At 44.9% G+C, this 72,089-nt stretch overlaps 1 protein-coding gene and 2 long non-coding RNA genes across 5 annotated transcripts; all 3 read left to right on the top strand.

The window, feature by feature from the left end:
• Nucleotides 1-30,150: 30,150 nt before the first annotated feature.
• On the top strand, nucleotides 30,151-32,209 carry LOC135806772 (uncharacterized). Its single transcript, XR_010551261.1, has 2 exons — nucleotides 30,151-30,809; nucleotides 31,610-32,209. It is a non-coding gene; the product is annotated as an uncharacterized LOC135806772 (long non-coding RNA).
• A 13,723-nt stretch (nucleotides 32,210-45,932) lies between these two features.
• Nucleotides 45,933-50,635, top strand: LOC135806774 (uncharacterized). Its single transcript, XR_010551262.1, has 3 exons — nucleotides 45,933-46,117; nucleotides 49,633-50,017; nucleotides 50,425-50,635. It is a non-coding gene; the product is annotated as an uncharacterized LOC135806774 (long non-coding RNA).
• A 1,614-nt stretch (nucleotides 50,636-52,249) lies between these two features.
• LOC135806773 (antifreeze protein Maxi-like) lies at nucleotides 52,250-58,606 on the top strand. 3 transcript variants are annotated; one of them, XM_065320998.1, is made up of 4 exons: nucleotides 52,250-52,355; nucleotides 55,932-56,052; nucleotides 56,205-56,618; nucleotides 57,053-58,606. In XM_065320998.1, the coding sequence occupies exons 1-4, from the start codon at nucleotides 52,320-52,322 to the stop codon at nucleotides 57,283-57,285; spliced, it is 804 nt and encodes a 267-aa protein (XP_065177070.1). In that variant the 5' UTR covers nucleotides 52,250-52,319; the 3' UTR covers nucleotides 57,286-58,606. The 3 variants fall into 3 exon arrangements, with proteins under 3 accessions (XP_065177070.1, XP_065177071.1, XP_065177069.1); XM_065320999.1 differs by having other exon boundaries at nucleotides 56,202-56,618; nucleotides 57,056-58,606; XM_065320997.1 differs by having other exon boundaries at nucleotides 56,202-56,618.
• The last annotated feature ends 13,483 nt before the right edge of the window (nucleotides 58,607-72,089 follow it).

The following is a 72,089-nucleotide window of genomic DNA, read 5'->3' as shown; positions in this document are numbered from 1 at the left end:
CGTCCATCGACGTTAACCGTCACAATAACTGCTGCATGTATGTTGTGCTGTGCGAACCGTACAAGATTTTACAGCTCACCCACGCCTTCCCAACAGGCTCCTATATCCCGTACCGTTAGCGTTACATTGAATATGAACTAGGCTAGCACAGTTATCCTTCGTTCTTTTGATGGCGGCGGGTAGCATGGAACTTGACGTGTTCTTGGGATCCTCGTGCAACACTTGCTGTTCCCGGATGCCATATTATTGGGTGCATCCAGGTTGCTTCTATGCTCACTGTTGTTTAGTAAGACAATTTGTTATAACTATTTCACCAAAGAATAAGGCAAGAGTATTTTTGACGCCTGGCTTCTCTTCACATAATAATACAGTCATGTACTTCCACTCAGGGAGTTGTACAATACCTGCTTCCACTAACCCTACAAGTGCACATGCATGACTCATGAGCTGCTGAAGACAGTGACGGTACTAATCATGTACATGTACATGCCGTGCACCATTCATTCATGCTGACAAAAAAAGTACACTACACTACAAACGGTGTAGCTACGTAGGGTGCCCGCAGTGTAGCCTGGGTGCACAGGGTGCACTTGCCCCGTCTCACTCGCGGCTCGGATCTTTGTGCAAGTCATCTATTATTTCGTGCTTTCCTTCCTTAGTTTTCTTTCTCAAGGCTGCCGATACAGTCCAGTAACGTTACATGTCCCGTTGTCCTATCTGTGAGCCAGGTGAGTAAGCCGTCATGTAAACACAATGGTGACGCATTTTGTTCAGGAAAGAGGCCAAGAGGCCTAACTTGCCTGGGAAAACCACGTATAAGTACTGTGGCGGATGCAGTAAACTATTAAAAGGTTACGTTTCCCAGTGCACAGGTTTAACTTCTTCTTCTCTAGATTTACTTCATGTGTTCTTGTCCTAAAGCAGCTACTGAGCTAGGTGAATACAGCTGTTTTCGTTGCTGAAAGCCAAATTCGCATCCATCTACAAGGCTGCATATACTCGGCCGAAGCTCACGGAGACGGATCGAAGGCTCTCACTACCACAGACGGTAAGGTGAAACTTACTTCGACATCTGCTTCTACTAATTTTGCTGCATTTTCCCGTTGTTAGTACTTATTTCTTCGCATGAAAGAAAAGTTACGTTGAGCTGTTAGTGAATTATCCGCAGGTAAAACGTTTCATCAATCAGCACTAACATTGGGCAGATATTCATTTGAAATGCATGCAGTTGTGGGAAATGAAAAATCGAGTGTTCAGTTTTTTTCTGTTTGCACTACCACACCCATTTTGGTCTGTCATTGACTCAAGGCTAAAAATGTTTTCAGTTGGATGTAGGTGATTAGGGCTCCGGCTTTTGTCTGGGTGCAAAGAAACACCAGAGGCTGCCATTGCATTCCCAGCCTTTGTTTATACTGGAAGCAAGGAAGTCGTGACGTTTAGGTGCTGTCTTCTACTTTACTGAAGCAACGGAGTAGTGATCGTTCTAAGACTAACCAAAAGAGGAAGACATAGAAAGAACTCGGATGGAGAGCCAAGGATAAATTTATAGTAAAGAAGACAGGACCAAGAAACTCGACGGTCAGTGTCGTGCAATGTTATCGCATGAGATTGATTGTTTAGTAATTAGTGGTATAAGTGTAAGTGTACATTATAGCGTAACTTGTAGTTTCTTGGTCTTTTTTCCTTTACTACGTAAAAAGAAATTTGCTGCGATAAGTGATTTGGGGGCTCTAAAAAAATTGTGAAAGGGTTTACTACGCTCTTCTCGAAGGATTTATAGTGGCGATTACTGGATGCATTGGTGCTCTTAATGCACTAAATGTAGTACTGTGTATTGGACATTTGCGCTGTTCATGTCGCAGAGAACACGGCTGGTCATTACAGTGTGTGCGTCCACTAGAGTGGATGTGCGTGCTACAAGCAGTAGATTGTCATAATTATAAGGGCGCTGGTCGAGGGATGCATCCCATCAGAGTATGTCAATTCCATTCTCAACCCACAGACTTCACCCACATTCCTCGACCAAATATGCTAAGAAAAGAGCATATTGTGCTCGTCGCATATCAGAGAAAACGTCCATAATATGCCAAAGGCTTAGCAAGATATGCAAAATGATGTGCCAAAATATGCTCGACATAAGCAGAAAGTGTAGATCATTTCAGTAAAATTACAACCTTGGAATATTCGTTGGCTTTACGGCTATCATGCTTATGGTGCAAATCAAAACATATGCGGAATAGTATGGCTGGGGTGTGTCCCCAGCAACCGTAGCCATAGTGTTCATCCATGTGGAAATGTAGCAAACGCCTCAACCATTCCAAATTCATCCATAAATGGCATTTCTGAACGCATTTTGTCCATAATATTTTGTCCTCATTATCTTCAGAATATTTGAATTATATGCTGGTTTCATTCCAATTTTCCCTTTGTCGCTCAATATGCCATAATATGAACTGTCTCACAAAATATGCGGAAATATGCGCAAGCATAATTATTTGGTTGAGGCCTAATAGAGACAGCAAGAAATGGTATATAATGACCAGTGTATGTCACAATCGTAAGCCACACACCTTGGCATACAATATCAAGAAGAACAGAGAAAGACCCCATGAAACCAGGGTGTGTGGGCGGGCAACTTCAACTTCAGGAAAAACAAAGACCACGATGGCAGGTTCAACGGAGTTGCGCAGAACAAGAGCAAACGCATGAAAATATTTGCGAGTGAAAAATACGTTTTTTGCACTCTTTCGCTACGCTTAGCCGTGAAAAAACAAAACTTTTCACTCACAAAGCAACTGTTCAGTACATGGGTTAGTGGTCTACCAGAGCAATCACACTCACGATGTAAAGGATAGTGAGAGCAGCACACATAGACTTGGACAAGGAAAAACGAGCAGTGTGGCGCCTGGCGCCAGTGTGCCAAAGTCCGGGGCACTGTGACCACCATCTGTGGTCAAGTGTATAGTTACTATGAACATTATGGAGACCCGGCCAGACTTGACCTGGGATGATCACCAGCTGGCCAGGTTCGGTCCGGCAGCAACCGGGCGAGCACACGTCAGCCAGGATCACATGATCAGCAGTGCAATCAGAGCAGACAAAAACTCTGGGAAATGCCCGAAAGGTCCCCTGCTAGGTGGCGAGTGCTACATGTACATCATGGAGTAGTACTGCCAGTATATTCGATGTGAGGTGCTGTACTTCCGTGATTGGGCTGGACATCCATTTAGTTTCTGCAAGAGAAGGAATGCTGTATCGAATGCACACGTTCGCACCCTAAGGCCTCGGTCACACTACGGTAAAAATGCTGCGTCAGCGTCAGAATCATGAGCTTTTCCATGGCAACTGACGCAAACGCGGGAGGTTTGAGCGTCAGACGCTGCTGCGTCTGACGTGGGGAAATCGGCTGCGTTGCCGCTGATGGGAGTGACGCTTGGCGGAAAAACAGTGTCTTTCGAGTAAAATTAGTTTCAAGACAGTTGCTTGAGTTGAGCGGTCATTCGACAATCGTCTCTTCAAGACTTGTTTTGTTCCTTTTTTTTTTCGAGATGAATCCGTGGACCTACGAGGCCGAGGCTGCTCTGCTCTGAACCTGGCGGAAGAGCGAGGCGTTTTCTGAGAAGAAAATGATGTCGAGAACATGAAGGACCAGTTGTTTGAGTGGGTCATCGGCCAACTGGAGCCTGTTGACTTGTGAGTGTTGTGTTGTCGTCAAGAGCCCCAAAAAGGACAACCAATATGACGAAGTCAGGAGAAACACAGCTGCGATGCGGACTTTTCTTGCCTGATCCATGACACTACAACTGAAAATGGCTTCAAATTCGGAAAGAAACAACAACGATCGTGCACGCGTGGACCTAAATTCCGAATTTTTTTGTATAATAAGCAAAAGGCCGGTTTCCGTGGGAATCCGTGTCGTCATTGAGTTTCCCTGGTGATTTTGTGAAGTAGACAAATGCGTCAGGCCGCGGCATGCAGTCATGAGCTGCGAAAAAACAAAACACTGTGTAAGGCCTCGGTCACACTACGGCAAAAATGCTGCGTCAGCGTCAGAATCATGTGCTTTTCCATGGCAACTGACGCAACCGCGGGAAGTTTGGGCGTCAGACGCTGCTGCGTCTGACGTGGGGAAATCGGCTGCGTTGCCGCTGATGGGAGTGACGCTAGGCGGAAAAACAGTGTCTTTCAAGGGAGTAGTGGTGTTGTACTACTCCCTGCTTTCAAGTAAAATTAGTTTCAAGACAGTTGCTTGAGTTGAGCAGTCATTCGACATTCGTCTCTTCAAGGTTTGTTTTGTTCCCTCTTTTTTTCGAGATGAGTCCGTGGACCTACGATGCAGAGGCTGCTCTGCTCGGAACCTGGCGGAAGAGCGAGGCGTTTTCTGAGAAGAAAATGATGTCGAGAAAGGACCAGTTGTTCGAGTGGGTCATCGGCCAACTGGAGCCTGTTGACTTGTGAGTGTTGTGTTGTCGTCAAGAGCCCCAAAAAGGACAACCAGTATGACGAAGTCAGGAGAAACACAGCTGCGATGCGGACTTTTCTTGCCTGATACACGACACTACAACTGAAAATGGCTTCAAATTCAGAAAGAAACAACAACGATCGTGCACGCGTGGACCTTTCGAAGTTTCGTCTTCTTGTTATCAAAAATCAATGAAAAATTTGAAAACTTTGTCCGACAATATTTTTGTATAATAAGCAAAAGGCCAGTTTCCGTGGGAATCCGTGTCGTCATTGAGTTTCCCTGGTGATTTTGTGCCGTAGACAAATGCGTCAGGCCGCGGCAGTCATGAGCTGCAAAAAACAAAACATGGTGTGACCCCCCGTCTGCGTCAAGTGGTGCGTCTTGACGCTGCGTCCAGCTTCAAACTTGCCTTAGTGTGACGGAGGCCTAACCACGCGTCTGCGTCAAGTGCTGCAGCTTGACGCTGCGTCCAGCTTAAGGGGGCACATCACCCAAAAATTTCATATGGCATTCAATTGACCGTAACTTTGGTGTTTCTCAGTGGATTTGAGTGAAATTTTGACCACACACTCCTGCCACTATGCTGGCCCTCAGGACATGATTTACAAGTTCTTGCGCCTCACTGACAGGCTTTCCAGGCCGGAAAAACTCAAATTTCCGGCATAGTGCCACGGTGTGCGAGCCACCCAGGAGCCAAACAAATGCATTTACATTTTTTTCACATTTTCGTGCCCATTCTGTCCGTGCGCGGGACCCAAACCTAAAACAAGTCCAGAAGCAGCCATGGGTGGTGGGGTAGGGCCCCTCTACGTGGCCCTGGAATCTGTCACAACGGAACGAGTGGGCGTTCTCTCGCGGACTCCCACAGGCCCAAGTCAATTTTTGAATTTTTTTAGGTTTAGCACGTGCTACGAGGTCGTACCTTTGATACAACATCCAGTGCTGGGACCTCCACAGCAAACCATTTCCACAGCGCTGCACACCAAATCCAGGATGCCCTTAGAAACCGGCAAAGACTGCCACTCACGTTTCACTACTGCCTAGTACTGAATCCTACCTGACTTCTTGACACGACTCAAACTTGCCAAAGTCACTAAATCAACGTCAACTACAATAATCAAGCCACATATCTGCAACGTCACGAGGGTGCTGGCAAAAGTCCTGCTGCACGGCGGCGGGCTTCGCCCGCCGCCGTGCAGCCCAATACGTGGTTTTTTAACGTGATTTTTTGGACTTTTTTGGACTTGGGGCAAAATTCTGCACACTTTCGCGTGTTTCCATAATACGACAAGTTGCGCACGGTCTGCTCGCATTCAAATACAGTGCTGCCAACAAATGACAGCATGCAACAAAAAAATCTTTCCTTGCAAGGGCACATTTTCGGCCATAACTCTTGAACGGCTGGTCAGATAGGGACACAGTTTTCAGAGAATTTGCAGCTATTCATGCTCTTTCAACTGACGTAGCACTCAATATGAATTTACAAATTCGATTTTTCAGCGAATTTTGGGTGATGTGCCCCCTTAAAACTCGCCGTAGTGTGACCTTATTCAGTTCGCCGTGGTTGGCTACCACCCGACTTCTCATAATTATATTTAGGCAGTCTTCTGACGAGCCAGGAGATGTTGAATTAATAATAATAATAATAATACGAACTTAGAGCAACCAACTTAATAATAATAATAATAATAATAATAATAATAATAATAATAATAATAATAATAATAATAATAATAATAATAATAATAATAATAATAATAATAATAATAATAATAATAATAATAATAATGCAATTAGGAGTATAATCGATGCAGACATGGCCAAACAACAACGAGTTCATGGAATTTTTAAGGATTTTATGTTATTCAAAATCGATTTTCGTGTTCCGCTCATCAGTGAATAGTATCGGAACTGAGGGTACTGTGTACAGAAATAGAACATTTTATAACAGCATAATTAATTAAAAGTGTGAACAACAAAGGAAGTGCTACAGCATTACATAATAGGTGTCAAACATAGTGCTCACGTATATAACTGAGTGCAGCCACAAAGCAAGAGGTGATACAGTGCAACATGACACAACATTTACATCTGATAACCAGCTACGAGAACAACTTTAGCGCGACTACATGCTTCTTTTGTTTACAAAGAACAGGATTATGCACACGAATACATACAGCTTCCAGAACCTTCAACTGCTTAACATAACTTGCACGGCACAAAACAGAAAAGTGAGAATCATCGTACACACTACGACAATCTGGACGTGATAACAAGTGACAAAATACAGCTGACTTTTTGCTCACGTCGCTCTCTTCCGTCTCATCCCGCTCCCTTCCTTCGATCTCCTCCGCCTTATCCTCGTCCTCCGTCTCATCTTCATCATCATCATCGTCCTCATCACCACCATCATCATCATCAGTCACTTCCTCCTCATCCGTTTGATGCTCAGTCTCACTGCACTCCTTATCAGCCTCCAACATGGCTCCATCATCTCCACCAGCACCTATTATGTAATGCTGTAGCACTTCCTTTGTTGTTCACACTTTTAATTAATTATGCTGTTATAAAATGTTCTATTTCTGTACACAGTACCCTCAGTTCCGATACTATTCACTGATGAGCGGAACACGAAAATCGATTTTGAATAACATAAAATCCTTAAAAATTCCATGAACTCGTTGTTGTTTGGCCATGTCTGCATCGATTATACTCCTAATTGCACTAATAAAATTGCTTTCTCCACGCCGACTCTTTAAATAATAATAATAATAATAATAATAATAATAATAATAATAATAATTTTACAAGAAGTCGGAGGCGGATAATACTTTAATAACGAAGGTACGTGTTGGGTCGTAAGTATCCACGCAAACACACATCCAGTCAAAATAAGGCACTTGTCAAAGTATCCGAACGTTTTCGGTCCCTTCTCATCAAGGATTATACAGGGAATGGCTCAAGTTGGAAAGACTAAAACTTATATAGTGTAAAGATATGAGATAACAACACTCGTGACAAGGTTGAAAAAAGTGTCAAGTTCAGCACGACACAAAACTCGAAGGAAATAATAATAGCGACAAGAACATAGTGAGCAAATTAAGTTACATTGTTAACACCTCGACGAGGAGTAACACCAAACAATTGTAGCGACAACACATTTGTGTTGCTGTGTTAGAAGCTTTGTATATCCGTAAGTTAGATCCTGAACTTTGCGTACAGAAAGAAAATGTGTTGTCGCTACAATTGTTTGGTGTTACTCCTCGTCGAGGTGTTAACAATGTAACTTAATTTGCTCACTATGTTCTTGTCGCTATTATTATTTCCTTCGAGTTTTGTGTCGTGCTGAACTTGACACTTTTTTCAACCTTGTCACGAGTGTTGTTATCTCATATCTTTACACTATATAAGTTTTAGTCTTTCCAACTTGAGCCATTCCCTGTATAATCCTTGATGAGAAGGGACCGAAAACGTTCGGATACTTTGACAAGTGCCTTATTTTGACTGGATGTGTGTTTGCGTGGATACTTACGACCCAACACGTACCTTCGTTATTAAAATAATAATAATAATAATAATAATAATAATACACACACTGCACACACATGCACCCTCACCGTACACACACACACACACTCACTGTACACACACGTACTGGACGCACATTCACTGTACACACACGTACTGGACGCACATTCACTGTACACACACACACACACACACACACACACACACTCACTGTACACACGCTCACCGTACACACGCCTAAGTTGGCCTATTTATATATTTATATTTATTACAACATCTCAAGACTCAGTGGAAACACCGGCCAATGTGAAGAGAGTGGGTGATTGCCAACCACGGCGATAAATAAAAGTAAGGTGAGGGAAAAAGAAAGAGTAGCAAAATGAACAGCAACAACAACTCCGTAAAGAAAGATGTCTGTTATCACTCTCTTATTATTGACCCCCACAGAAACTTGTGATCTCGAAGCGGTCAAATATCAGCATAATATTGACCGCTTATATTGACCACTTTATTGACCACTTAGCCCGAGGACTTAGAACTTTTTCCTCAACTTAGAAAAAAATCAGAACTGAAAGAAGAAAAATCTGAAGCCAAATGCTGGGACTTGAACCCACACTGTCAGATTCTCAGTCAAAGAACTTGGGGAACATGCTACAATTGACAACTGAAAACTTCTGATTACAGAGAAGTAATGTCCAATGTAAAGGCATATGTACATACTATGTACTATAACAATAGTATTCCTTTCTTCCTATAAACCAAGCTAAACACAGTTTAGGTATGCTATGTCATGATAAATCTATTATTGCCCTCATAATCTGTCAATACATGAAATATAGAACGAGTAAAAGACCGAGGTCCCCCGAGGTCTTTTACTCGTTCTATATTTCATATATTGACCTCTTTAATCGTGCAATAATAGATACAGAAAAACAGTCAAAAACACAAAGACGCAAAGGACATGTGGATAATGAGCTATTTATGTCGTAGTAAATAAGGGGCGGCACGGATCTTGAACAGGCGGAGTGAGGTCAGATCCTTAACTTCTCTGGGTAGAGTGAGCCAAACAGAATAAGCAATAAAGAGAGGGGAGCGCAAAAGAGTGGATGAGTTACACTTAGGGAGTAAGAGCGAGTTTCTAGTTCTTAGAGAAGAGAACCAATTAAGACACATGAGATGAGGTGGGCACAACTCAAGCTTAATGGAATGGACAAGAGAAGCCAGGTATGCACTGCGTCCATGTTATAACGAGGTTGTGTGAGCGATTTTATAAAGGGCGGATGATGAGAGCATGTGGGGTTGACGGAGGAGAACTTTTAAAAGGATTTTCTTGTGGCGTATTTCAAGCTTTGCAGCAGCGGAAGAGGATAATCCAACCAAGACGTATCGGCATAATGAAATATTGGGCGAAGGTAGGCTAAATAAAAATGAAAGAAAGTGGGAGGTAGGAGCAGTGGGGAGAGAGAATTCCTAAGGATTTACTTGATTTTTTACAGATATATTCGATGTGGGGTACCCAAGAGAGTGCAGAGTCAATCACAATGCCAAGGTATTTGTGAGAAGACACTATGTCAATTGGATTTGGAAAGTTGGCATGGATGAGGGTTGTGAACTTGGGCTGGGGCGGGAAGAGCATGATCTTTGTTTTTGATAGATTTGGGGACAATCTCCAGGACGACATCCAGGAAAGAACTTCCTGAATGCCAGCACGCAAGTTGTTTTTCAGGCCAGTGAGGGAAGCTGATGAGGTGAGAAGAGTCGTGTCGTCAGCAAACAGAGACGTTCCAGGGAAGACTGCAGTTAAATCGTTTACGTGAATTATAAATAGTAGGGGACCAAGAATTGATCCTTGAGGAACGCCTGACAATACTGGCTCTGCAGCCGAGGATGTGCCAAGCACAGTTACGTACTGATAACGCCCAGAGAGATAAGACTTCAGCCAGGAGAGTGGTTGTTAACGTACCCTGAATGCATGCTCGAGCTTGGCCAAAAGTCCTCGATGCCAGACGGTATCAAACGCCTTGGCCAAGTCAAAGAAGCAAATACCAGCAAGCGCTCTGTTATCCCTATGCTGGCACACCTGCTGCATGATGCGGGTCAGTTGAAGGGAGGTGGAGTCGCCTTTACGAAACCCAGATTGTGCGGGACTCAGAAACTGCGAAACATGTCTGTATAAGTGATCATAAAAGATGCGTTCACATACTTTGAACACGCAGGTAAGAAGAGAGATAGGGCGGTAGTTTGCAGGTTCGTGGCGGGAACCTTTCTTGTATACAGGATGACTTTCGCTGTTTTCCATGCGGAAGGGAATATGCCCGTGGTAAATGCCAAGTTGTGTAAAACGTGTCCCAGTATCATCCAGCAGTTCGACAAGGCATCTTCCAGCAGCAGTGTTCGGATCCTGCCTATACCATTCATTGTACCGGGCATTAAAGTCACCGAGGATGATAATAGAAGCCGTAGTGTCCGTAATGGAAGAGATGGACTCACGCAAGCCAGAGAGGAAGGTAGAATGATCCTGCCTTGGTGGCCGATAACAGCAGAAAATATAGACATCTTTGTGGCCATTTTTAAGTTGAATGCATAGGATTTCAAGGTTGGTGTTGGCAGGCTCGAGGAAGCAGGACCATGATATTTCTCAGAGTAAGGCTCAAACGCGAGTGCTCAGTACCTGCAGCCTTAGGGCTTGTGGAGGTCTTGTTTCCTTGTGTGCTTTTCGCAGCGAGAAACAGGACCAGCTGCTAGGTCAGCTTGTGAGTTTCAGCTCCGTGCAGGAGCAGGACCATGATATTTCTCAGAGTAAGGCTCAAACGCGAGTGCTCAGAACCTGCAGCCTTAGGGCTTGTGGAGGTTTTGTTTCCTTGTGTGCTTTTCGCAGCGAGAAAGAGGACCAGCTGCTAGGTCGGTTGGCGTTTCTGGTCTCCCTACAGACATCCAAGGCAGTAGCGAGCAAATAATTTGGGAGACGGGAGACCAAATTTTAGATGTTGTCCAAGTCAAGGACTTCAAGAACTGGTAAATGCGCATGCGCGGCGCAGTGCAGTACGACTCCTGTTCTTGACTGGCTGACTGCTGATTGCTGTTCTTGAAAGGCTAAGCGGTCAAGATCGACTGATCTTGACTGCTTATTCTGGCCGCTAATTGGCAGTCACCTGGCAACAAGCACGTGCCATGTATGAACGCAAGATCGTCCAGAGCCCAGCTACCAATATGTATCAGTCTCATAGCGCAGGTAAGTGACATGCTTCTCTCAAGTTCAAGTGCATCCACTTGAGTGGCACTTGGAACGATATCTATTTTTTCTTTTCCAGTCGCCAGATAAAAATGTTACTGACGACTGTGAGAGAAAATCTGTTCATACATGGCACGTACTTGTTGCCAGGTGACGGCCAATGGGCGACCAGAATAAGCAGTCAAGATCAGGCGATCCTGACCGCTTAGCCGGTCAAGAACTTCAGTCAGCCGGTCAAGATCTGGAGTAAAATAGCATTGCTGCGCGCATGCGCATGTACCATTTCCTAAAGTGCTCGACACGGTCAACATTGAACATTTGTTGTCCGCCAAACGAAAGAGTTGGCCAGTACTGCTTTTGAAGTCACAGTGTTCAACGAGAAGACCACCTATCCTTGCGGGTGGCGCACAATGGCAGTCGACCTTGCAGGTATAGCGTTTTTATGTGTTGGAGAAGATTGGTTGAGCGTAGCGTAATGCAGTTCCTGTGGAAGAGAGGAGAGGGCGTGTGGGGGAAGTGGTGTACATGTGCACGACTCAGGAGTGTGGCCATCACCTCATGATCAGTTTTGGTCCTGACTTCCATGTACCTGCGTAACATGCGCGATGCGACCACGGTAACACAGAACATAAAATACAATGAGAATGATGTCAACTGGCATCGACATAACCTGCATGTAATTTGCAGTATGCAGTCCAGTACATGGCTGTGGGTTCAAAAGAAGCATGGACTCATGTGTGCGGTAGTCTTGGAAGGCGTGTGGCCGAACAGCGATGTAAATGTCGATAAGACCGACGCCGTGTGTGTACCGACCGTAGGAAGAGTACAGGAGACACAAGGAAAGACTCCGTCATGCACAAGTTTTGGGAAGTGATAAGATCCAGTTCATGGTGAAATAAATATAACCAGCCACTTTGAACTAACGTTAATTACTTGATCTTTCCTGGACCGAGCGCTGTTGTTCGTCGGTTGTGCCGTAGGTGAATTGCCGAGTGAAGTAACAAAAAGTAACAGTTAGTTGTTCGGGAGGTGGGCCATGTATGAACCACGATCCTACACAGTTGCGTCGGGCAAGCCGCTCTGATCTGGCCCTTGGTCATGTGAGTGATCTTGCCCTCGGGCGTCTCGACCTCGGGCAAGATCACTCACAGACCTCGCGCAAGATCAGAGCGTCTTGCCCTCGCAACTGTGTATGATTGTGTATGTCTTGTACCTGCAGTCCCTGTGGAGTCAGGGTGTAGTGTCTGCAAGTAGAGACTTGATCTCTGTGACAGGCAATAGGTTTTGGTGCCTCGGTATGCCTTCTATCTTCCTTTGTTTCACTTCGCTGCTTGGCCCATCACCTCAGGAGATGACAGCGTACCTGCAGTCCTGCACTAGCCAGCTGTCGCTAACCCTGTCTCTCTTTCTAGTCCATTGGCCAAGTCTCAAAATCGAAAGTGGTGATGCACTGAGCTTCCAAGTAAACGCGACCATACCCAGCACGTAGAGAGTATATCAGAGAACACTATTCCGTTTGTTGGACGTGCCGAATTCAGTACAGGGCGTCGATACGAAGCGTTCTTCGTCGCCGAATTTTTTTACTGTGCGCTCCATTTGAGAGTGCGCAGAGTTCTGATCCAGAGTTTTTGGAGCAGATTTTCAATTTTTTGAGGCTGTCATCTGACAGCTGTAAACGCTAAAATGGTACTTGGTATGTGACAGGCAATAGGTTTTGGTGCCTCCGTGTATGCCTTCTATCTTCCTTCGTTTCACTTCGCTGCATTGCCCACCACCTCATGAAGCTCAGGAGATGACAGCGTACCTGCACTAGTCAGCTCTCGCTAACCCTGTCTCTCTTTCTCCGTCTTAGCGCTCGTCATTCGTGTCCTTCTGATGGGGCGAGCTTGATACTGTAGTGTCTGGTAATGGTGGACGAAATTACGAAAATCGGAAGAAGGTATTCGACCCAGTTTGACTATCCTGGACTGGATTGGCAACGTCCAACAATCGGATTCGTATTCTATGGGGTCTCATGAACCAGGCAGGCACAGTGGGTTGGTCAAAGACCATGATTGAGATACGAGAGGTACCTGGTTCAAGTCCTGCCTGGGAGCGGTTTTTCCAGCCGTGCTGCTACCCACAGTCAACTGGGAACTTGTGGCCAGGCACAAGGGGTACATGGATGCAGCTAATGGGGTCGTTCTCGGCACTTGTGCCAGTGGTTGTGAGACTTATCCACTCACCCCCACCGTTAGGCGCTGCATCTGCCGCTAGGATTTACCGGGTGGTAGCGGCCGTCGTGAGTTCCCTTCGGGAACTGACACGATAATTTACTTTTTTTTCTTTTTTTTCATGAGCTAGTGTGCCAAAGGGCGTTTACTTGGAGCTTTAGTGCATGACCTTCTCCGAAAGAGGCTTTTTCTGAGATTTGGCCGATGGATTGTTCTTCGTCTTTGCGCTCGTCATTCGTGTCCTTCTGCTGGGGCGAGCTTGATACTGTTGTGTCGTAGTTTCTAGGCAATAGTGGCTGTTGTTCGCGTGACGATCAGAACTTATGGAGAAAGACGACGACTCGCCAAGTTCCCATGCAGCCACAGACGGCGTAGCAATTCTTACCGCCAACCCTGATGCTACACAAAACGTTTTAGAGTAGGATGCATGTTTTTCAGCTCCCGTTTTTGTATCGTTTTTAGGTTACTTTTGGGGTCTCTGACCCGGATTTTTTGTTGCAAGCATGTCTGCAAACAGGGATTCCACGACCATGGCCGCAGTAGAGAGCGATGAGCACGAACAGCCGTGCGATGTCCCAGATAATCGTTTCCCCACGTCGAACTGCTGCCGCGATTTCCACAACGCTCTGGCGGTGATAATGGATATGCTTGATGCCGAAAGAAGTGCTGCTGCAGACCGTGAGAAAAGGCTGATAAGCCATATCGACCAGCTATCTAGGACCGTTCAGGAGCTATCCAGATCAAGCGCACCGAACATTCCAAGTTCAGGAAGTTCCGCCATTACGGTTGGAGATTCTCAGGCTCAGAGCAAGTCGCAAAGAAAGAGGCGCCATGCTACTAACTGCCCAACCGTTGAGTCCGAAACCAACCCGAATACCGTAGTAGATCTACAACTGACTTCATCTGGTCCGGCCCAGCAGGATGCTGCGGCCACGTGTCACATTCCAGTCGGGAGCGGACCTACCGTACCAGGACATGACCTCAGTGACCTGGATCATCACCAACGCGTGGGTGTCACGTCGAACGCTCAAACTACTAGTAATTCGAACTCCAAGACTAAGACCAACATTCAAACTTCAGCTAATGCAGCCAGTGCAGTCAGTGAGGCCAATTTGCCAGACGTCGATGACGACAGTGAAGATGCTGCCTGGCGTTTGGTGACAGCCAGGAAACCTGTCAAGAAAAGTGTTGTGTTTGTTGGCAATCTGCTGCGCGATGCCTCACCGGAGCAGCTAGCACGCTTCGTGGAGTGTCGCTCGTCGGAGTTGAAGACTCCCTCTATTAAAATTCTCGACTGTAAAGTTTTTCAGAAGCAGAAGTCGTCGTCTGCGAGACTGGTAGTCCACGCATCGTGCAGCAAGACGCTGTTGGATCGTCGCTTCTGGCCCAGACCACTCTATTCCAGACAGTGGAATTTCGACAAGTACTCTGCCTCTGATGTCAGTGATGATACCACAGAAACCACAGCATGTGACGACACGCAAGCAAACTCTGCATCCCTTTCGGAAGTGGAGACAAATGTGCACGCGCCCTCAGTCAGCGATGGCTCTGAAATCAACCATACCTGCTGATGACCATGCTGCACACTGCCTTCTTGAATGTATGTAGTATCAGGCGCAAGACAGCCGAAGTGCAAAAGTTCTTGTCAAACAGAGGCATTCATGTCTTTGGTATGGCTGAGACTTGGCTCACTCCAGATATCTTGGACAGTGAACTTACTATCCCACATTTCAAGCTACATCGGAAGGATAGATTGCAGCAACGTGGTGGTGGTGTTGGGATATACTGCCATGAATCTGTTCTTGCGCGAAGACGCACTGACTTGGAGACTGACTTAGAGCTGCTGTGGATAGAAGTTAGCGTTTCCGGTGGCATAGTGCTGGTTGGATGCTGTTATCGTCCACCAGACAAACCTGTAGCATTCTGGACCTCCCTGGAGTCCAACCTAGACGCATCAGTTCATGCACCCGGAAAGAAGGTTCTGGCAACTGTCATGCTGGGTGATTTCAACGTTGATATGAAAATGAACCAGTCACCCATGGCCATACGAGTAACTGACTTGTTTAACAAATTTGGTATGACAAATTATGTGTCTTCACCAACACGTGCCACCACCCTTACTGAGTCAATCATTGATCTCTTCCTATCAACTTGCCCGCTGACGGGACCTTGTGAGATAGCCTACCTAGACATTAGTGACCACTTTGCAGTACTTGGGAATCTCTCTGTGGCAGGGTTTGCACCAGGCCGTACTTCCAGCTACAGACCTACACGCCGCATCCATAAGATAAACTGGGACACCTTCAACAGCAATCTCAGTGTAGAGCAGGCCTCTCTGCTCGCCATAGATGATGTCAACACCCTTGCATCATCTTTCATCGCCTCCATAGTGTCAACATTGGATAAGCATGCACCCGTGCGGTTGAGGCGAAATCGGGATAGACGTCCCTGCCCGTGGGTAACAGATGAACTTGTGGCCTGCGTACGGGAGCGAGACAGACTCCATCGACTGCTCATGAAGAACCGCTGCAATGATGATCTCCGCAGTCAACACCGCACTGCTCGTGCCAAGGCCAGGAAGCTGGACAGGAGCCTGAAGAACACGTATTTCATCCAGCAGTGCCAGACTTCTGACCAACGTAAACTTTGGTCAGTCATCAATACTGTGGTTGGCCGGAAGAAACAATCGCACACTGCTCAAGTACCCATATCGGATCTTAGCAAGCTGTTTGGTGACGTTGTCCATGATCCCCAGCGTCCTCCTCAGCTCTGTTCTCCCTCTGGTCCAATGGCGGAAGGGGCACTTACCGACTTCAGTGTAGTGACAGTCGAGGATGTGGCAAGCAGTTTGAAATCTGTGAACCCTTTCAAGGCAACAGGCAGTGACCAAGTTCCAAGCATCATCCTGCAAAAGTGTTATCGAACCATTGCCCCCACACTTACACGCATCATTAATATATCCCTGTCCTCCGGTGAGTTCCCCCTGTCCTTCAAGTTGTCCCACGTCAGTCCGCTCTTCAAGAGTGGAGACCCAACTTTGCCAAAGAACTACCGCCCTGTGTCACTGCTCCCAGTTATCTCCCGCATCACAGAAGCATTTGTAAAAAATCAGATCACGCAGTACTTGGACTCCAAGCAACTTCTTCCGCCTACTCAGTTCGCCTACCGAAAGCTTCACTCCACAGAAGATGCCTTAACGTATGCTGTTGATCGATGGCAAATGGCACGGGCAGAGCGCAAGTATACCGGCATCGTGTTTGTCGACATGTCAAAGGCCTTTGACCGCGTCAGGCATGAGCGACTCGTTACTGAACTGTTTAAGCTAGGCATCTCGGGAACTGCACTCAACTGGTTCTGCAGTTACCTGTCTGGCCGGACACAGCAGATCAAATTGCAGGATCAGTTGTCAGGGACTGTTCCTTGCTCTCGCGGTGTTCCGCAGGGCAGTGTCTTAGGCCCACTCCTGTTCGTAATTTACACTGCTGACGTCAAGTCAACGATGCCTCCGGATGTGGCAGATCAGGAATTCGCTGATGACATCGCTCTCGATTGCTCCAACGCGTGTCCCAAGCAAGTCTGCGAGTCTCTGTCGTCTGCAGTGACCAACCTCGCCAAGTGGCTAGATGACATCGGCCTACTTCTGAATGCCCAGAAAACACAAGTTCTGTTTGTAAAGCCAAGAGGCGGTGCTGATGTTCAAGAACATGTACGTTGTCGAGGACAACCCCTGGAAGCAACAACATCTGCGAAATACCTGGGTGTTGTAATCGACAATGACCTCTCCTGGCAGCCACATATCAGCCATGTAACACGCAAGATCGGGCCAGTAATTGGACAGCTATGGCGACACGGCAGGTCCCTGAGCCTAAGAGCACGCCAAGTCTGGTATGTCAGCATGATACAGGCTCATCTGTCCTATGGATCCAACTGTTTCTTCTCCAGTCTTTCCAAGCAGCTCCTGGATAAACTCCACCGCCTGTCAAAATCCGGTGTCAGAGCGACCCTGCAGCAAAGGACTCTGGTCCCGACTGCCCCCCTTCTCGAGCTACTGGGTGTGCCAAGCTTGCCACAGCTTCTCTTCCAGAAGCTTGCCATCTTCGTTTTCAAATGTTTAAATGACAAGACAAGTCCCCTGTTAAAGAATCTGTTCGTGCCAATCAACGACCCTGCCACACCTCAGCTGAGGATGACACGGGGTCAAGTGTCAAGCCTGCTGAGAGTTCCTTTCCTCCCTGGTCCTGCTGGACGTCGTTCAATTCAGTTTGTTAGCAGCATTCTGTGGAATGCTCTCCCAGTTGCAGTCCGTACGGAAGGTGATTGGCAGACATTTAAAGCTCTAGCCACGGCTCTCGACTTGCCCAGCCTTTACCCATATTAACATTCTCTGTACCTAACTTCATGTCGAAATCCATTTTAACAATCCGCATATCTCTCCTCCCCCCCCTCTCTCTCTCTGTGTCTCTGACACACACACACACACACTCTTTCTCTCTCTCTCTCTCTCTCTCTCTCTCTCTCTCTCTCTCTCTCTCTCTCTCTCTCTCTCTCTCTCTCTCTCTCTCTCTCTCTCTCTCTCCCTCTATCTATCTATCTCTCTCTCTCTGTTGTTATTGTTGTTGTTGTTGTTGTTGTTGTTGTTGTTGTTGTTGTTGTTGTTGTTGTTGTTGTTGTTGTTGTTGTTGTTGTTGTTGTTGTTGTTGTTGTTGTTGTTGTTGTTGCTGCTGCTGCTGCTGTCGTTGTTGTTGCGGTTGCTGTTGGTCATTTTGTGACAGCTTGTACAATTCCCTGTCCAGGTAGTAAAGCCGTCTCTCTCTCTCTCTCTCTCTCTCTCTCTCTCTCTCTCTCTCTCTCTCTCTCTCTCTCTCTCTCTCTCTCTCTCTCTCTCTCTCTTGTTGTTGTTGTTGTTGCTGCTGCTGCTGTGGTGTTGCCGCTGCTGTTGTTGTTGGTCTGTTGTTGTTGTTGTCGCTGTTGCTGTTGTTGTTGCCGTTGCTGTTGTTGTTGGTCATTTTGTAAGAGCTTGGACAGTTCACTTGTCCAGGCAATAAAGCAGTCTCTCTCTCTATCTATCTCTCTCTCTCCATCTATCTATCTCTATCTCGAATCTATCTCTTCTCTCTCATCATGCATGCGTCACACTCTCATGGAAATTTTTTATTTTTTATTTTATAAGATTGCATGCTTCACACTCTCATGTAATATTTCTTTCCTTTCTTCGTCTTTTTGTGAGAGCTTGGACAATCCACTTGTCCAGGCAAGAAGGCAGCAATGCCTGTTCATTCTGGCGAAGTAAAATAAAATATACCAACCAACCAACCAACCTTCGAGCAACGGAACCAGCCTGTGTTGGAAATCGTATCTGTGTAATTGTGCCACGATACGGATGAAACACACAGGCTCACATGTGACGAGATGAAGATAATCTCAACAGGCTAACGGAAATCCAACAGGCTCACGGGAACGCTGCAGTTGTGGTCGGAGACGCGGAGTTATTTAGTCACTGGTAAATGTTGATTTTAAAAATCATGAAAAAGCGAAAATAATGCAATGGTGGGGCTGAGTGGTGTTCTGTGGAGGAGACGTCGCTGTCTCAGTATTCAAAGCCGGACCCTGTATTTCAAGTCTGTGGTCATGCTTGATCATAAGTTCCTGTATGGCTCCAGTGCCTTCTCAGCATTGTTGGCGGGTAAGCACCTGGATCGTGTCCAAGTACTGCGGCTCTGGTGGCTTGAGGGATGTACGGGTGCTCGCCGTGCACCCCTGCCAGGAAACTGCTAGTGAAGCTTGGTACCTACTGTGTTCGGAGATTTTCATCCAGAAGCTGATCTTACTAGGCTGGAGCTGCTGCTACTCCTGTGCTAGCCCTCAACCACTGGCGCTCCTACTCGGCTCCAGTGTGGGCCATTAACCACCCTGCCCGATTTCGCACTGTTGCTATTCCACACCTTCAGCATTTAACTCTGAGGTCAGACCTTGATCCCTCCCACCATATGCTATCTGTCTGTCTGCCTCTCTCTCACACACAGATGTACGCGCATACACACAAACGCACATGCAGACACACGCACATGCACACACAGTGACACAAACATACACATAGCCAACTTCTCTGTGTTTGGTGATCATCATCTGTTTTCTGATGTGCAAGCTCACCTCTGATGGCGATTACTTCCTTGCTTAGACCCGGTCTGCTATTAGACCAGTCTGCTCACCCTTCACTCGCTTTTAAATCCTACTTGGAACAGTAAGGTTGTGTCACTATTCCTACTGATGTCATTGTTGTGAAAGCAATATCATCGCCATTGGTGGTAATTTTCCACCATGCATGAATCATTAACAATCATCATCTTTGTGTCACGGCCCAACCATCCTCGTAACTCCCCTCATTGTGACTAGTGCTGTGCCGTTGAAACGTACTTTGCTTCAGTGTATATTCGCTCCAAAGCTCTTGTTTTGTTGCATAGTGATCTGACGCAGTGTGCTATAGCCTGTCGGGTAATATGAAAATATTAATACAGTCGGCATCGCCTATCGAGTGACCAGGTACATGTATAAGGATACTAGAACAGGTAGACTCCCTCTAATTCGAATACGGTATAAAACGAACATTCCGTGTAATTCGAACTTTTTCGTCGTACCGATCTTCTGCTAGACCCCCGTAAGCCCAAATAGCTGGCAGGGCAGGGTTGGGCCTTTTTCTTTTACTTCACAGGTGTAGCATTTTATCAGTCATAACGTATGATTTATGCAGTGGCAGTACCAGGCGTGGGCCATCCCCTGGATTATCAAAATGGGTGCCTTTTCATTTTTCTGTTGTTTTTACACTATCATGTATTTTCATGTATTTTTTCGATTTTTTGTCGATCCAGTGTTTTGATGATCCGTTGTACATGACCGGTACGACCACCTATGTTTCGTTGATGCAAATGAAAAAGTGCCAAAAATATTCAGCATGCGATTTCAAGCATTTTGACATACATATGAGTGCATGGGGCTGCATTTGGATAATTAGAAGTTCCGGATAATTCGAAGTTAGGGCCTCGCAATTTGAGGTTCGAATTAAAGGGAGTCTACCTGTACATGTATAGCGGCTTAACGTTATCGGAACACAAATAGCACTATGTGTGCAATATTCCTTTCTTAGCTCACCCTGTGCGGTGCAGATAGGTCATGCGTCGTTGCCAACTTGCTGCAGCTAGTGCATGTGCATGTGCAGCAGGAAGGCACCACATGTCGACTACTACTTATACTGTACAGCATTGTGTGCTTACATGCATCTACGGCCTTGTGGATGCAATTGAGTCTCACATACATGTACATGAAATATTGCTAGTAGTGCGGCATCAGGTGTTAACATACAATGGCTAAATATTATTCTCGCAATAATGACCGTATTGACCACAAGTGTTTTTATGTCCTGAGCCAACTCAAGTCCTGTATTATTTATGACCATGACAACAAGTATTCCGGGCTGAAATTCTTCTATGACAGGCATGAACACTTGCCTTACAATAGTTTGTGATTGTACGAAGTACATATTCGCTGTTGCATCGATTTTGCACCATTTACATTGTAGTGCCACTAGTGGTATCACCTGCATGCGTATTGAGGCAAACAAGGTTACCTCTGTATAATTATGCTTATCGTGGCTATCAAGAGCTTCCTTGCAAATTCCCAGCTGACGAATGGTGTCCAGCTTGTGTTCAGCTCAGCTGGCACTCACAACTCATGATAATTGCGTTCTAGACGCCAGATGAGATGTTTCAGCTACAATGTAGACAAAACGTCCGTGTTCAAGAAAGCCGTCACTTCATCTTCTGTCCATCCTCAATAGCACGTTCAAGCAAATACGTCTGAAACACAGTAGCGACAATCCGACAGCGGCGACACGCCGTCTTCTCCTAATGAGCTTCTACCGTTCAAATTCAGATTCCCAAAAAAATGTAATAAATAATAGATTTCCACCAAGCCCGCTAGAATCTTGCGAACCGTCAACATGCAGGCATTTCAAGTGTTTGAGCGTGCGTAGATTCTGCTCAGCGGCTCAAGAACATTCGCCAAGCGAAAAAAGACGATGAGAAAGATGTAATGGTGGACGAAATTACGAATATCGGAAGAAGGTATTCGACCCAGTTCGACTATCCTGGACTGGATTGGCAACGTCCAACAATCGGATTCGTATTCTATGGGGTCTCATGAGCTAGTGTGCCAAAGGGCGTTTACTTGGAGCTTCAGTGCATCACCTTCTCCGAAAGACGCCTTTTCTGAGATTTGGCCCATGGACTACAAACACGATACAGTCATGTACCTCGCTCTGCAAATCCATAAAATTCTGATGGTCCCGTGACATTGATCATGCACCCTGTGTAGGGCCTAGGGCGGTACGGGCTGAGCGTTTGTTTGCTCCCATGAATACGACGGCATGTACACCCCTTTCGATCATGTCAACTATATGTACTTGGTAAATTATCGAAAACATCCACAATCTCAAGTACTAATACTTATCTTTTCTCCGGTGCATGTGCGGTCCGAAACCTGGCTGGCTGTCCCAGTGAACTCCGATTGGTGATGTCGAGAGACAGCTACGACCTTGCTGCCCTCCGCCACGATATGAGACAACTACTCTACTTCAGTATTACTGCGGTGTCACCACTGCCAGCACTTTCAGCGTGTCTCTGTCAGGAGCTTCGCCACCATTTGGGACGCGATGTTGTGATCAACAGCGCTCATCCCCGACCCCGTGGCCTCTCGATCTCATCACTGCGCCCACGGAAAAATTCTCAAGGACTCGTTGAACCTTTGAAGAGTATGGTTGCCGTACAGGTAGGTGTCGACTCGACATGTCGGAGCTGAGTGACCAATTGTTTTTTCAACTACATTTTACTTCCACAATCTTTGCTGGTCGTCCGAAACGCAATGATTTGTGTAGCTGTCAACGGCGACTCTGCTCCGCCTTGTACGCAACTTGCTGGTGTGTGGCGGATTGCGCTCAGCTGGTTTTAGCTGTTTCCGCCTTTCGCAAATCGATCAGCAGCTCTCAAAAACTTCAGGTACATCAGTTTGCAGGCCCAATCAGGCGATGTGGACCTTTCGTAGGCTGGGACCCTTCATGATAGACGGTGCACAGCATTGTCGTTTCTTTCTCTACTACTAAGGACTAGTACACTGTAGATCTACTATGAAAAATTAAATAAGATGAGCTGTGGTGTGGTGTGGCTGCGAGTGGAATCTAAAAGCTAGAGCACTTGAAAACTTCAACTACCACAAGGAACAACAAAGACCACGAAGTCAAAGAGTGACAGTTCGAGCGCGCCCTTAGTTTGACAGCATGAGACAAGGTGGAGGACACTGTGCCCACTTATGCTATTCCCGCAAACTTATGCTTATGCAATGGTTGACCCGTTTTTTTTTAACCCTCTTCCAACATGTTGCCCCACATTGTTACTATCTCACTCGCGTGTCACGTAGTTCCTCAATCCCCAGGCCAGACATTGCTCAATGTAAATAGTAGCTGTGTAGAATTTTCTGTGCTCATTCCTACCAAGTAGTTCTTTTGGAAAGGTCAAGAAATTTCTTGGAGGTAGTTCTTTGTGAAGAGACCAATGTCTTCCGCAGTTGTACATCTGCGCGTTTATCCTAGGATTAACTCGAATTGATGCCAGCTGACACCGGAGGTAAGACGTAACTCCCTCTTGTTTCTTCTTGAGCTACAGTATTACTCATTCAGCATCCTGTCAGCAAACCACGATAGCTCTACTTATACAAGCGAATTTCGCTTCACCTCGGACAAGAACATCTAAAATTTCATAGGGGAATGTTATCTGTGTCAGGGGCTGGGCCTCTTGGGGTAATCAACAGAGCTTGCGTTTTCTTTTGGTTTTTCTCCGGTGCATGTGCGGTCTGAAACCTGGCTGGCTGTCCCAGGGAACTCCGACTGGTGTTGTCGAGAGACAGCTACGACCTTGCTGCCCTCCGCCACGATATGAGACAACTACTCTACTTCAGTATTACTGCGGTGTCACCACTGCCAGCACTTTCAGCGTGTCTCTGCCAGAAGCTTCTCCACCATTTGGGACGCGATGTTGTGATCGACAGCGCTCATCCCCGACTCCGTAGCCTCTCGATCTCATCACTGCGCCCACGGAAAATTCTCAAGGACTCGTTGAACCTTTGAAGAGTATGGTTGCCGTACAGGTAGGTGTCGACTCGACATGTCGGAGCTGAGTGACCAATTGTTTTTTCAACTACATTTTACTTCCACAATCTTTGCTGGTCGTCCGAAACGCAATGATTTGTGTAGCCGTCAACGGCGACTCTGCTCCGCCTTGTACGCAACTTGCTGGTGTGTGGCGGATTACGCTCAGCTGGTTTTAGCTGTTTCCGCCTTTCACAAATCGATCAGCAGCTCCCAAAAACTTCAGGTACATCAGTTTGCAGGCCCAATCAGGCGACCTGGACCTTTCGTAGGCTGGACCGATTCATGATAGACGGTGCACAGCATTGTCGTTTCTTTCTCTACTACTAAGGACTAGTACACTGTAGATCTACTATGAAAACTTAAATAAGATGAGCTGTGGTGTGGTGTGGCTGCGAATGGAGTCTAGCTGGAGCTGGAGCACTTGAAAACTTCAACTACCACAAGGAAAAACAAAGACCACGAAGTCAAAGAGTGAAAGTTCGCAAACTTATGCTTATGTAATGGTTGACCGTTTTTTGAACCCGCTTTCACCATGTTGCCACACATTGTTACTATCTCAATCGCATGGCACGTAGTTGCTCAATCCCGAGGCCAGACATTGCTCAATATAAATAGTAGTTGTGTAGAATTTTCTGTGCTCATTCCTACCAAGTAGTTCTTTTGGAAAGGTCAAGAAATTTCTTGGAGGTAGTTCTTTGTGAAGAGACCAATGTCTTCCGTTGGACATCTGCGCGTTTATCCTAGGATTAACTCCAATTGATGCCAGCTGACACCGGAGGTAAGACGTAACTCCCGCTTGTTTCTTCTTGAGCTACAGTGTTACTCATTCAGCAGCCTGTCAGCGATCCACGATAGCTCTACCTGTACAAGCGAAGTTCGCTTCAACTCGGACAAGAACATCTAAAATTGCATAGGACGTGCTGCATTTGCATTCCCTCCGCCAAAGCGGAGCGTTGAGGAACACAGTAGTCTGCATGCATGTGTGACCGCCGCATCGTGTGTTCCGCCAAAGCTGCTGCGGTAGTTACGCTTTTCGCCTCCGCAAAAGCGGTGCAAGCTTTTCTCCAGTGAGGGTCCCTGATTCGAGTCCTGGTGGTGACAGTCAATTGTTTCTTCAGACTTTTCCCGTTTGTGTCTTTCCCTCAAACCTGTGAAAATAATAAAATTTAATATATAAAATAATATTTGAAACTCGGGTATTGAGCCAATAATAAAAGTAGAAAGGAAAAGGACATATGGAAACGAGTTAAGAGTAACTCTCCACCACTGTAACTAGATACTATATCCAGTCAGAAAGTGTAACAACTAGGCACAAAACTGACAGAGTACTGAGACATTCGACGTCCTGACACCTACTGGTCTCGTCATCGTCCAGTGACAATCGACATTCTTTGTTCCGTTGGGACTGTAGCTTGTGCTCGTTTTCGTTGCGCTTGCCTTCCCCTCTTTGGTCTTTCCATAACCTTGAACCTTCCAAGTTGGAAGGCTGTCGGTTAGCGCTACGGAGATGTGTTGAAGCTAGGTGTCAGGACGTCGAATGTCTCAGTACTCTGTCAGTTTTGTGCCTGGTTGACTGTATATAGTATCTAGTTACAGTGGTGGAGAGTTACTCTTAACTCGTTTCCATCTGTCCTTTTCCTTTCTACTTTTATTCTTGGCTCAATACCCGAGTTTCAAATTGCACACCTGATGAGCCGTCACGAACCATACGGCGAAACGTACGTCGTGTGAAACAACTTGTTTTGTAGTCAACTAGTCCATCACAATGTCATGCATGAGGAGTACTGTAGGAGTTTAGATTTCGGCTTGTACAATTCGTTCTCGCAAAGCTTCCCCCTTCTTAACTTATCTTTGATATTTTTGACCCACCCAAGTTGGGTGGTGTGCTGCTTTGCTGCTTCGAATTGTAGTTAGACCGCTTTGTCAAATCGCCTACTGGTCTCGTCATCGTCCAGTGACAATCGACATTCTTTGTTCCGTTGGGACTGTAGCTTGTGCTCGTTTTCGTTGCGCTTGCCTTCCCCTCTTTGGTCTTTCCATAACCTTGAACCTTCCAAGTTGGAAGGCTGTCGGTTAGCGCTACGGAGATGTGTTGAAGCTAGGTGTCAGGACGTCGAATGTCTCAGTACTCTGTCAGTTTTGTGCCTAGTTGTTGCACTTTCTGACTGTATATAGTATCTAGTTACAGTGGTGGAGAGTTACTCTTAACTCGTTTCCATATGTCCTTTTCCTTTCTACTAATAAAATAATATACAAAAGAAAAAGAGGACGGAGAAAGTGTTTCAACTCCGAGTTTCACGCACTAAGCGATCATCAGAAAGAAAAAAAAACAGCTTTCTGATGATCGCTTAGTGCGTGAAACTCGGAGTTGAAACACTTTCTCTGCCCTCTTATTGTTTGAACCAGCTCTGCCTCTCGGTATTGAGCACTCTCTTGGACAGCCTGGAACCTCTCTGTTTTATAAATATCATACTGATTTTCCGACCCGTGGTGATACATTATCAATGTTCACTGTGGTTTATGTAAGAATGGTGTATCCTGTCCTCTTCTTTGCTCCTTTCAGTTGCACACTGCTCATCGTCGCGTCAGATCATAAATACCCAGATTTACTCTACGGAGCTGGGAGGTGCTATGTATAGTTCAGGACGGGCACCCGATCAACCTGGTTAGTTGCTCTTGTGTTAATGATACTTTTAAAAGGGTAGATGGATCTCGTCTGATTGTGGATGACTAAACTGCATTCTCTCCATTCTTGGATGACCAATCAAATCATGATGTGGGGTTTCCACAACTCCACCGGCATTTAGGTGTGCATTGAGGAGCCAGACGTTGTAGGAATTGTACAAGAAAACAATATACCGGAATCTTTTGCCATGCACTGTACTATGTGCATGTATATGCTACCATAGCTGGCACACACGTGCACAGGAACAAATAATAATTATGCTGAATCCTGGCTATGCCTGACGCACTACGTCACTTTGCATTGTTTGATGGCACGCACCTTCAGCATGACTTTGGAACAAATCCCATTAATGCATTGCGCTCTCATTGCCACTGGCGACACTGTCTCCCTCACTGTACCTGTTCTCTGGTTTATATACCAAATGACTCTTGTGACTGAGCTACAGAGCTCTTTTTAGGGGCGTAGGCAGGGGGGGGGTGCTTTGGGTGCCAAAGCACCCCCTCAAATATTTCGATCTTGTTTCACATCTGGTTCGAGAGATCGAGAGAGAGACCATAGTATAGTATACGCAGACCGCTGATCACATGTGCCACTCTGCACATCACACACTGTAGCCATCCCTGTGCACTGTGTTCAGACCAGGGACTAGTAGGTACTACTCCCTGTTGAACACCTGCCAGTACAATGTATCTGAAACCAATCCACACGCAGTTGACTTTTTGTCTCATGATTGGCCATTTTGCAATGAAATTTCTAGTCAAGGGAACTCCGCTTCGCGCCTGCTGTTGTGCAGTGTCACATCAGGCCTCAGCAGGCTCAGCGCATGATTTGCATCGCACTCCACATGTTTTGTTAGAAGCAAGGAATCGTACAAAACACGCCATTGGTAGAAGCAAGGAAGTAGCAACGCGGTCTATGGACGGAAAGCACACGTCATACATAGCAGTTTACTCTCGCTATGTTTTGTATAATGTAGTTCTGGCTGTTAATTGGTCTTGATTTTTGTTTTTGTACAGATGTTCCGAATGGCGGGAACTCAACACCGGGCATGGTGAACGGACTAAACCCAACAGCAGCTGCTGCCCCCCTGATCCAAGTGGACCAAGGCACGGAAATGTTGCCTACGCCTGGGAATGGTGTTGGTGCTGGATGTGCTGGTGCAACACCGGTTCCCACTGCTGCGTTGTCTAGAAGTCATGCATGTGCTGACAATATGCAACAGCCAGGTGCTCACACCACGGCCAACAATGAGTATATCAAGCAAGTGTAAGTTTTCCATTGTTAACTATGGGTCTGCTTGTCTGTGAATCTCTTTCTACTTCTCCTGTGAACTAAACTTTGTCTTCTTTTTTAGTAATGAGCATATGCAGATGTTTCTCTGCTTAATTTGCAAACGAAGCACATTTAACACCGGGCTGATCCTGTTTATTGCAAAACTCATCTTCTTACTTTGAGCACTGCTGGTTCGCCTATTTCGTTTGAGAGTCATAGAACTCTGGGTTGTTTTCTAATCTCACACTTCTATCCTCAACACCTTTTGTGTTTGAGTTTGGAGAGGCATGCACCCTGTATCGTTTTCTCTGAGAAATCTCACTCGCTAACAGCTTTGTACAATGGTTATACGAGTGTTGACGCTGCTGCTGCTCCTGTAATGTTTTCTCTGGGTGTCATGCTTTGGGTACTTTATAGGTCTATTCATTGCTGCAAGTGTCCACCTGTGGCGAATCAGGTTTGGCATGAGAGTTATCCCATTGCTGGTCGCCAGAATACCATTGGTATAGTATGAGTTATGTTGTCATTGTCAGGTTTGAGTCTGCTTGGCAAAGCATCCGTATATAGTATAATACAAGTTGCATTGCCTTGTTGTACTGGTCTGATGTCAGGCAGCACAAGCCGTTGTGGGGTGCGTCAACACTGTATGCCAGGGGCATGTGTCAATTGCAACATAGGCTCTAAAGGCGAACAGTTGTACTTAGCTGAACAGATTTGTGTGGACATCTGTTTTCATCTCTGCCCAATGACATTTACTGTGCAAGTAACTACCGACTCTTGTATTTTCTGAAATGTTTTCTCTTCAGAGTTCAAAAGTCCGCCAAGTCTGATCCTGGTCTACCTGATTGGCTTTGCCAGGAGATTGGCCGGTTTTGCGTGCAAGCGGCAATTTATTACTTTGAGGTGAGATACGTACAGTTTCTTTGTCAAATCGTGGATGTATTTTTTTACACTTCATGCTTGTTTACATCTATCCACTGCTGTTGTGTGATTTAGTGTGATCGTGCACATTTCACACCACACCAGGAAATTGTATAGACCTTGGAGAGAATGCCGCATGCGCACGTTAAAGCAATGTGCACCTCGGGACTCTTAGGGAAGCCCCGGGTGGAAGTCTCCAGGATCTCAGAATGTGCAGGTATGAGAAAGAAACAACCCCCGTTAGCTGTTTATATTTATTATTATTGTTATTATTATTATTATTGTCCTGGTGGTGACAGTCAATTTTTTCTTCAGACTTTTCCCGTTTGTCTCTTTCCCTCAAACCAGTTAATATTTTATGACTTGGGGCTCCCCGCGTGCTAGTTTGTACGTGAAGTGTGTGGGTTACAGTGAGGGCTGCGTCCCACCCGCCTGTGTGGATTCACAGGAAGTGTGAGTTACGAAGTCTGAAGAAAATGTTGAACGGCCTCTGCTGGGATGACGACTACACCATAGCTCAGTGGTTAGAGCATCGCTGGCTACAAGCGAGGGTCCCTGGTTCGAGTCCTGGTGGTGACAGTCAATTCTTTCTTCAGACTTTTCCCGTTTGTCTCTTTCCCTCAAACTAGTTAATATTATTATTATTATTATTAAAAGTAGAAAGGAAAAGGACATATGGAAACGAGTTAAGAGTAACTCTCCACCACTGTAACTAGATACTATATACAGTCAGAAAGTGCAACAACTAGGCACAAAACTGACAGAGTACTGAGACATTTTTTTCCTTTCTACTTTTATTATTGGCTCAATACCCGAGTTTCAAATTATTATTATTATTTGACTTGGGGCTCCCCGCGTGCTAGTTTGTACGTGAAGTGTGTGGGTTACAGTGAGGGCTGCGTCCCACCCGCCTGTGTGGATTCACAGGAAGTGTGAGTTACGAAGTCTGAAGAAAATGTTGAACGGCCTCTGCTGGGATGACGACTACACCATAGCTCAGTGGTTAGAGCATCGCTGGCTACAAGCGAGGGTCCCTGGTTCGAGTCCTGGTGGTGACAGTCAATTTTTTCTTCAGACTTTTCCCGTTTGTCTCTTTCCCTCAAACCAGTTAATATTTTATGACTTGGGGCTCCCCGCGTGCTAGTTTGTACGTGAAGTGTGTGGGTTACAGTGAGGGCTGCGTCCCACCCGCCTGTGTGGATTCACAGGAAGTGTGAGTTACGAAGTCTGAAGAAAATGTTGAACGGCCTCTGCTGGGATGACGACTACACCATAGCTCAGTGGTTAGAGCATCGCTGGCTACAAGCGAGGGTCCCTGGTTCGAGTCCTGGTGGTGACAGTCAATTTTTTCTTCAGACTTTTCCCGTTTGTCTCTTTCCCTCAAACCAGTTAATATTATTTTTATTATTATTTTAATATGGCAATAAGTAGGACGAGCTGAAGCGACATGTGGACTACTTTATTTAAAACAATGTAACAATCGTAGAAAGGAAAAGGACATATGGAAACGAGTTAAGAGTAACTCTCCACCACTGTATCTAGATACTATATGTAGGACTCAGTATAGAGTCCACGCACTATATGATGTCCAGCACCCTATATAGAGTCCATTGGTCCAAAATCCACTATACAGAGTCCAGGAGTCCACTCAGTTTTGATCAGCTTCATCCTGCCGCGCAATCCCCTATAAGGAGTACACTTTTTCTACAAGTCCCCTATTCACGGTCCAGGAGTCCAGTGATCCAGTCACGCCGTCCTGTGTGTTGTGCCCGAAAGAGAACAAACACCTTTTCAGTTTTGCTTGCCTCGTGGCAGCGCATTCCTTTCTTCACTTCAGCCATGGCTGCCAGTTCTGCTGTGTAGTTGCTGACAGTAATCTGTCTCGAGGTAACCAAGGAGGATAAGGAGACGTTCAAAATCAAATCTGGAAAGCGTCTTGTGGTTCTCTGAAGACGCTTCATCAGTGCGCGGGATGAAAGCAGAACGAGAAAAGTTCAGCACAGTTCAAATCTGACGAGTCAGGTACACTGACACTCTCTTTCGTTCGACGCCACAAGGATCCCCTGCTTGGCTGGCCATTGCTGCCAGTAAGACGTTTGAACGGTTTCATCAGAGCGAGGGATGAAAGCAGAAAGCGGAGAAAGAGAAAAGTTCAGCACAGTTCCAATCTGACGAGTCGGATACACTGACACTCTCTTTCGCTCGACGCCACAAGGATACCCTGTTTGACTGGACAAGAGCTGCCTGTACCACCGTGTCAAAAGGCTGTCCAACTACATGGCAGGACGATGACTGAGGTAAGGAAGCTTTTACTCGTTTCGACTGGTCTGCTGTTCTGTCGTTATGCTTGACTCGATGATTTTTTTCCATTTTCAAGGAGCGTATCGCGTTTGTTTGATGTTGCTTGAATGAATGCCCTAAAAGTAATCAACCACTTCGTAATAGTCCTCAAGGACTGCAAGGACTTTGCATAAATCGTATACGATCGTCTAGCTATCATCAATTATTATTTTATTTCATGAGAAATGTATTTTTATCCCTGTGATAATTATGTGAACTCCACGACACTCTTCCTCTACTAGGCTCTAGTATGATGTCGAATACGATGGGATCCACAAACGCAGTGCCAGTGTACTAGTAGTAGTAGGAGGAGGATTGCTTGTATGCCGATGACAAGAAAAAGCTTCTCAAGCTAATACTCGTATTCCCTGAAGTAACCGTTTTGATGTCACGAACATGACATTGTGTCAGTGAAACTGCCTCGTGACAAAAAATCATTGCATTTCCATCTTGGGGAACACTGACTGACGGCAACGCTGTACAGATTGTTCAAATCATCTCATTTCAATTTAGTTGCAGTGAAGTGAAACACTGTGTACACTACATGTATGTTGGTGTGTCTGTGCGTCTTGAGTGTGCACAAACGATCTTATTCCTCGTATCACTAATAGATTATTGTCCCCACCGTCACGTGTTCACAGGTCTTTGAGTGGATGGATTTTCATTGAGCATCACATTCGTTGAGAACTTGGTAGTTGTGTGCTCCCATGCATCATTACGGTAATAAGCGTATCCTTGTGCTATCTATTTGTTGCAGGTGTGCTGATCTTCAGAAGCTTGCGGAACTGAGTGCTGCTGAACATTTGCATGGCCATGAGCAATGGTGAAGCTTGCTACTGCACTCTCAGCATGTGCTAGTATTATGCTGATTACTACACTATGTTACTCTCTTACACTACTACGTGTATGTAAACGTGCATGCATCCGCCCACGTATGCATTCGTTTCGTATAATTATTTGTTATCCCTCTTGACTTTACGTGTAAATGGGTGGACGTTTGCATGGCTGTTGGAGTTGCGTGTGTATTGTGTCTCTCAGTACTCTTTTCTTGGTGTTTTCTTGGCGTTGTGTAAGTTTGTGTGTGTTTGTGTGTGTGCATGTGTGTGTGTGTGTGTGTGTGTGTGTGTGTGTGTGTGTGTGTGTGTGTGTGTGTGTGTGTGTGTGCGCGCGCCCGCACAATAATTTGAAAACAAATAATTAATCCTGGGCTCTCCATTATTCTCTTTCGATTCTTGGTTTTTTTCTAGGTATTTTCTTGGTGTTGTGTGGGTGTGTGCATGTGTGTGTGCGTGCACAAATAATTTGGCAACACTACATGATTGAGATATTGTAATTTGCAGCGTCTGCGAAGAGACCACTTGATTTGAGGATGGTGTTTGTAGGGTTTTTCATGTAATGAAGTGGCTGCAGTGGCGCCTCAATACTTATTTTTTTAATTTTGAGAAGTGAATGATGTAAAGGATTAGAGGGAGAGGTCGTTTTCTGGTTAATATTCACTGCTTACAGCAGATCCTGTGGCTAATTTCGAACTCGATAGGGGATGCCTAATTGGCTGGACTTTATACAGGGAGTGTTGTCCACATAAAGACTCTTTATAGTTGATTTCAAAGTTTGGACTCCGTACAGTTGATTTTGGACCAATGGACTCTATATAGGGGTGAAGCCAATTGGCTGGACTCTATACAGGGAGTGATGTCCATCTAAACTTTGACTTGAGCTCACAAGTTTGGACTCTGTACAGTGGATTTTGGACCAATGGACTCTATATAGGGGTTGGACATCATATAGGGGCTGGACGCTCTACTGAGTCCAACATATATACAGTCAGAAAGTGCAACAACTAGGCACAAAACTGACAGAGTACTGAGACATTCGACGTCCTGACACCTAGCTTCAACACATCTCCGTAGCGCTAACCGACAGCCTTCCAACTTGGAAGGTTCAAGGTTATGGAAAGACCAAAGAGGCGTTTCCATATGTCCTTTTCCTTTCTACTTTTATTATTGGCTCAATACCCGAGTTTCAAATTGCACACCTGATGAGCCGTCACGAACCATATGGCGAAACGTACGTCGTGTGAAACAACTTGTTTTGTAGTCAACTAGTCCATCACAATGTCATGCATGAGGAGTACTGTAGGAGTTTAGATTTCGGCTTGTACAATTCGTTCTCGCAAAGCTTCCCCCTTCTTAACTTATCTTTGATATTTTTGACCCACCCAAGTTGGGTGGTGTGCTGCTTTGCTGCTTCGAATTGTAGTTAGACCGCTTTGTCAAATCGCCTACTGGTCTCGTCATCGTCCAGTGACAATCGACATTCTTTGTTCCGTTGGGACTGTAGCTTGTGCTCGTTTTCGTTGCGCTTGCCTTCCCCTCTTTGGTCTTTCCATAACCTTGAACCTTCCAAGTTGGAAGGCTGTCGGTTAGCGCTACAGAGATGTGTTGAAGCTAGGTGTCAGGACGTCGAATGTCTCAGTACTCTGTCAGTTTTGTGCCTAGTTGTTGCACTTTCTGACTGTATATAGTATCTAGTTACAGTGGTGGAGAGTTACTCTTAACTCGTTTCCATATGTCCTTTTCCTTTCTACTTTTATTATTGGCTCAATACCCGAGTTTCAAATGTAACAATCCTCCTACTTATTGCCATATTAAAATTATTGTCTCCTCGTCGAATTATTATTATTATTATAAGCACTATCGCGATGTAAGCGGGGATGCCTACTTCACTTGTGCCATCCAGGATGATGATAAAGAGAAAGACAAACAGAAAGCTCCGAATCTTGAGCAACAATGCTGTAGAGCAGAATAGCTGTGATTGATAGGATGCGCTACAGAAAGGTGAAAATTACTAGTTCATTGATAATAGCTGGTGAGTTGTCTCGTCATTTCTGAATAATCGGTCTGGAGTGGTTTGAACGGTTTGGTTCTAGCAAGTTGCCTTCAGGGTGCGCCAGCCTTTTCTGTTTTGGGCTCTGGTGCGCCAGGTCTCAAGATCGGTCTGCGTCCCAGTGGGAATACCATGGCTGGTCAGATCTCCGATGATGGTGGTTGCAAGGCTGGTACGCGGCCGGCCGTGGAAGCGTTGTGCGGCTGGGTCACTGGCCCGGCGGAAGTATGCACCCATAGCGAGTTGTGCCGGGGTGTCGACTGGTGAGCGCAGAACGTGCCCGAGGAGTTCGACCCGCAGGCGGTTGATGGTGACGCTTAATGGCTGGGTTTTTCACCTTCTGTACAGGGTCTCGTTCGATATGTGCCGGGGATGATGCATGTGTGTCGACGCGTTTGCTGTGCAGTGAAGCCGAGACCCTAGGTCGGTGGAGAACATCAGACCCCGCCACCACGCCCACGATTCATGCCTGCGATGCTGCACCGCTGCTTTGCATGTCATGATTGGAAGCTGTGGCGTTAGTAAAAAAAATAAAAAATAAAAAAATGTCAATGATTGAGCGGAGCTGTCGTCGGTGAAAACTGTCCATTCGGGCCATTTCAGTTTTGGTAAGACCCCAGGTTCCACTGTTGTGCGTGAGCACAGGTATGATGTACGCCTCATATAGTCGCAGCCTGAGACGCTCTCTGATTTCGCCACGTCGGAACCAGATAAGGTACATGGACCGGAATGCGCAGCCAGCAAGTAGTTGTCTCCGTCTCGAAGGGCCCAGTTTTTTAACTGATCTCCACACTTCGTCGTTCCGGTCGGGTTTCCTGGATACTTCTGCATACTCGGTTTTCGAGGCATTGATGTTCAGATACCATTTGCCGAGAATGGTTGGGGCAATGGCTTCCACTTCCCGAAGGTAGGCCTTACTGTGGCTAATGAAGTCAACGTCGTCTGCGTAGCCGATGTCGAGGGGCAGTCCGCCATCTGACAATGGTCGGGCCGGCAATGCCTGTCGCAGCTCCTTGAGGGCAGCCTCTAAGTAAACGATGAATAGAACGGGAGAGAGGCTATCGCCTTGTGTATTTTTTTATTTTATTTTATATATTCTGCACCTCGTGGCATGTGAAGACAGCCAATTGAATTGAGGAGAGGGTGAGAACAACCACGGAAGAAGAGAAAAAAGAAAATGAAGAGTACGTACACAAAGTGGGAAGGGATTAGCAACTCACAAAGCAATGGGATGCTCAGCGAGCTATGAAGCGGAAGTGGAGACTGTGACTTTGTTTACTGGGAGATACTGAAGTGCTGTCTGACGAGGGTACGGAATTTGGGCATATCTGGAGCTTGTCTAACACTGGGAGGCAGTTGGAGCCACGTGATTAGGAGGAAAAGAAAGGTGAATTTACGAATAGGGTAGACCTAGCTAGGGGGAGACGAACGCAGCTTCGGGTGGTGCCAACTGAATGGAACCAATTAATGGACTGTAAATGAGCAGGGTGCTGGTCAAGAAAATTTGAATGTGCCAGGGTGCACTTGGAAGCATCAAGGTAGTGTTGCAGAGTGGTAGTGGATGCAGCAGCATACACGTCTAGATTTGAGATTTGACGATCAGTACGAAATATGATGCGCAGTATACGGCGATGGCGAACTTCTAATTTACCTATGTGGGTTTTGTTAACGATGGACCAGGCAGGGAAGCCGTACGTGAAGAGGGGAAGAATGTATGATTTATAAAAATTAATCTGGCAATTTTGGGGCAAATGGGACAAGTGACTTGACATTATGCCGACAGATCGGCATGCTTTGAACCACACATGATCAGCATGGTGAGACCAGGAGAAGGCGAAATCTATGACAATGCCAAGGTGTTTATGATGGGGCGCTACAGAGATAGGGTGACCGGGATCATTGGGAAAGTGGAAGATGGGCACTGGATCTGTGGGAGGAGGAAAAGGAGGAGCTCGGTTTTGGTCACATTCGGCTTAAGGTACCAAGTGCTCATCCAGTGAACAATGTCGTTGATGCAGGTCTGAACTTTGGGGTACAGGGTGGCGTGAGATGGGGAGGAAGCAAGGACAGTGGTATCATCTGCAAACAAAGAAATATTGGGAATTGCATAGAGGAGGTCATTAACGTATGTGAGGAAGAGCAGGGGACCTAAAATGGAGCCCTGGGGCACTCCGGATGTCACAGACTCGGGGTCAGATAAGGTTCCATTCACTGTGACGCACTGATTTCGGTCCAAGAGGTAGCTAGTTATCCAGGCGAGTAGGGAGCAGGAATACGACTCCAATGTTTGTGGAGAACTTCTCTAACTGTGCACCTCTTACGCGGGGCTCAAGCCATGTATTGGCGAGCAGCAGCTGCACTATGCGTAAGTTTTTGGCTGAGCTAGGTGACGCTAGTTCTCTCTCCCATGAGAGCAATGTCTTCTTCATTCAGGTCTTCGATGAGGGGACTGTTATTATTATTATTATTTAAAGAGTCGGCGTGGAGAAAGCAATTTTATTAGTGCAATTAGGAGTATAATAGATGCAGACATGGCCAGACAACAACGAGTTCATGGAATTTTTAAGGATTTTTATGTTATTCAAAATCGATTTTCGTGTTCCGCTCATCAGTGAATAGTATCGGAACTGAGGGTACTGTGTACAAAAATAGAACATTTTATAACAGCATAATTAAAAGTGTGAACAAAAAAGGAAGTGCTACAGCATTACATAATAGGTGTCAAACATAGTGCTAACATATATAACTGAGTGCAGGCACAAAGCATGACCTCATGCATTGTGCCTGCACTCAGTTATATATGTTAGCACTATGTTTGACACCTATTATGTAATGCTGTAGCACTTCCTTTTTTGTTCACACTTTTAATTATGAAGTTGATTGTTCCAAATAGGAACACACGCTTCTTGCCGAACTTGACACTTGACTGACTCACGACTGCCATCCGGAGCACACCAGGAGCACGCCGCACCTTCCACTCGGCAAACCTGCAAGAAAGCACCACTCCCTGCTCAATACACGGTGTTTCGGGGAATTCACCCCTCATCAGTTGAGCTTGAGTAGGCTGAGGAAGATTGTGCCTGAAAAGCACCACTTATATACTGCTCTCCAGGCCAAACCATCACCAGGGATACAAACTTACAGAGACGCTTTGTTTCCAGCGCGACAAACACCTCGTGAAGCTCCAGGTAGCAGCGTGAGTCAGAGTCGCTCATGGAGTTGTGATAAACAGACGTTGAGAGCCAGTATAGCTATTCGCAACGCTGTCACCTCCAACAACTAGTCGCACGTCCGCGTGAGGGACAACAATACGAACTTAGAAGTTGCGACTTCGGCGGTAATAGTCATGAAGTTGATTGTTCCAAATAGGAACACACGCTTCTTGCCGAACTTGACACTTGACTGACTCACGACTGCCATCCGGAGCACACGAGGAGCACGTCGCACCTTCCACTCGGAAAACCTGCAAGAAAGCACCACTCCCTGCTCAATACACGGGAATTCACCCCTCATCAGTTGAGCAGTCTCATCAGTTGGCAGTCGTGAGTCAGTCAAGTGTCAAGTTCGGCAAGAAGCGTGTGTTCCTATTTGGAACAATCAACTTCATGACTATTACCGCCGAAGTCGCAACTTCTAACTTTTAATTATGCTGTTATAAAATGTTCTATTTTTGTACACAGTACCCTCAGTTCCGATACTATTCACTGATATATGTGATGAGCGGAACACGAAAATCGATTTTGAATAACATAAAAATCCTTAAAAATTCCATGAACTCGTTGTTGTCTGGCCATGTCTGCATCTATTATACTCCTAATTGCATTATTTAAAATAACCGACGAGGAGACAACAGTCGTAAAATAGCAATGAAAAATATCAATTGTGCACTCATAACCATGTTCCACTGATGATGAAATTGTTGCTTTGCTATGACGTAGCACTTTCAAGCCCTATTGTGTGTCAGGGGTGCTCGGTCGGCCCGTCACCGTCCAGTTCACATGCTTCGTGAGTTGGCGGTGGTGGAGGCTCGGGTTCCCCTGCCGTGATTAGTGCTGCACCGAGCTTGTTTTGTGTGAAAGTATATTATAGTAATTCTTTTCACTCCCAAAGCAACTGTTCAGTACATGGGGTATTGGTCTACCAGAGCAATCACACTCACCATCGTGGTCTTTGTTTTTCCTCGTGGTAGTTGAAGTTTTCAAGTGCTCCAGTTTTGAGTTTCCACTCGCAGCCGCACAACACCACAGCTCATCTTATATATTTTTCATAGTAGATCTACAGTGTACTGGTCCTTAGTAGTAGAGAAAGAAACGACAGTGCCGTGCACCGTCTATAACTGAGTATCATGAATCGGTCCAGCCTACGAAAGGTCCACATCGCCTGATTGGGCCTGCAAACGGATGTACCTGAAGTTTTTGGGAGCTGCTGATCGATTTGCGAAAGGCGGAAACAGCTAAGAGAAAAACAAAGACCACAATGGCAGGTTCAACGGAGTTGCGCAGAACAAGAGCAAACGCATGAAAATATTTGCGAGTGAAAAATACGTTTTTGCACTCTTTCGCTACGCTCAGCCGTGAAAAGACAAAACTTATTATTCTTCTTATATTTACACTTCAAGTATTACAAAATAATTGAGAGGCTTTGAATCGCTTTTATCAAAATCTAAATACTTGCCGGGTTGGAAGGTGGGAATCAAGAAAATCTGTGAGACCCCCTGTCGCACAGTCGTAGAGCAGCACCGGCTTCACATACATGTAGGTACGGTACATCGTAACTTTAAGCAGGAATGAGGTAGATTGATGCTGGGGGAGTGCGTACAACGAACAGAATGCCTGGCTTGCTAGAGCCATTCTGTCTTGGACATCTTGCGCTGGGTCTAGCCGTGATCTCAGTGACTTCGCAAAAACTGGATACACTTGGATCCAGTTTTTGTATGGATCCAAGCACATTTCAAGCCGTCTTACTCACAGCAAGGTGATGTAGCCAGTGAAACTGACTGATTTGGCTACTGGGGGTTGGGTTATAACTGGTGGCGAAGTAAAAGTCACCCCTGCATACGACATGAGTGGGTTGCTATGTACCCACATACTGAGGCAATAGCAAAGACACACCTTAGTGGATCCAAAATAGAAATCTGATGTCAACTTACTACGCCCTGGCCGTTTTTGACGTCATCACTTTCAAGCCCTGTACAGCGGAACGTAGCAGCGCGAAAGACACCCGACAGCGATAGTATCCCATCAACGACAAAATTAATAGCTACCTCCCGAAGATTGACATGTAAGCACGCAAAGGCGCCTGGGGTCTAACAGATGCTATTATCAGAGAGATCAACACCTTTCATCAAAGGCATCTAAGAACAATGGCTGGCGATAAAGGGGAATAATAATAATAATAATATGAAACTCGGATGTTGAGCCATAAATAAATGTAGAAGAGAAAAGGACATTATGGATACGAGTTAAGAGTAACTCTCCATCACTGTAACATGATACTTTATACGTTATTGCACTTTCTGACTGTATAAAGTATCATGTTACAGTGATGGAGAGTTACTCTTAACTCGTATCCATATGTCCTTTTCTCGTCTACAATAATAATAATAATAATAATAATAATAATAATAATAATTTTTAAAAGAGGTCGGAGGCGGATAATACTTTAAAACGAAGGTAAGTTATGGGTCGCAAGTATCCACGCAAACACACATCCAGTCATAATAAGGCACTTGTCATAAGTATCCGAACGTTTTCGGTCCCTTCTCATCAAGGATTATACAGGGAATGGCTCAAGTTGGAAAGACTAAAACTTATATAGCGTAAAGATAATAAGTTAACAACACTCGTGACAAGGTGGAAAATTATCAAGTTTAGCACGACACAAAACTCGAAGGAAAATAATAATAGTGACAACAACATAGTGAGCAAATTAAGTTACATTGTTAACACCTCGGCGAGGAGTAACACCAAACAATTGTAGCGACAACACATTTTCTTTCTGTACGCAAAGTTCAGGATCTAACTTACGGATATACAAAGCTTCTAACACAGCCAAATGCAACGCACATCTACCACGTGACAGTATTGAGAAAACATTATCACTGTACAACTCACGACAATTGGTACGGGCTGACAGATGTTGCTTTATTGACGAAGTGCGATTCTTAGCTCCATTGGGTGTTGTCTCCTCCAATGTCCCGTCAACTTCGTCAATAAAGCAACATCTGTATCTGTATATTGTATCATGTTACAGTGATGGAGAGTTACTCCTAACTCGTATCCATATGTCTTTTTCTCTTCCACAATAATAATAATAATAATAATAATAATAACAGCTCGCATGTACTCCATGGGTGAGATCACCCATGGGGCTAACGCATCTGTCGGCAAAAAAACCCATGACATACACACCTTCTTCATTGTGTTATTGCAGGGAAAGACTACCTCGATTCCACCATGAGCCTAGGCATGAGGAATATAATATTAATTACAGAATGTTATTTACCAAAAGGATATTCAAGTAAAGCGCAGATATTTTTTTAGCATGATAAGTTAGTACATTAATTCACAATGCCGAGCCAAGCTTCCCTGTCTTGGGAAATAGCTTCCGCTTCGGCAATGGAAACGTTTATTGTCTTTAAGTCATTCTTGATGTTGTCATAAAGGGGAAGTATACCCTAAAATCAAAGGCTCACCAGTTGTAGCCTTCGGGGTGCTGAGTCGAATGGTCTTGGTCCGAGAAAGCGGAGAAGCTCCCTTCCTCCTTTCTTCCCAATCGAATTCTCCGCTTCAACCAAAACAGGGTGACTGTGCCCCCTCCCCCCTATTAGATGGGGATTTGTATGCAAAATGTCACTAAAAGCGGAATTTTGTTCTTATACTGAAGTAAAAGCACGGATGATCGAGATTGGCCCGTATGTTGTATTTTTTTGCACGCTGAATCGACTGGTTTTGGTCCGAAAACGCTGCGATGCTTCGCTCGGCCCGTATTCGCAATCCAACCCGGTTGAGTAAGCGGCCACGTGCTCGTGCGTACACCAGTCACCTGGTCACCGTGCCTACAGGCTAAAACTTTCAAACCAAGATTTAACTCAAAGGTTCAGCGGTTCAACTCGTGTGACAGGAACGCTGCAAAAGCTGTAGCCTGCAAGACCATTCGACTCAGCACCCCGAAGACTACAAGTGGTGAACAATTGATATTAGGGTATACTTCCCCTTTTCAAAAGTTCCCAAACACATTCAGCAACAAGCACCTGTACGAAATCTTGAACTCGGCACCAATTTTGCTTGAGGTTGACTAAGGACATTGGGAGTACCTGGGTCATGTACTGAGTGTTGTGTTCGACTGTTAAATGTTCCCGTACATTCCGATATGGCTTTACAGCTGTAGTGTGTCTGCTGTGGAAACCCATTCCGGATCGTTGCCAGCAGCACCTGGTATTCCATGTCGCTGTCCGCTGCCTTCTTGTCTAGCTCTTGCTGTCCCTCAACTGCGCACACTCTGGCAATGATGGGAATAGCTCTATCTTCATCGTCGTCCTCATCCTCCGTGAGCTCTGTTGAGTCCACCATTGCCCAGATGCCCCCCCCCCCCCCTTGGGGGTGCGGTCCACTGGGGCTTGGGACAAGGCATCCGTGAGAAAGTGAACCTTGCCTTTTCTCCATTCAGCATTGAATTGAAAATTTGAAATGCCTGTATTTTCATAATCAAACGTAGCAATCGGTTTTTTTTCGATTTTATCCATTGTGTATCGATTCAGCATTGGAACTAATTGGTACTAGTGCTGCATTGTTAGTGTCTTTGAATAGTATGCGTATGACCAAGTGTTTGTTCACCTATATTTTTCCCTTTTTTCTTTTTTTGGTTTGCTTTCTTTCTCTTTTTCTCCCCTTCTCTTCTGGTATCATGTCTAACATTGGGTGTGGCCCAAGCGAAGGCTAGGCTAACGCCGATGCCAACGCGAAAGGGTTGATGATGATAATCCCACCTTCCAACCCGGCAAATATTTAGATTTTGATAAAAACTATTCAAAGCCTCTCAATTATTTTGTAATACTCCCAAATATAGGAATAATAATAATATAATACTTTCACACAAAACAAGCTCAGTGCAGCACCAATCACGGGAGAGGAACCCGACCCTCCACCATCGCCAACTCACGAAGCATGTGAACTGGACGGTGACGGGCCGACCGAGCACCCCGGACACACAATACAGTGGAACGTAGCAGCGCGAAATACACCCGACATCTGATGATGATGATGATGATTGTTTGTTTTTTTGTTTTTTTTATGATGATGATTGGTACTAATTGCTTATTATCTATGATGATCGTGAACTCGATGCTAGCCAGAAATACGCTACTATTCGGTGCTGGCCACACTATTGCTAAGCACTCAAGTTATTTCATCGCGTATCATGCTTCCGTTTCCGAAATATATCTACTTCCGCATTAAATCAATCGCCATGCGCGTCTTGGAACTGCAACAGTGCAAATCCCAAGCCGTTTGTCTTTGACGCGTCTGTCTCAAGGCACAATGGACAGTCGAACCGAAAGTACGCCAACGTGGGGGAATCGAGGAGGCTGTTTTTCATAGTAAGCATTGCTTGCTCCTGCTCAGACAACCATGAACTCTGATGATTCCTTCAGCAAATCTCTCAACGGCTGTAAATGTGTACCTAAAGAAGGTGTGAATTCAGTGAATTGATTGGCAAGTCCCAAGAAAGACCTCAGATCGTTGCGATTCTTCGGTGTGTGGAACTCCCTGATTGCTTTCATTTTCTCATCATCCATGCGCCAACCCGTTTGGCCTACCATGTACCCGCAAAGTGTTGTTGTTGTTGTTGTATACTTTATTTATAGTGGAAATCAAAACAGGCAAAATGCCTAATAACATTGGACCCACTGTGAATAACATGTTAAAGGATATTGTGGAGAAAAAAAAAAAAAAAAAAAAAGTAGATACAAGAGAAAAAGAGAAAGGAAAAAATGACGGAAGGTTGGTTGCAACGAACAGATATCAATCCAGTAAGCATTGGAAAACCTATGTCGCTGATAATATATACTGCAAAGCTTGAGATTTAAAATCCAAATACCTATTTGAACATTTTGCTGCTGGTGGCAATCTATTCCACATAATGGCTCCAGCGTGCGTTAGGCGCTTAGCAGAACGAGCAGTGCTAGCAGGTGGGACCACAAGCAAGTTGCTTTGGCCTCCCCGAGTGCGAATTGAGGGCACGACAGCAAAAAAGGACTCAAACAGGGTGCTACATGCATCATGCAAACATCGCCAGATGAAACACAACATATTCAAGTGCACAGAAACCTGTAGATCACATACATGCATTCGATTTAGCAGGGGAGCAGTACTGGTCCACGGTGGCGACTTGCAGACTGCCCGAGCGGCACGTTTGAACAGCCTATGTAGCCGTTGTTCCTGGGCAACTGTCAAATACGGGTAGTAACTAATAGAAGCATACAAAAATTCAGGCAAAACGATAGATCTGAAGTAGGTGAGTCGGCATGGATACGGCAGCGAGGAAGCATGTCGCAGCAGGACAGCAATTTTGCCGGCAACACGACGAGCAACATGGTCCACCATTGTGGTCCAACTCATGTCCGAGTCAAAATGCAGGCCAAGGTATTTGGCAGATGTGACTACTGGTAGGACTTGTGAATTGCATACAACATTGATGTCGAGGGCTGCAGCTCTATGGTGTGGTATGGCGAGTATCTGCGTCTTGGTCTAGTTAAGGATCAGTCCACGTTTCTTCAACCAAGTGGCCAGGTACTGAACTGCTGCAGTGAGGCGCTGGGAGACAACTTCTGGCTGTGGACTGCTCGCACGCAGCGAGATGTCATCAGCAAACTGAATAGTGGTGACGTCATGAGGGGCAAGGTCGCCGTACTTCGTAAGTGTACTTCACTCTCTGCAAACTTGAACTTCTTTTCAGAAAATGTGATACCGTGTACACGCGCCTGGTTCAAAACTCTACGCGTCCTCCGAGTCGACATGTGTATTCAACTGCTGGCCGTGGAGCAACCAATCGTCTACCACTTTGCTCATATTCCCTATATTTTGAAATGCGACATGATATCCACTCGCTGATTGAACTCATCGCCCGCTGCCATGAAACCTTAGGGATTGCGCGAGTATCGATATTGTCCCCAGGGAGTTATGAATGTGGTCAAATGGCATCACTCTTCTGCCAGCGGCGCTTGCCAGTAGCCGTGTCTAGCATCCAGAGTCGTGAAATATTGTGCGGTGTCAATATCGGATTGCGTGTTGCCAATGGTGCGCGCCGGGTGAACGGGGCGTTTCACCTGCTTGTTCCATTTCATAAGGTCTACTGCTAAACGCTTCTCACTGCTCCCTTTCTTTGGTATGATGACCATAGGGTGGCACAATTCCGAGGGCTCTGTAACTGCCTCAATGATTCCCTTCTGTACCAATTCTTCGATTTGGGTCTTAATTTGCTCCCGATATGCATGTGGGATGGTGCGCGGGGCGTTATTAGCGTCAGCCTTCAAGCAAATCTTCATTTGTTTGCTGTGCATTGGTGGGAGGCTCAAGGGATTAAATATATCTGAGAATTCGCTTACCAGAACTGCCTTGATCGTGTCCTTATCAGAAAGACTGCGATCGCTTGGCGCTCCTTTTACCATTGCGCACTATTCCGCTACCAAAGAAAGGCAACCTCCGAAAGTGCACGAACTATCGCACCATTTCGTTGATAAGTCACCCTAGCAAAGTAATGTTGCGTGTTGTACTCAACCATCTCACACCTTGCATCGAAGACCTACTGAGCGAGGAGCAGGCTGGGTTTCGAGCAGGCCGTAGTACTGTGGATCAGATATTCAACATCCGTACACTGACAGAGCATTATGGTGACCATCAGAGACCCATCTATAACAATTTCATCGATTTTCGCAAGGCGTTTGACAGAGTGTGGCACGCAGCCCTGTGGAAGATGATGTGCAAGTGTGGGCTTAGCGCGACTATCATCACACTGATCGAGTTCCTGTACCAGCAGTCCGAGAATGCTGTAAGAGTAGGAACAACGGTTAGCAGTTGGTTCCATGCCACCGTTGGCGTTAGGCAAGGTTGCATTCTATCACCCTCTCTATTAAACATTTTCTTGGAGGAACTGGTATCTAGGTCATTAGAGGGATTCGCGGGTTCCATTAGCATTGGTGGACGCATTATAACAGACCTGCGATTTGCAGATGACATTGATCTGGTGGCTGGCAGCCAGGAAGAAATGCAAGACCTTACCGGCCGGCTGGCCAGCACATCAAAATCATACGGCATGAAAATCAGCACTGAGAAGAGTAAGCTGCTGGTAACGGGAGCAAGCAAAGGTCTGTCCGCAAGCATAGCCATCGACGGGAAGCAGCTCGAGCAGGTTGGCGAGTTTAAATATCTGGGTAGCACTATTACTGATGATCAGCGTTCAATCAAAGAAGTGAGGAGTCGGATCGCAGCAGCCTCGGCTGCTGTTGCACGACTAGTAACAATCTGGAGGGATAGAAACATCAGTATCGGCTCGAAATTCCGTCTACTCAATGCTATCGTTTTATCCATACTCCTTTATGCTTGCCAGTCTTGGACCTAAACTGGTGAAATTGTGCAAAAGATCGGGGCTTTCGAAATGAAAAGCTATCGACGTCTTCTCAGGATTCCGTTCACTGATCACCGGACGAATGTGTCTGTTAGAGAGGAAATAAATAGTATTCACAAACAAGTCCCACTTATTGTTTCTGTTCGTAAACGGAAATTGCAATTTTTGTTCATATTGTTCGTTCCGGCTTTTTGTCATTGACTGTTCTTCAGGGTTGTGTTGCTGGAGGTCGTGGCCGTGGCAGGCCCAGAATGTCATGGCTTGATATTATTATTTCATGGACTGCACTTGACGTGCAGTCCCTGCTCCCTGCTGCACGCGATCGATTTTTATGGCGCTCGCTTGTTCATACTTGCTCTGTGACGCCCCGACGGCCTTAGGGCTATGGGCTTATGATGATGATGGTGACTGTTCGGGCCACCGTGGTGGCAGAAATGCGAGAGCCTTCAATTTGGCTATTGATAGAAGCAGGGTGGAAATGCCTTCATAAACGCGGCTTGCAGTGCCGCAACTGACCCGTTTTCCTGATCAAACTGCAATGATACTAAAATAAATACGCTCTACGAATCTCATAGAGAACACTAGCAATGAGATTTTTGTGGCTTGTGATTTAATCATTTGTATGATGCATATATTCAGTTGTTGCAAGTACTCCAGGATCCTGACTTGCTGCATGCGCGGAAAGAACGACAGCAGCATCAACAACGGAGTATAGATTTGAAAGAGCAGCAGCAGCAGACGCAAAGCGGAGGTCAAGGTACTGTTTAATCTAATATTGTGAACAGCCTAATATTCTGGCACAGCGCTCTCCTTCTTACCACCACCACCACCACCATCAGTTCTCACCTGGCGCCTAGTTGATGCATGGTAGCGGTATCCAACATAGCAGGCTGGTATATCAGGTAGGGTATGGCACATGGAAGATGACACAGTAACGACATAGCTTGATTGTGAGCACGCTTTGTGCCCGTCATATTGCCAGGTGTGTTTTTACCACCATATTAATCAACCATACGTACAGCTGAAGTGGTGTTTTCAACTTCATTCTCCCGGGTCAAGCTCCATATGAAGATATCCCTAATGAGTCCAGCAGCGACGAAGCGTACGTCGCAATCGAGCTATGCCGTTGCTGTGTCATCTTCTATGTGCTACCTGATGTACCAGCTTGCTAGGTCGGATACCGCCAATCATGCATCGACGAGGCGCCAGGCGCGAACTGATGGTGGTGGTGGTGAGAAGGAGAGCTTTGTGCCAGTACTTTGCAGCCTAGAGAGCGTGTGTGGCCAGGTATGTCTTCACCACCATAATAATCAACCATAAGCACAGCTTCAGCGGTGTCCTCAACTTCATCCTCCCGAGCCTAATGTTTTCGACGCATCTTTTCTATGGAACTGTTTACCCCCAGTCTAACATCGAAAGCCTCGCTCTATAAGTTCAAAGCTGCCCTCAGGAAATTTGCAGCTGACCTTGCTTATGCAATCAACGGAATTCCGCCACCTTCCAGTTGATTTTGCCTATTTCTCTCCTCATCAATCCCTACTTGTCTTTGTGCATACATCTACATCTACTGTTCTTTCAATCAAATGAACCCCTCGATAGGCACATTGCCTTTGGGTCATTTCATAATAATAATAATAATAATAATACTTTATAACTCAGATGTTGAGCCATAAAGAAATGTAGAAAAGAAAAGGACATATGGATACGGGTTAAGAGTAACTCTCCATCACTGTAACTGGATAGTCAGAACGTGCAATAACTAGGCACAAAACTGACAGAGTACTGAGAGATACGACGTCCTGACACCTAGCTTCAACACATCTCCGTAGCGCTAACCGACAGCCTTCCAACTTGGAAGGTTCAAGGTTATGAAAAGACCAAAGAGGGGAAGGCAAGCGCAACGAAAACGAGCAAAAGCTACAGTCTCAACGGAACAAAGAATGTCGATTGTTACTGGACGATGACGAGACCAGTACGATGTTTGACAAAGCGGTCTAACTACAATTCGAAGCAGCAAAGCAGCACACCATCCAACTTGGGTGGGTCATAAATATCAAAGATAAGTAAAGAAAGGGGAAGCTTCGCGAAAACGAATTTTACAAGCCGAAAGCCAAACTCCTACAGTACTCCTCATGCATGGCATTGTGATGGACTTATTATTATTATTATTATATGCATGTTCGCGTTGATGTCAACAATGTTCACATCTTCGCATATGCCAGAACCAAACGATCAGCTGTATGATACTGTAGAAGCAAGAATGTATTTTAACGGTACAACACAACGGACAATAATACTTTACTATGGTGATTGCCAGCATGGTCGGTGACTACCGAAACCTATGCGGGGAAATAATGGAGATGCGCTGTGGCCAACGGACGCCAATCAGGGACCTCAGCTGCCTTCTGTGGAAGGAATCGTGCCTCTCCTCAGTTGCTGCTGTCAAGCCCCAAGTGCCACAGTTGTACAGCAAAATTGGGACGATCAGGGCATTGTACAGGCGGAGCCGAAACCGCTCGCTGACCTGTTTGCTGCAACGCCAGAGAGAGAACATGGACTGGTATGCTGCTAATGCCAGCTGCTTTCTCCGGATCACGTCTTGTTCGTCGCCGATGAGAGAGCCCAGCTTTCTGGTCGAGCGCCAATCTTCTGCTATACGGTCCTTCTCCCGGCGAAATGTTGTCCTCTCTGTCTTGTCATGGTTGACGCATAAATGCCATTCACCCAGTACCTCCGCTGCAATGGGTTCGATATCCGTCAGCCACTGCCTCGAACTACTTATGACGTCGGTATCATCTGCGTAGATCACTTCTGGGGGTAGGTGTTGATGGACTAGTTAACTACAAAACAAGTTGTTTCACACGACGTACGTTTCGCCGTATGGTTCGTGACGGCTCATCAGGTGTGCAATTTGAAACTCGGATGTTGAGCCATAAATAAATGTAGAAAAGAAAAGCACATATGGATACGAGTTAAGTGTAACTCTCCATCACTGTAACTGGATATTATACAGTCAGAAAGTGCAATAACTAGGCACAAAACTGACAGAGTACTGAGACATTCGATGTCCTGACACCTAGTTTCAGCACATCTCCGTAGCGCTAACCGACAGCCTTCCAACTTGGAAGGTTCAAGGTTATGAAAAGACCAAAGAGGGGAAGGCAAGCGCAACGAAAACGAGCAAAAGCTATAGTCTCAACGGAACAAAGAATTTAAACAATCGACGAGGAGACAATAGTCGTAAAATGGCAATAAATAAGATAAATTGTACACTCATAACAACAGCAAAAATGAAGAAAATATTCACACATTACAAAGGTGCAAACTTCCCTTTTTGTGCCTGTTAGCTGCTGTATTTCTACCTGAAACCATATTAGCTACATGTATATAAGTGTGTGTTTTAGTTATTACATTTTTATGTGACGGCGTTCCACTGATGACAGTCACAAGAAAACGTTATGGAACTTGACTTTCTTCATTTTTGCTGTTGTTATGAGTGTACAATTTATCTTATTTATTGCCATGGAACAAAGAATGTTGATTGTTACTGGACGATGACGAGACCAGTACGATATTTGACAAAGCGGTCTAACTACAATTCGAAGCAGCAAAGTTAAATATCGTACTGGTCTCGTCATCGTCCAGTAACAATCGACATTCTTTGTTCCGTTGAGACTGTAGCTTTTGCTCGTTTTCGTTGCGCTTGCCTTCCCCTCTTTGGTCTTTTCATAACCTTGAACCTTCCAAGTTGGTAGGCTGTCGGTTAGCGCTACGGAGATGTGTTGAAGCTAGGTGTCAGGACGTCGAATGTTTCAGTACTCTGTCAGTTTTGTGCCTAGTTATTGCACTTTCTGACTGTATATAGTATCCAGTTACAGTTATGGAGAGTTACTCTTAACTCGTATCCATATTATACTTTTCTCTTCTACATAATACTTTATGTTTGCTAATTCACGACCTAGACGGTGCAGGAATTTTAAAAGGTAAAAACATAGCGGGATCTCTTGCCATGCAGTATATGTATATACTACAATAGCTGACACACACAAACACAATAAAGAGTGTTGGATCCTGGCTATGCCTGACGTACTAGGTCACTTTGTGAGGTTTGATGGCACACACCTTTCGCATGACTTTGCAACAAATCCCATTGCGCTCTCATTGCCACTTGTTAGGGTCTGTATCCCTCAATGTAATGTTACCTGTTCTTGCTTTAACCACCAGGCGACTCCTGTGACTGAGCTACAGAATCCGTGTATTGTTTTTGTACAGATGTTCAGAATGGTGTGAACTCAACACCGGGCATGGTGAATGGACTAAACCCAGCAACAGCTGCCGCCTACATGATCAACGGGGAACAAGGCATGGAAATGCTGCCTCAGCTCGAGAATGGTGTTGGTGCTGCAGGATCTGCTGGTTCAACGCCACCGCCCGGTATTTCTAATCTCGGTCTGCATAATGGTTCGGCTATGTACAACAACTTGCCGAACAATGGCATGCTCCCTTCTGGTGGCAATCACAACGGTTCAGCTACTCCTGATTGTGGTACACATGGTAGTAGTCCTGGCCTGATTTCCAACGCTACAGTTCCTACAGGTCATATTTCTGCTGGCAATAGGAAACGGCGATGTACCGCCCAATCCATGGTCAACAATGAGTAAGTTTTCCATTCTCAGGTATGGGACTGCTTGTGAAGTTGTGAGCATCTCTCTCTACTTCTGAAGTTAACTAAAATTTGCCTGCCTTTTTAGTTTGCAAACGAAGGACATCTAACACCAGACCTGTTCTGTGGAGTGCAAACCACAGCCTCTTTGTTTGAGCACTGCTCGCTAGCGTGACTCAACTATTTTTTACAAGAGTCATAGTACTCTGGGTTGTTTTCTAACCTCACACTTCTATCCTGACCACCTTTTGTGTTTGAGTTTAGAGTGACGTTCAATCAGTATCGCTTACTCTCAGATATCTGACTCACCAACAGTTCTGTTCAATGAAAGTGTACTCACGCTACTGCTCCTATACTGTTTTCTCCGGCTATGATGGTTTGTATGCTTTCTATATATATAGGGCCAGTTCGTGGCAAGCTGATCCAAATGTGGCAAATCAGCGCCGGGATATAATCTACAAATTGTGAGTTCTGTTTCCATAGTCCGGTTTGCGTGTGCTTGACGAAGCGTTCACATATATTTTAATACTAGTTACTAGTTGCATTGCCTTGTAATACTGGTCTGATATCAGGCTGAAGAAGCGTCAACACTGAATACCAGGCGCACTTGTCACCTGCAGCAGGGGTTCTAAGGCGTAACGGTTGTCCTAAGCTAAATGGGTTTATGTGCACATCTCTTTTCATCTCTGCCCAATGACATTTTCTGGGCAAGGAATCACCAGCTTTTGTCTTTTGAAACTAGGACGGAGGCACAACATATTAGTAAAAACATATTAGTAAAAGTGTCTTGTATACGCATTCATCTACGTAAGAAAGCACCGGACAGCTGATGGAGTAAATTCTTTTTCTAATCGTGCCGCAATTTTCTTTAATACACTACCTGCCGAGTGGCGCAGACACCACCGTACCTCTACATTTGCAAACCAACTCAGGGATCTTTTTAAAGACCCAGTGGCGTTTAAGAAGTATTTTGACCTTCTTTTTGGAATCTGTTGAGTTTCTCGATGAACTTGATAGTTCTTGTACTAAGATTGAAGTTGACTTGGTGTTTGATTACTGTACTGCTTGATGTCTGAATTCCAATTTTTTCTATTTTTTCTTTTCTTTTCCTTTCCTTTCCACTTATCCCGTTATCGGCCCTCTTAAGAGTTGTGTGTATCACTGTTGAGGCATCCGATGGTAAATAAAATAAATACTACTAAATACTACTACTACCAGCCAATTAGGACCATTCTTATAAGTAATGAACATTTTCGTTCTCTTGTTATCACAAAACTACAACGAATAATGGAAGTAAACTAAGGGATTACAGCTATAAAATTAAGAAGTTCAAAGACGCAGCACTCCAATTGTTGCGGCCCTGTGGCCATGGTAGACAAGATTTCCTTCGAACCATTACTTGTTCTTGTTCTTTACAAAGTGGAATAAAACTGAAACTCAAAGAGTTCTGAAAAGCAAAGAGCGACACGCGTACATGTAGCCTCAAGCAGAAAAGCTCGCAGCGCAAAAGGAAACATGCAGCCAAAAAGATGCCTAGCTCTGGCGTACATCGTAGAGGTCACTGCGCATCCGGTGCACTGCGCCCCAAAGGTGCAGGCACGGCGCCCCAAGGAGTGACGACATCCATAAACTGCATCGCGTCATGCAGATAGAGCGATAGCGTACAAAGTACAAACAAAACAAAAATAACTGAGAGAAGCGAAAATAAATAAATCGAAGAGAAGAAGCGAGAGAGAATAGAGGGTAATTCTAATTATTTAGAGCTGGACAGGTATTATCAAGGAGACATGCAGATACACAATAGAATCGACTCGACTGCATGTAGAGTAGCTGCCTCTAACTGCAGCAGAGTGGAGCACGCACGTACGTGATCAACTCGGGAATAGTGAAAGGTGAGAGAAACAAAATACAAATAAATTCGAACGAGCAAATACAATAATTGTGAATTCATGTGCAAGTGTCTGTGACACCAATTATGTGTGGAAATAACCCGAAGAAAGAAATCTATGTGAAGAGTCAAAAACAGCATTCATACCACCAGGTGACACAAACGTTGTGAACAAAAAGAACAACAGAAAAACATCAAGAGATAAAGGCATCTATATCTCACCTCCATGACGAACAATGGCAAACAACTGCAAAAACAATACATTTTCCTTCTGAACACAAAGCTCAGGATCTGATTTACATCTTGACTTTCCTGGAATATTTTCGCTTTAGATTTCGATTCATCATCAACTGTATTCCTCCTCTACAACCTGGGAGTTTCTGGGTCATTCTCCAAGGTGCTTTGGAGATGGAAATCAGTTTCTTCTCCTCTGCTCAAAATAAGGTGAGTGCCGTCAACTTTCATTGTTTTAACATGATTATACTGATCAACTCACCATCCGAGTTAAAAAAAGATAGATCCACAATTTCAAAATTTGAACAAACGGCGAGCAGACAATAATTTGATAACCGCATTCAAAATTACAAGCTGAATCGACACTTGTGTACACTTTATTCATGCAATGTAAAACTGTGGAAACAATGTGCAGTAAAACGATGAAAATATATGAAAAAAATTGGCAGTGAAATTTACAAGTGTGAAGTTTAACAACGAAAGCGAGAGCAATAACGAATGCGTGTGCTAACAATAAACTTGCAAATGAAAAATGAACAAACAAGAGAAGAAAAAAAAGAGTTGGTGGACAAGCCGTTGATTATTCACTCTCATTGTAATATCGAAAAGTATTCTTTCTAGACCAAAGAGTGGTATATTTGATAACATTTAATAACGATAGAAATTTTTACGATACTTCTCCAGACGTTTCGTTGTTCTGAACAACATCGTCAGTGGATGAAGAATGGAGGGCTTTGGGTGGTGGCCTCTCCACATTTGCCATCCATTCTGTTGCTTGTCCGCTAGTTGATCGGTCCAGTCCAAAGTCAAAGAGTTGGTGGACAAGCCGTTGATTATTCACTCTCGTTGTAATATCGAAAAGTATTCTTTCTAGACCAAAGAGTGGTATATTTGATAACATTTAATAACGATAGAAATTTTTACGATACTTCTCCAGACGTTTCGTTGTTCTGAACAACATCGTCAGTGGATAAAGAATGGAGGGCTTTGGGTGGTGGCCTCTCCACATTTCCCATCCATTCTGTTGCTTGTCCGCGAGTTGATCGGTCCAGTCCAAAGTCAAAGAGTTGGTGGACAAGCCGTTGATTATTCACTCTCATTGTAATATCGAAAAGTATTCTTTCTAGACCAAAGAGTGGTATATTTGATAACATTTAATAACGATAGAAATTGGTTAACGGCCAAGTACGACAGGCACTTAAGAAAAACGGCATACCGGCACGCCTCGTTAACCCTCGACCCCCAACCATCCAAGAACTCACGAAGAAAAAAGGAGAACCGGAAAAATGCAGAATGCGCGAATGCCCTATGTTCAGGAAGAAGTGCACCTGCAGATTTGCCGTGTACGAAGCTACATGCCACCTTTGTCACGAGAGATACGTCAGCTCGACTGGGAGGCAAGTGCACACCCGGGCCCAAGAGCACACAAATGCTGCAAAATCTCATGACAAGAAGTCTGCATTCGGTGTGCACTACGCTAGGGAACACCCGAACGCCACCCCAGAGATTATGTACAAGATTGCTCAGCTCACGGAGAGGGATGACCTGAGGCTCCGGATCCGTGAGGCATATGCCATTCGCGACAAGAAACCAACTATCAACAGGAGAAAAGAAGATATGGGAACTGGATTCTTGGCATAACTTGCCTACCACCATCCACTATCTGCCAACCCATCCAAAAATGATCTCAATAGAAGAAGAACACCCGCACCCGGTGCTCTCCCCCCCCCCCCCCCAACACACTACACTACCAAAAAGCTTGCAAACGCACACGCATACACACACACACACCTCTTTGTATATACTGCTGCTATTGCTGATATTATATCACTAGATGAATCACAACCTCCTGTTTTAGTCCCACCCACCACCTCAAAATATTCCTGCACCCCTTGCCTATAGCGCACACCTTCTGTCACATCTTCCTTCCACGCATACCAATACTCACTACCTTACTCTTTTTCGCACGCACGCACACACACACACACACACACACACACACACCTCTTGCCAATTCTACCCACCACATACACCAACACCTATTGCTGATCCACACCCTACCTAGACTCTCTCCCACATTTATCAACCCGACACTTCCATTACGCCACTCCACCTTCTACGCACGCCAACACCTTCTACCAACTTACACTTCTACCCGAAGGGTGTACCCCTTCCCACCTTTATCGACCCGCGCCTAACCTTCACCATTAACTTAGATACATGTATTTCCCACCTTCACCTTCTCACCTCACCTCATCTCACCACCATCACTCCCTATTAACCCGTGCCACCACCCAAAAGCCCTCCATCCTTTATCCACTGACGATGTTGTTCAGAACAACGAAACGTCTGGAGAAGTATCGTAAAAATTTCTATCGTTATTAAATGTTATCAAATATACCACTCTTTGGTCTAGAAAGAATACTTTTCGATAATCAAGAGAAAGAAACAAGGAAAGACAAAGCAGTACATTACACCTAGAACATTAACGGCCAAGCTTGGCCGCACCAAACACCACACGTTACTTGAACAGTTAAAACCCAATTATACTATCTTTCTGTACACACAAATTGGGCATATACATACGCTAAATAGATGGCTTCCAAAACTTTAAACTGTAGTCCATATCCATGACGACCACGGCACAATAAAGTGAAAGAAGAGTCAGAATACAAATTGCAACAATCAGGACTAGCTAGCAGATGATTGTACACTGAAGACTTGCTACCACGAAAACCTTCGCACAACACTAACATTCCCACCGGCACTCACACGATCACCACCATCGTCGCTCTCTGACTCATTGCTTCCTTCACTGTCCATACCATCATCCGCTTCCTCTGCGCTCTCTCTCTGTTATCCCGCCTGACTTGGCCCATTGAACTGGACTCGGCCGTCACCCTGCCGTCACGTCCTTCTATGCGCCCTTGTTCGTTGAGTACGTAGCTTCTATTGTAGTTGGCTGTCGATCGTCTTGGTCTTTCAATACTGGGCTTGGATGATGGATTAGTTGTGGCTGCTGTAAATTGCATTTGTGGATGGTACGGCCAAGCTTGGCCGTTAATGTTCTAGGTGTAATGTACTGCTGTTATGTGTTATCACTTTGTCCTTCCTTCTTTCTTTCTCTTGTTTGTTCATTTTTCTATTTGCAAGTTTATTGTTAGCACACGCATTCGTTATTGCTCTCGCTTTCGTTGTTAAACTTCACACTTGTAAATTTCACTGCCGTTGTTCTTAGTGTTATTCCTCTAACTTAGATTTTCTATAATAGTTCAATTTGGTTTTCAGTGTCCTTTAGTGCAACGACGATTACTGATGAGTGTTGTACGAAACTTGTTTGAATCCTTATTTTCTCTACACTATTTCTTCATATTTTCATCGCTTTACTGCACATTATCTCCACTGTTTTACATTGCATGAATAAGGTGTACACAAATGTCGATTCAGCTTGTCATTTTGATTGCGGTTATTAATTTAAAAATTGATCTCTTTTTTAACGCAGAAGGTGAGACAATGTAATCAAAATGGAGAAGGGCAAAGTGGTACGAGTTATGCACAAAGGGGAAATGTATTGTAAAATGAATTGTTGTTTTCCTGTTATTCACAAAAAGGCACAAATTCATTGTAAAATAAAGTGTTGTTTTCCTGTGTGATGACATCACCCAGATGGTCTTCGTCTAGTCACGTGCATGTGTGATATGAGCATGCACGCTGCCGTAGTCAACAGTTCTTTTTTCAGTCCTCTTGCAATGACAATTTTGTGAATTGTGATTTATCCATTTGCAGCTGGAATATGAGACGATGCTCCTAGGCTATGCGGTGGGAACCAAAAATGCACAGCTTGTGAAACCCCAGCAGCTAGGAGGACTACAACAGCAGCAGCAGCAGCAGCAAAGCAGAAGTCAAGGTACAGTGTAGATCGCAGTATGAATATATTGTGTGTCGTGCAATACATGCTGCAGGTCATTGGTGTGATGTTAGCTAAGTGCTTTGGTGGATCCTGTGCAGAGATGTATGTTATACAATGCTGATCCTATCCTTTTCTCTGACTTCCAGCAGATAACCCCACAGATATGGACAATGCCGCAGGCAGGGCAGCATATGTGCAGCAGCCACAGATGGGCAAGCATAACCTTGCAACAGCAACAACCTCACCCGCGTCAGCTTCTCCAGCAGTTATCCCAACCAAACCATCAGTAGCAGCAGCAGCTACAACAACAAAAACAGCAGCTACAACAGCAGCAGCAGCAGCAGCTGCAACAACAGCAGCAGCAGCAGCTACAACAACAGCAGCCGCAGCAGCAGCAGCCGCAGCTCCAACAACAACAACAGCAGCACCTACAACAACAGCAGCTGCTACAACAACAGCAGCCGCAGCAGCAGCAGCCGCAGCTCCAACAACAACAACAGCAGCACCTACAACAACAGCAGCAGCTACAACAACAAAAGCAGCAGCACAAAGCAGAGGTCGAGGTACAGTGTAGATGGCATGTTAGTGTATGCACTTGTTCTGACTGATTCTGTGGTGACTTTGACATCACGACTCCGCGTTACACTCGTTATTACATGTATTTGGTTATTTGTATCATGTGTACGTCATGCTGACGTGTTGCTGCACGCATGGTGTGCGCAGTTTTGCAGCTCTCAGGCCAGAGCACATACAGCGAGCCAGTGGCTCATTTTCTGACTACCTTTTTTGCTTTTTCTGGAACTGGTCTCAACTCATGGTAGTTCAGTTTGTTTGTCAGGGGGTGGTTTTCCCACAGGCAGTATGAATCTATTGTGTGTCGTGCAATATAATGTCATGCTGCAGGTCATTGGTGCGATGTTAGCTAAGTGCTTTGGTCGATGCTGTGCAGAGATATATGTTATACAATGCTGATCCTATTCTTTTCTCTGACCTCCAGCAGCTAACCCCATGAATGTGGACAATGCCGCAGGCAGGGCAGCATATGTGGAGCAGCCACAGATTGGCAAGCATAACGATGCAGTGGAACAACGACAACCGCAGCAGAGCCAGCTTCGCAAGCAGTTATTACAACCAAACCACCGGCAGCGGCAGCAGCTACAACAACAACAGCAGCAGCTACAACAACAGCAGCAGCTACAAAAACAACAGCAGCAGCAGCTACAACAATAGCAGCAGCTACAACAGCAGCAGCAGCAAAGCAGAGGTCGAGATACAGTGTAGATGGCATATTAGTGTATGCACTTGTTCTGGCTGATTCTGTGGTGACCATGACATCACCACTCCGCGTTACACTCGTTATTACATGTATGTGGTTATTTCCGTTTTTATCGCAATTTCCGACTGGCTCCGTCTCACCCCAGAGTCTTCAACTTTCATCTTTCATGCGATCGTTCAAAGCACAACTGTCGGTGCTCGCCTAATCTAACTCCTGCTCATGTGTCTGGTCTTCATTTTCTTCTGCTCATGTGTTTGGTCTTCATTTTCTTCTTCTTCTTTTTCATGTAAACTAAATACTAGTATTTATTTTGTTTTTTTGTTCTTCGCCGTGGTTGGCTATCACCCTCTCCCCTCTGATTGGCTGTTGTTTTTTCAGCTTTGGCATGAAGCATAAATATGGTGGTAAAGACACACCTGGCAATATGGCGGTAAACACACGCCTGCCCACACACGCTCTCTAGGCTGCAAAGTTCTGGCACAGAGCTCTCCTTCTCACCATCACCACCATCAGTTCGCGCCTGGCGCCTGGTCGATGCATGGCTGGCGGTATCCGGCATAGCAGGCTGGTACATCAAGTAGCGCATGGCACATAGATGATGACACAGCAGCGCCATAGCTCGATTGCGACGTACGTTTCGTCCCCGCTGGACTCATCAGGCAATCTTCTTCTTGGTTGTCTTCATACGGAGCTTGACTCGGGATAACTTTCATCTTCAATGCGATCGTTCAAAGCACAACTGTCGGTGCTCGCCTAATCTAACTCCTGCTCATGTGTCTGGTCTTCATTTTCTTCTGCTCATGTGTCTGGTCTTCATTTTCTTCTGCTCATGTGTCTGGTCTTCATTTTCTTCTGCTCATGTGTTTGGTCTTCATTTTCTTCTTCTTCTTTTTCATGTAAACTGCATACTAGTATTTATTTTGTTTTTTTGTTCTTCGCCGTGGTTGGCTATCACCCTCTCCCCTCTGATTGGCTGTTGTTTTTTCAGCTTTTGCATGAAGCATAAATATGGTGGTAAAGACACACCTGGCAATATGGCGGTAAACACACGCCTGCCCACACACGCTCTCTAGGCTGCAAAGTTCTGGCACAGAGCTCTCCTTCTCACCACCACCACCATCAGTTCGCGCCTGGCGCCTGGTCGATGCATGGCTGGCGGTATCCGGCATAGCAGGCTGGTACATCAAGTAGCGCATGGCACATAGATGATGACACAGCAACGACATAGCTCGATTGCGACGTACGTTTCGTCCCCGCTGGACTCATCAGGCAATCTTCTTCTTGGATGTCTTCATACGGAGCTTGACTCGGGAGAATGCAATTGAAAACACCAATGCAGCTGTACTTATGGTTGATAAATATGGTGGTAAAGACACACCCGGCAATATGGCGGTAAACACACGCTTGCCCACACACGCTCTCTCATTCTCCCGAGTCAAGCTCCGTATGAAGACATCCAAGAAGAAGATTGCCAGTAGTATAGGGGGAGGGGGTTCTGGACCACCTTCCAGGTGGTCCAAAATCGACTTTCTCGATCGGCCCTTCGGGCCTCCCTCCAAAGTCTCCCCCTCCCCCTATACTACAATACTAAAGGATATACACCCCAAGTACTAATATTACAACTCCAAGTACTAATTTTACACCTCCAAGTACTAATTTTACCACTCCAACCACTGATCCCATGTTGGCTCAACCCAGTTCCAGAAAACTGAGCCAACTTGCTGTCTCCGAGAAAATCGGAAGTGAGCCAACTTCAGCTTTTTCACTTACCCCATCTTGGCTCACTTCGAGGAGTGATGTGGGATCGGTTTCTGAGCCAACTTCGGGTGGGTTGATGTTGTCGGTATTTCCGATGTAATTCCCGATGTTGTCGGTGTTCCCGATGTTGTCGGTGTTGTCGGTATTCCCGATGTAATTCCCGATGTAATTCCCGATGTAATTCCCGATGTTGTCGGTGTTCCCGATGTAATTCCCGATGTTGTCGGTGGTGTCGGTGGTGTCGGTGTTGTCGGTGTTCCCGATGTAATTCCCGATGTAATTCCCGATGTTGTCGGTGTTGTCGGTGTTCCCGATGTAATTCCCGATGTAATTCCCGATGTTGTCGGTGTTGTCGGTGTTCCCGATGTAATTCCCGATGTAATTCCCGATGTAATTCCCGATGTTGTCGGTGTTTGTTCATTTTTTACTCTATCATAAACCGTTTTCCTTTTTCCCATCAGTCCATACCAGTTACATCATAGGTGGAGGGTAATCTTGGTAGATTGTCCACACCAAGCACATCTGGCAATGATATCGGATCAAAATCTAACCTAGACTGTTGTAAATTTCTTGGATAATTTTCAGGGTCAACACTCATCGAACAGCTGGAACGTTTTATGGCATATACAACAGCACCAACTATAGGAATAATAATCAGAGATAAAAGATAAAGATTGGGGCCTGTCAAATGAGGGTTACCCCCGTTTCCTGGTTTCGTCTGATCGTAAGGGGGTTGTGTAGTGATATGATCTGTTGGTGGTGATGTTTCACTAGGGATGTCAACCTGAGTTGGTCTTTCACTTTGGATGACAGTAGGAGGTTTCGTTGTCAAGCAGGGTCCATCCTTATCCAACGGATCAAGAATACAACCAAGAGTAAATGGTAGCACGGTCAACAGTATTAACAAATGAGGTATTTCCATTTTTTATCTACATAATAGTTAAGATTTTCAGTACTCATGATAAACCAGCTCCCATTCATCAATGAGATTGTATCCACTCACAGTTGGTAATGTCAATGTGTTGTTGATGAAGGTCAGATATGCCGTTGTTATATCATGTTCAGTAATGTATCGGATTACCGCTTTTTCTCCTAACACATCTCGATATGATACATGCAAACGTCTTCTGCTACCACTTGTTTCTTGACCGACTATGAAGAGATCCTCAATGACAATCAGTTTGTTGGTTGGACTTTTGTTAATAGGAAAGACATGAAGTGTGGCTTCTGGTGGAGTGGTTGATGAGCTCGGGATGATATTCTTCATTTTTTTTACTTTCACCTTTTCATCCTTTCTGTCAACATACTCCTTTGTTGTTGCTGAGTCATCCTCTGTTGTCTGTCGGAGATTGATGATGTGATTCAACTCCATGTCAAGATTTCCTTTCATCTGGTTGAGTCCACTCGTCCACTGTCGGAGAGTATGTCTTAGTGCTGTGTTGAGATATTGTGATGTTACCACAGATGTACTTCTTGATGGTTGCTTCACATTTACAATTTCCATTCCACCCATGTCAAGATTTCCTTTCATTTTCAGTGTACCACTTACCATCAGTCGTGTTTGATCATCATCAACATGCTTCCTCAATGAAGTATCCACTTTTCCTATCTCACTTGTGACCCACCCAGTTGGTGCCGCACAAGTGGTACTCACTCCATCATACCCAAGATGACAAATTCGATGATAGTTCATGTCAATATGTCCCTCCACATCTCCACCAGCTTTATCCAACTTTTCTTCACTGACGACAAATAACTCCCTCTTTTTGGCATAGGAATCAAGATTGATCGAATTAGCTTCCAAGGCTGTTCCAAATTTTGAACTCATCTTCCTTATCTCTCTATATATTTTTTTCTTGAAAGTGTTGGAACAATAAAAAATGATCCTTTGTAGATACAAACCATGGAAATGATCAACTTTGATGAGCACAAGGAGAAACCAACAAAGCATCACTACTTGCTTCCTGATTGTCACTACATGATGATTGGACAAACGGGATGTGGGAAGACAAACACCCTGTGTAATATGCTTCTACAATCATGGTTGAACTGTGATAAGGTCATTCTTTACACAATAAATCTTCAACAACCAAAATATCAACTTCTTGATGGGTTTTACAATGGAATATCTCCTGGTAAACTTATCATTGAACAACCAGACAAGGTTTGTCCAGTGGAGGATCTCGATGATCAGGAAAATACGGTGATAATTTTTGATGACATCAAGATTGACAAAAAGCACATGACAAAAGTGATGGAATACTTCAGTCTTTCTCGGAACAAGAAATGTAACTGTATATATCTTTAATACTCATAAAAAGGACACACTTCAGGCTCATTACAAACATCTTGAAAGTTTTTGTCTTCACAAGTATACTTTCAAGCCTTCTCATCAGGTGAAATACAGTGTGTCCTTTTTATGAGTATTATCGCATTTTTGTCTCAGAGGAAACTGTATATATCTTTGTCAATCATACTATGATGTACCGAAATATATCCGGAGGAATACCAAGTGCTTCCTCCTGTACAAGGGCTTGGACAACAGAGATGTCCAGTGTCTAGCACATGATCACTCCAAAAATCTTAAGAAAATCGAGTTTGCGGAGGCCTATGAAATGGCAACAGAGAAACCACATTCATTTTTCATGCTTGATAAAACAGCAACATATCAGCCAGAGATGTACCGATGTGGATTCGATAGGTTCTTGGAGAAGTGAGAAGAAAAAAAGGTATTGGTAGATAAGCATGCCACATTTTACTCAAGTAGAAAATCCTGAACATCGGAAGGAAGTCATTGACACCTATCTCAAAATCGAGAAATTCTCAAGCAACGTCAACTGGAAAAAAAGGATAGGTAAGCAACAGCAGGAGGAGTTTTTAGAAGAGTTCCAAAAACCTGTTGTTAAAAATTTAACCAAACAAAGTGAGGAATACGATAAACGGCAGGATGCGCTCCTTGGACAACTTCAGACTAACCAAGCAGCAATCACATCAGCCCTCCACCAAATTCCATCGGTTGTGGGTTCATTCATCAAACCCATCGGAGGTAGTGCTCCTGAACCATTGGATGGTAGAACTTCTTCTTTCATTACTGACACTGATATATCATTCAACCAGGATGAGATTGGCCTCATCAATAAGTATAGGGGGACTAATGATGAAATACCGAATACAGTAGAGATTAAAAGTAGTAACTTGAAGAAGGTAAAAGACGTGTTGGGGAGAATAAGAGGGGTACAACTGCGCTCTGATTCAGTAAGTGATAAAGATGGAAATCAGAAATATGTGTTCTCTGCTCCAAATTTGTTTGCACGAGCATCAGCATGCACACCCAGCTCTATTACACACAGCAGCCATTTGAACATGCGGTGAATGCAGACCTGCTGCACAAGCATTGTTTTTCTTCTTGCCAAGTGTGCAGCTGCCCAAAGTTTTTTCTCCGTCGTGTAGATCGACCTGGTGCTGTTCTTTTCTGTTGCTAACATGAGTGGTCACAAGGCAAAAACTGTGAACTCTGGTCGTGGTAGAGGTAGAGGCAAGAGAGGAGGCGCTCGTGCCTCAGCCGTATTTGAGTTTCCCGACTCCGATAGGGTCGGAACCACGTCGTCGTCGTCCGAGTACGAAACGGCAGTGGAACACCAGCCCTCGGCACCCCCAACTGCAGCTCCTCAACAGGCTGGTGCTGCTGCGTCCAAGGCAGCCACGGAGTTCGAGAGCGAGCAAGAGCTCTTGGGCATGAAGATCCGAATGCTGGAAAGAGGCATGGAAAGGTTGGCAGAACGAGGCAGGTCGCTGAAAAGGAGACGAGGGGGAAATTCCCCTGATGCAAGATCATCGTCGTCCTCGTCCTCGTCCTCCTCAGAGTCGAGATCAAGATCCCGCTCGCCGAGGCAAAAAAGGAAGTCCGGAGCACCCACGGAGCTGAACTGGAAAACGACCAGCTATGCAAAACAGTTTGCATTGAACGAGGAATTGCTGAACATCATTGCCTCAATGAAGTCGAAGTCGAAGAGAAAAAGGAGAAGAGCAGCGAAAAAAGGTGAGCGTGTACTTAGAGAGAGGCAGGAGTGGCTTGTTGTCGCTGAAAACCATGGCCACCAGGTGGCGACTGCATTCCAAGGAGGCAACCTGCTCATGGACCTGGTGACAGGCTCCAAAAAGCAGAAGCGGCTGCAGGCCGCAATCCAAGCAGAAGGGGTGAAAAAGAAAGCGGCCGGAGGTGTGCGTAGCCTAGGTTCGGTCGATGCTAATGTTCAGGCAGGGCAGGGGATGGGGATCCCACCTCGTCCACATCCAGGTCCCATTCAGCATATGCCAGGTAACTTTCGGCCCCCTCCGGTGTGCCACAGATGTGGGCAGCCAGGGCATTTCGTCAGAGTGTGCACGCAGCAGCCGACGGCCGCTGGCCAGCAAAATCGGCGGCCAATGTAAGAAGGATACGAACACGTCGAGGAGTGCAGCAATATTTGACATAGCTATGTTGTATAATTCATACTCTGATTGATATAATAATTCAGTGTGGCTAGTTCTAGACCGATGTCATATTGTGCGTCTGATTTCATAAATTGTGAATACAATACAATACAACCATCAAAAGTTTATATAAGAACATTTACTGCGGAAGTGCTGCGTGTCTTTGTGTGCTGTATGTTATATCTGCAGGTAGCACCGGGTGCTGCGCTAAGCTGCTGGGATCCTGGATCCGAAGTGCCGGGCACCAGGTGCCATGTTGTTGATGCTGCTGTGGCTGCTGGTGAGGGATAGTGATCTGCCCGTTGAGACGCGAACTGCCACCGGGTAGACGGGGACAGCGCACATCGTGACTAGCCAAAGTATTCGGCGACCTCTACCGAGTCTCCTGCTCCTATCATGGATAGGGTACTAAACCCGGCTATGCTTTGTGCGTCTTGTGCAGCAGGTCTGCATTCACCGCATGTTCAAATGGCTGCTGTGTGTAATAGAGCTGGGTGTGCATGCTGATGCTCGTGCAAACAAATTTGGAGCAGAGAAATGTTTATTTCTCGTTGGCTGAGCGAAGCGAAAGAAACGAGAAATCTAGTTCTCTGTTAATATTTTTTGCACGTGCGTACGGAACGGGTACGAGGGCAGTGTGCTGTGGTTGAAAGTGCTGTTGCTGTGATTCTGCAGGTCATTGTTTTTCTTCTTGCCAAGTGTGCAGCTGCCCACCCACCCACCCTGGTCAACTATCTTCTTAGTGTGCGCTGCCGTTATCCGCTGTAGTGTGTGCTGCAGACTGTAGTCGTGTGACTCATGATGCTCTGGTCTATATGCCTATAACTCTTCGCTTGGCGAGTTTTTCGTACTTCAAAAACGAAGTAGTAAAGCATGGTTCCTGAAGCCTAGCAAATGCTGAAGCTGCCGATGCCTTAGTTTTCTGCCTTATTCTGATGTATTGCTGACAATAAGTTCGGGCTACAGCGCTGGCTCTCTTCCAAGGCGCATAGCGCCATTATCTAGCTATGGCAAGAAGTCTTGTGCAGCAGGTCTGCATTCACTCAGAACTAGATTTCTCGTTTCTTTCGCTTCGCTCAGCCAACGAGAAATAAACATATAGATTCCATAGACAAGGTGAGGGAATGGATAGACTTCATGATTAGTGCCAAGGGTAGTAGTAAAGTGAAACCAGTACAATATCAGAAAGCAGATCGAGCAACTCAAAAATCACCACAGTCTACTAAGAAAAAGAGAAGAGAAAGAAAGAAAGGTATCAATCCAAAAGGTCCAGAACCCTCAAGTCCAGTTCCAGATCAAGCAACTCAACCTCTAACAATAAAAGTGTCACGAGAAAGAGCATCCGCGTTTAGGCCTAGACCTGTTGATTATACTCCACCACAGCCGAATAAAAAAAAAAGAAGAAACAGAAAGAAAGGTAGCAATCCAGAATACCCAACTCCAGAAGCATATTTCCGAGGTAATAGTGATAGAGACAGCTTTTCGGAAGATGAAGAATCCTATGCCTATGGGTTTCCTGTATCGGACGGAGTCTTCCATTCACGCTTGGAAGGTACTGGAATCAGATTTTGCAAATCACCTGGTGAGTTAGTAGAAAGACTGGGTTTACTTTGCGCTTCCCGAGAGGCAGGAAATACATCAAAGAAAGTCATTAACGAACTAGTTGAGATCTTGGACCGTTTGTTGAATGATAAAGTGATAAAAAAGAGTGAATACAAGAAGATATATAAATCTTATGTATAGATAGAACCATGGAAACCATTCTCGTTTTTGACAGTCACAGTTCACAAATCACAGGGACAAGTCAAAACTTCCAAGCATCTTTCAACCCTCCATTACGTCTTGATGAAAAGAAGACCTATGAAATTGCTCTGATCAATTCAACCATCTGGTATAGTTGGTTCAACATCAACACCACAAACAACCAAATTCGGATTTTTGATGGGAAAGCCTGGAAAACTCTTGTCATTCCAAGAGGTGCTTACAACTTGACTGACATCAAACGATATATCCAGAGAAAAATCGAAAATGAGGACGGGATAACGATTGAGCCAAACTTCAACACTCTACACAGTGAAATTTACCTCAAACATGGATACAAGGTTGACTTTGACATCCCATCATCACTTGCTCCTGTGCTCGGATTTTCCAAGAAACTGGTTGATACAACTTCTACATCTGACTTCATTGTGAATATCACTGACACTCACAACATCCTCAGTCACTGTAGCTTGGTAAGTGAGGCATATCTCAATGGTAGAACTGGTGATGTCATTTACTCCTTTTCACCGGATAAACCTCCTGGATTCCAACTCAACATCCAACCGAATGAGAAGACGTTTTTACCATTGACGAAAACTGACAGAATATCGGATGTAATAATGAGGATAACTGATCAAGATGGAAAGGAACTGAACCTCAACAATGAAAGAACCACGTTCAGTCTTCATCTCCGAGAAAGAAAATAAGACTAGATAGATGACATCATGTTCTTGAAACGAAATCAGCTTACCAGACAAAAGGTTATCGGCGGAAGTCTTCTTGGAAATCTGTTCAACAAAGCCAAAGGTGTACTATACAACACCAGGAAAATCTTAGCACCAAAGGTCAAATCCATAGGAAAAATGACAGCTCAGAAAGCTTTGAAGGCAGGAAAAGAACAGATCACTCCAGACATGGTCTTTGATTTGGCAAAAGATGTTGCTAAGGGTGATAGAAAATCAGTAAAAATGAAAGTAAAGAAAGAGGCAAAGCAGCTTGCTACTACTATTGGTAAAGACAAAGCTATCAATCCACATGTTAGGGATACCATCAATCAATTATCAAACAACAAGGACATCAAACGAGTTTTGTTGGATAAGAGTAAAGAGTTTCTCCAAGATAATCAGAGAGCTATCCTATCAAACATCATTGCTGGTTCAGGAATGAAGAGGATGTAGAAGAAAAAGAAAAAGAAAAAAACATATAGGTAGAAACCATGGCCTCTTATACAAGTCCACATTTCGATCTTTTCACAGACCCACCAAAGGATGAATCAACAACTGAGTATGAGTACATAGAATATTTACCCAGGAACAGCAATGACATGAATAAAGATCAGCATATCATAGAAACCAAGGATCTTGATGAGTACCTCCTTCCTCACAAAGCACTGCTTGAGGTTCGTGGACGTCTCGTCAAAGCAGCAGATGGCTCCAATTATAATCCTGATGATAGCATTACTCTTACCAACAACGGATGGTCACTCTTCAAGACTGTTGAGTATCAACTTGACAACAACATGGTAGAGAGCGTTGATAGTCATGTACCACAAGCTTCTACCATTCTCAATCTGGTCCAGTTTAGTGATGATTATGGGAGAAGTTCTGCCACCAACATGCTCTGGTACAAGGATACAGGAACTGGACAAGCATCTCCTGATGAGTTCAGGGATGCAGATGCATTGTTGGCAGCAGGCGATGTCCCAAACGCAACAGCACTTACTGGAGCAAATTTCAGACAGCATTTTCAGACATATCTAAGGGAAGCTACTTACAATACCAAATTCAGAGCCCGACAACTCATCACGACTGGAAATAAGGATACAACCATGTTGCTTCCTTTATCATCACTGTTGGGGTTTTGTAAAGATGTTGATACAGTATTCATGGGAGTCAAGCATACACTCAATCTTACTAGAGAATCAGCAGCCAACTACATTCACAGAGCAAATGGTGTTGATCCAGGAAGGTTTGACATCAAACATCTTTCTTTGTGGATACCAAAGGTGAGACCATCACTCCAACTAGCTAGTAAGATTGAAAGTAAGTTGGTTAAGTCCACCCTCCGAGATCTCTACTTCGAGCAAGTCCGGGTTTATAGAAATCAGTATGGATCAACGGAGACAAACCCATCCTGGAGAGTGACCACTCACAGCAATGAGGAACTCCCAACTCATATCTTCTTTGCCATCCAAGCAGCCAATCGAAGTGGGAATCAAGAACAGAACAACCAGGTTTTCGACAATGCTGACCTCAGAAACTTGTCTGTGTACATCAACAGCGATAGATTCCCAGAACGTGATTTGGATACGAATTTCAGTCCAGCTACTCGGAATTATACAAGAGCATACATGCTTTTCCAAGAAGCCATCCAAAAATATGCTGACACAGACAGTGGAAGTCAGGTAAGTGTGGAGGATTTTGCCTCTTTGTACACCATCATTCATGTAGATGTGAGTAAGCATAAGGAGAAGCTGAGGAACAGCTCTGCTGATATCGAACTTCGATGGAGACTTGGAAAACCGTTTGAGTTTCCCACTGGTACAGCTGCTTCTTACCAAACCATCTGTTTGATTCTCTCTGAACGTCATCTCAAACTCAATGGTATGAATGGTAAAATGAGTGTTGTGGTGTAAGAAAAAGATATACTTTAGTAGATAGGAACCATGAATGAGTTGGAAAAGGAAATTGAGATTTTATTAACAAAGGAACTAACACAGAAGAAAGGTGGTAGTATCGGTTCTGTGATCGGAAGATTGGTTGGGAAGATATCTCCACTTGTGATCAAGCATGCTCCCAACATCCTTGGTACACTTGGACTGGCTGGTATTTCTGGTGCTATTTCTGGAAGCACACACAGAGCCACAGCTGGTCAAGGAATCGGTCAGTATGTAGAATATGGATTGATGCTAACTCCGAACCAAAAGAAGAAACTTGGTAGTGCTCATGATGGAATCACACTCCGGTTAACAAAAAATCAGTTATCCGGAAATGACATGCTTTTGCTCACAAACCGACAGGTTGTCAAAAATCCAAAAATCCAAGCAAAAAGGAGTAGGAATGGATCTCAAGTTATCCAGTACTCAACTCAAGAAGCAAGGTGGGTTTCTCGGAGCATTAGCAGCTGGATTATTAGCACCAGCTCTAGGAAAAATGATAGGTTTTGGAAACACTGGTGAAGGATTACAACTTCCCGGAACACGAAGGTGTAGAGGGGTAAAAAAAGACCAAAAAGAAAAGGGATTGCGTCTACCGGGAACGTGAGACCACTGACCAACTTTGACATTGATAAAATACTGAGATCTATTCCACATTTCAGAGGAACTTTTAGCAAAGATCAGCTTCCACCACCTCTATCATCAAAGGATTGTTTGGTAATCAATCTCCAAGATTTCTTGGACGGTGGTGGTACTCACTGGGTTTGTGTGTTTGGTAATGAATATTTTGACAGCTTTGGCTTATCACCACCAGAGGAGGTAGTCGGGTGGATGAAGAAGCACCATAAAAAATGTTGGTATAACTCATCAAAGATACAGATGAATGATAGTGTCCTGTGTGGATACTACTGTATACATTTCATAGAAGAAAGAAACAAAGGCAGAAGTGCTCTTGATGTCTTGTTGGATTTCACTCAGCACCCCAGTCAAGAAAATGAGCAGTTGGCATTGTAAAAAAAGGGGAAGAAAAAAGAGATAAAAAAGATAAAAAAGGAAAACACAAAAACCTTTTTTTCTTTCACTAGTTCCTTATTCTTTTTTGGTATTCATTGTATAAGCATCATCAATTTTATCATTCACGGAGCTTGTGAAACTTCGTTTTTTCATGATGGGATTTGTGATTTCTTGGATAAGACTTCTCACATTTCTCACAGACAACTCTTTCATTGGCATATTGTCTGTTTTTCTTGTGATTATCTTGATACCACTCTGATGCTGATCTTCCAGGCTTGTTTTTATTCACGGTATCCAGTTTTTCGATCCAGTATCGTTCTCTCCTCTTAAGCTCATCTTCATCAAACATTGACAGAGAGTCGATCTGGACAATTTCCACATGTCCGAGATCAAGTAGAATGAATGAGGTCATAAAACCCCGTTCACCTTTTTGGTAGGCTTTGTAAGCTGATCGGTGACAGTACATCCGATTTTTCAGTGGTAGACACGTGGAGCCAACGTATACCTGATCGGTATGTTTGCTCACTAGTTTGTAAATCTTACAAGGGGAACTCATCTTCACTGATAGAAAATCTTTGGAATTCTCATCGGTATACCTCTACGTAACAGGGTTCATATAATCGCTTATGATGACAATTCGGTGAAGAAAATAAAGATAGATAGACAAACATGAAAATGTATCACATAATCTCCCGTGGGACAGTTGGGGTTGGGTACTCTCTCTCCAACATTCCACATTTCCGTGAAAATATTCTGGGGGTGAGTTTGGAACTCACGAAAGATGATCAGGAGCATGACACGATCAACATCCACATATTTACCAATAATCCACAGATTTTTATGTCATTGACAAAAGCAGAGCTTGACAAGATGGATAATGGAAATTTCAGACTTGTTTGTGCTGAAAAGATTGATGAGAGCATGGAAGATCACTGTGAAAATATGGGATTGTTGGTACATCTTTGTATCCATGAGAAATAAAAAAGTAGATAGATGGATAAAGATGAATGTTCATTGCCTATCGTGTAAGAAAAAGCAACAGATGAGGGGAATACAAGGAGAAGTCACATCAACTGGTCAACCATATGTCAAGGGTAAATGCTCAGTATGTGGTCGATCATGTTCACAATTTATCAAGAAATCGGAAATCAAAGAAGGTGGATTCCTGTCCGGTTTGTTCAAGATGATAGGTTTAGGAGTAAAAAAAAGATAGATACGAAATGGACTGATGACCTGGCTGATGAGTTACACAAGCCAAAGCGTGTGAATTTCACAAGGAGACAAGTGACTGTGAGTGAGATTGTTGAAATCTGGTCTGCCGATCTCGTGGACATGACAGCTTTTCGTAAATACAATGATGAAATCAAATTTCTGCTTACTGTCATTGATCTGTTCAGCCGATATGCTTGGGTTGTCCCACTCCAATCCAAGAAAGGTGTTGACATCCAATCAGCATTTCGATCCATCGTGAAAACTAGCAGCAGGAAACCACGTAAGCTGTGGGTTGATCAGGGTACCGAGTTCTATAATCGAACGTTCAAACACTGGCTTGATGAGAATCAGATCACGATGTACAGCACTCACAACGAAGGAAAGGCTGTTGTAGTTGAGCGTTTCAACCGAACTCTGAAAACCAGGATGTGGAAATACTTCAGTGCTAACTCCACCAGCAGATACATCGATGTCCTTCCACATTTGGTAGAGAAGTACAACACGACAAAACACAGAGGTGTTCGGATGACACCAACTGAGGCATCACGGGAGAAGAACGCCGATCGAATCCGTGACTCACTGGGTGAGAAATCTCCACTATCCAGGTCCACTAAATTCCAGATAGATGACCACGTCCGACTGGTGAAGCAGAAACGACATTTCGAGAAAGGATACACTCCGAACTGGACCGAGGAGGTATTCAGGATCACCGATATTCTCCCGACCAGACCTACTACGTACTCTGTCAAGGACCTCGATGGTGAATCCGTTTATGGGTCGTTCTATGAACAAGAGCTCCAGAAAACTACTCAAGAAATCTACCGGATCGAGAAAGTGCTCCGAAAGGACAACAAGAAGAAACAAGCTCTTGTGAGGTGGAAAGGCTACTCGGCAAGATTCGACAGCTGGGTCCCGTTTGATCAACTCAGCTGGTTGTGAAAAAGCTCCGACTCCGAAACTGAAAAATATGTGAGTTCTGAAAAAGCTCCGACTCGGAAACTGAAAAATATGTGAGCTCTGAAAAAGCTCCGACTCGGACTGGGTCCCGTTTGATCAACTCAGCTGGTTGTGATCACGGATCACAGCAGCAGATTTGTTTGTAGAAAAAAAATCACGGGGTAGACCTACTAACTGTCAACAACTCCGGATCCGGACTCTTGTCAGTACTAATAGACATAAACAACTCCATATGTGTTTGACCCCGATAGCCTGGTTGGTAAATCTACTACACACAGGATAAGAAATCGAGAGTCACGGATTCGAATCCCGGAAACTGAGACCACATGCCACAATGCGCATGTCTGAATCCTGTTTCACGAAACTGAGAACACATGCCACAATGCGTATGTCTGAATCCTGTTTCACAACAAGAAACTGAGACCACATGCCACAATGCGCATGTCTGAATCCTGTTTCACAACAAGAAACTGAGAACACATGCCAATGAGCGTGTCTGAATCCTGTTTCACGAAAAACTCGAGGGTGTGAACGTCAGTCTGGCATTACAAGTAGAAATGGAGAAAGGAGACGACATAACAACCACAGACACACCATACTTCAGGAGTGGACCAATGACAGCAGCATATCAGCCAATGAGAGGTAAATCCTACATTGATTTACCGAACGAGCTCAAGAAAAAGAAGGCAATCATCAATGTCAAGAATAAGGATGATAAATGTCTGATGTGGGCACTGCTCTCAGCTCTGTATCCAGCAAAGAAGCATAGTGACAGGGTAACTCCGTATACAGACTATAGCAACAAACTTGATCTGTTCGGAATCGATTTTCCAACACCACTGAGTCGAATTTCCAAAGTCGAGAAGCAAAACAGCCTAGCTATCAATGTTTTTGGGTATGAGGATAACGTGATCTATCCACTACTAC

Source organism: Sycon ciliatum, chromosome 1 (genome assembly GCF_964019385.1).
Source record: "Sycon ciliatum chromosome 1, ocSycCili1.1, whole genome shotgun sequence".
Lineage (NCBI taxonomy): Eukaryota > Metazoa > Porifera > Calcarea > Leucosolenida > Sycettidae > Sycon > Sycon ciliatum.
This window is presented reverse-complemented; position numbering and strand designations above follow the sequence as displayed.

Excerpts from the sequence above, each read along its gene's own strand:
- LOC135806773 (XM_065320997.1), top strand. The coding sequence starts at position 52,320 with ATGGAAATCAGTTTCTTCTCCTCTGCTCAAAATAAG. Across the intron at positions 52,356-55,931 it reads TCTCCTCTGCTCAAAATAAG|CTGGAATATGAGACGATGCT; the intron begins GTGAGTGCCGTC and ends ATCCATTTGCAG. Across the intron at positions 56,053-56,201 it reads GCAGCAAAGCAGAAGTCAAG|CAGATAACCCCACAGATATG; the intron begins GTACAGTGTAGA and ends TCTGACTTCCAG.